The sequence below is a fragment of the Perognathus longimembris genome, chromosome 11 (genome assembly GCF_023159225.1).
Source record: "Perognathus longimembris pacificus isolate PPM17 chromosome 11, ASM2315922v1, whole genome shotgun sequence".
Lineage (NCBI taxonomy): Eukaryota > Metazoa > Chordata > Mammalia > Rodentia > Heteromyidae > Perognathus > Perognathus longimembris.
Window position 1 is genome coordinate 3,503,992 of NC_063171.1, and position 72,089 is coordinate 3,576,080.

A 72,089-nucleotide genomic window follows, 5' to 3' on the forward strand; every position below is an offset into this window, starting at 1 on the left:
CTAAGAGTGCAGATCTGAGATATTAGCTTCTAAATCCAGAATCAACTCACCTGTTGCATGATGCTAGGTTAACACTGAAAATGTAGACTATAGAAGGCACAGATCTTGTGAGAAGATCACCATTGCATCATGCACTGTCTGCTCTCTTTGTTCAAGAGCTGCTGCAGTCAGAGCACTCTCTGACAAGGGAAGCCATGAAGGTGCCTCTGTAAGGTGTGGCTTATTCCTCTACCCAAGGGTCTACCATATTTGCAGAGGGGTTTATAGCAAGTACAGGTTCATATAGCTCTCCTGAGGATAGATTGAGAGGAGGCCCCACAGTGGTCTAGGCTCATCAGCATCCTCAACCAAGCATCCTAAGGGAAGGGCATCAGCATCCCATTGGCACCCTCAAGTGCTGGAAATCTCTTGAAGCCACTGGGGTGATTAGTACAGACACAGAGGCATCTTGTAAGTGTGCATCATCAAACTTTTCAAGCTCCCAAAGGATCAGATAAAAAAAAAGGAAGATCATGATTATTTCATGCAAGTAAAATATAGACACCAATCCACTGTTGTTCAAGACAGACACATTCATAAATCATTTGTTTTCCATCCTGCCTGTATCCAAGAGTTATTAGTGCCCAGAAAAAGCAGCAGAGACACAACTAGTTCTATCCTACCTACCCAGGATCACACTTTTTTTTAGATCTCCAAAATAAAGCAAGAAATGTTGACATATTTTTATTGCTAATTTTATAATTGGAAAAAAGAACTCTATCATGTACTGATAGATCATTATGCATACATGGAACAACATGAAGTTCATTGAATTATGGAACTATCAGGGTAATCTTGTGTTATATCTTTATGTTTATTTTCAGTTTTGGATTTGAGATGTCAACCTACACAGATACATATGTTGGTTTAGAAAAGTGCAACAAAATTGAACAAATGTTTTGAACTTGCTGATTCATTATACTGTGAATACACATCTATGGTTTTCATGTTTTCCTTGTGGTGTGAGGGATTGAATCTCATCCCTCACACGTGCAACAAAGAGCTCTATCAAGTACACTCTAAGCCCTGTGACCTTATTGTTAATGCTTCTGTAAAGACAAAATGACATGACAAGGCTAAAAATTAAAAGACAAAGAGAAGAAAAATGAATGACTAGAAAGAGTCTCTGAAATCAGGAAGGCAATTATCAGATAAAAAGCAGACTAATTAATTCGATTCAACTGACTAGGAAATTCTGTATGGGTACTATTGAGTAGATTAATCACAGAGAATATTGTGTTTTTGTTTTTGTTTTTGTTTTTTTGCCAGTCCTGGGCCTTGGACTCAGGGCCTGAGCACTGTCCCTGCCTTCTTTTTGCTCAAGGCTAGTACTCTGCCACTTGAGCCACAGCACCATTTCTGGCCATTTTCTATATATGTGGTGCTAGGGAATCGAACCCAGAGCTTCCTGTAGTAGAGGCAAGCACTGTTGCCACTAGGCCATATTCCCAGCCCCACAGAGAATATTGTAAACAGGTGAATGGGTACATTTCACAGATTTATTGGTATGTCTTCTGTGCATTCACAGATCATCTCTGCCCTTTCTTCCATAGCCTATAATAAATAGACCTACAGAACTCCCCAGAGCAAACAGCAATCATATTTGGATGTTGATGCTAGGAAAGCAGGCAAGTTTAATAAGTCCCAGTACCCCCATTTTCTCTACCCTTTGGGATGCCTTGTGTTGGTGTCATTATTCTACAATTGTTCTATCACTCTTGTTGGCTAATGAGGCTATTTTATTTCTGTTTCTGAGAAACTCTATGTAACCTTCTCTTTCCCATTTCCTTGGTATTGGGGTTCAACTTGTGACTGGGGCTCTCTCTTTGAAGTTCTTTGTTCTAGGTTAGTGCTCTACCACTTGAGCCACCCCTTTACTTGCAGCTTTTGGTGGCTAATTGGAGACATGAATATCTAAGGCTTTCATGCCTGTTTTGGTTTTGATTTGAGTCACTTGTCCTGTCCTTAAATCATCCACTATAAAACAGAGTTTCATAATTATAAAGCAGCTCTCAGAATATGTGAGAAAGGAAAAAAATGCTAACAACATTGTTAGGTCCTCTCCCTGAGGGCTCCATGTAGATGCCCCTACCTCATTAAGTCTCCACCCAGTTACCTGGGTAGCCTGCAGACCTGGAGGCAGTTACCTCCCCTTTCCCTGAGGTCACATCCTAATTCACCTGGCCACACCCCTCGCCCCTGCCCTAGATATAAGGCAGGGCTGGGTGGGGGGCTCTCTCTCTCTCCCTTCTCTCCCCACTCTCTTCGCCCTCTTCTCTCTCTCTCTCCCCCCTCTCCCCTCTCTTTTTTCTCTCTCTCTCTCTCTCCTTTCTCTCCGGCCATGGATCATCCTGGCCACAGGCCAGCAGTTCGGTAATAAACTTTCTCTCCTGCCTGAATACCACGTGGTGGTCTCCTTTACCAGCTACCTACTTTAAAAACCTAACATATATGGCGCCGAAACCCGGGATGGGGCTTAAGAGTCAGGACAGGTGGAATCCCTATCTATTTTTCTTCTTTTTCTGGGAGTATCCCCAGTCCTGACGGCCCTTTTTCCGCGAACCGAACTGCTGCAAGTCGCCATGCAGCACTTTTCACTAATACCATTGCTGGCCTCCACCTCCACCTCCACCTCCACACCACTTGTCTACCCTGGTGAGTGAAGTTGCTGCTGCTCTGGTCTCTGCCGCTCCGTCTGCCGCTACTGCTGCTTCTGCCTGGTAAGCTCTCATCCACTCACCAGGCTCCTCCCTCCCGTGCTTTTTGGGTTTTGCATCATACTCACACCCAAGCTGGGACACTGCTAGCCCACCTCTTGACAGTGCAATGAGGCCTGCTCGAAATACTCACTCAGATACAGTTTTTGCCACTGCAATGGTAAATGGTTAGAAGTCACTTATATTCAGGCTCTCTCTCTCTTTCACTTTTCCTCTCTTTCTCTTCCTTTTTCTCCCTCTCTCTCTCTCATCTTCCTGCCTACTTGCTTACTTTATAAAATTCCCAAGTCATACCATCATTGTGTGCCTTGCTCACAAAGCTGCCTCTTTTCACAGACCTTTGAAACTGAGGCTTGACCACCAATGTGCTTTGTCAGCAAAGATATCTAAAAGTTCTTTTCTCTAGCATTGACCATGTGGTGGATATTGGGTTTAACAGGCATCAGCTCAGGCGCCATTATGCCATGCCACGTGTTCTCTATTAGTGTGTTTGTGTCCTCCTGCCACCCCCCCCTCAACATGGCATCCCACTGGAGTTTATCAAAATATGATTTCTCCATTTTATAATCTGAAAATTGTTGTTTGATAGCAAAATTGTTTTTCTAACTGACCACGTGGTTTTAAAATATTGGGAAAAAAATGTCATTTACTACTGGAATTCCAAAAGACTCTACTGCTGAAATTCATTTTTGCATGCTGTAAAACCTACATGTGCACAGTGTGTATGTTTGTTTCATGTGTGTATGTATGTGTAAATGTCATTTGTTAGTATGTCCATCTAGCTATATATCTGTGCTAAAACTCATCACATCTACTGAGTTTTGTCATTGCAGAATTCTGGCAAGTATTTGGTCAGTTCTTGACAAGGTACAGGTAAACTCTAGTCCCCTTGGTCTCCTTGTTGTTTTAATTGGAAATAAAAAAGGGCTTTGTGGCACAGACACCTTGGATTGCAGTTCGAAGCCAGCCCGGGCTGAAAATCTCTCTTACACTCAATCTCCCAACGAACCAGCGAAGAGCCAGGCTGGAAGCATGGCTGAAGAGACTGATCTCTTACCAGCTAAATGCTGGAAGTGGAGCTGTGGCTCAAGTGGTAGAGTGCTAGCCTCGAGCAGAAGAGCTCAGGGACAGTGCCCAGGCCCTGAGTTCAAACCCCATGAATGCCAATGGGGGCAAGCCATCCCAGCAACAAGCACTTAGACTCCTGGGACTCAGCCAGTACATGGAACAAGGATCATGGAGAGGAGTAAGAGGAGAATGATGTCACATCCTAAATGGAGTCACTTTGTCTCGCCCTTTCAAAATTAATCAGAGCTGGGGGATCAAGAGATAGTAGCTTGTCCATCTAATGTCCATACCTGAGTATAAGAACTGTCCAAGTCATCGAATTTTTAATTTTGTGCCCTAAACCCTTCCTTTTGCTTTAATATTTTTATTTTTGCCCAGCCCCTGCCTCATGAGACTTCTTCCAGGCTTCATTCAAGGACTGGCATCTACCACCAAGGGACCCTGCTGCTCTCCTTCTCCAGGAGGGGCCACATTTCTGCCTTTTACCCCTAATGCCAACGCCCCTTGCCAGCAGGAAGCAGCCAGAGAGAGTCTTCGTCCTTTTTCATAACTATTAAAAGGCTGGAATGTTAGGTCCTCTCCCTGAGGGCTCCATGTAGATGCCCCCACCTCATTAAGTCTCCACCCAGTTACCTGGGTAACCTGCAGACCTAGAGGCAGTTACCTCCCCTTTCCCTGAGGTCACATCCTAATTCACCTGGCCACACCCCTCGCCCCTGCCCTAGATATAAGGCAGGGCTGGGTGGGGGGCTCTCTCTCTCTCTCCCTTCTCTCCCCACTCTCTTCGCCCTCTTCTCTCTCTCTCTCTCTCTCTCTGTCTCCCTCCTTCTCCCTTCTCTCTCTCTCCCCTCTCCCCTCTCTTTTCTCTCTCTCTCCCTTCTCTCCGTCCAGGATCATCTCGGCCACAGGCCAGCAGTTCAGTAATAAACTTTCTTTCCTGCCTGAAGACCGCGTGGCATTCTCCTTTCCCGGCTACCTACTTTAAAAGAGAAAAGTTTATTCTACTGACCTACTCCCAAGTTCAAGGTGCGCGAGGTAGGCAAGAGACCGAGCCACCCTGGGGGGATGCTTTATGTAGGGCAGGGATGGGGAGGTGTGGCCAGGATGTGACTTCAGGGAAGGGGGAGGTAACTGCCTCCAGGTCTGCTGGTTTCCCAGGTAACTGGGTGGAGACTTAATGGGTGGGGGTGTCTGCATGTAGCCCTCAGGGAGAGGACTTTACATTCCAGCCTTTTAATAGTTATGAAAAAGGGCGAAGACTCTCTCTGGCTGCTTCCCACTGGCAAGGGGCATCGGCATGTAGCCCTCAGGGAGAGGACTTTACAAACATGACTAGAAAAAAATCCAATATACAATTAGAGAGGAAGGAATGGGAGGACACGCCAATTGTAGAGTAGCTCTGCCACAGTTCAGGTGAAGAGAGCCACACAAACCATGCATGAAACAGTCCATTTTCTTTTTTCCTTTATTGTCAAAGTGATGTACAGAGGGGTTACAGTTTCATATGTAAGGCAATGAGTACATTTCTTGTTCAATTTGTTACCTCCTCCCTCATTTCCCCCCCCACCTCCCCACTTCCCCTTTCCCTCCCCCCTCCTGAGTTGTACAGTTGGTTTACACCAAATGGTTTTGTAAATATTGCTTTTGCAATCTTTTTATCCTTTGTCTCTCGATTTTGATATTTCCTTTTCCTTTCCTACTTCTAATACACATATATACAGTATCCAGCGTATTCAGATGAGATACAGTGATAGCAGGGTTACAACCACAGGAAGGGAATAGGAAAGAAACAAAAAAATGGTACAGTTTCACATGGCATGTTGAAAATAATTACAACAATGATATAACAATTGTTTCTGTAATGTGGAGTTCATTTCAGTTAGCCTCATCTTATGAGTTCATAAAGGCATAGCTACTGGGCTATTGTGATCCTCTGCTGTGACTAGCCTAAACATGTATTAATTATTCCTTATGAGGGAAACCATAGCGTCCATGTTTCTTTGGGTTTGGCTCACTTCACTTAGTATAATTTTTTCCAAGTCATTCCATTTCCTTACGAATGGGGAAATGTTATTCTTTCTGATAGAGGCATAGAATTCCATTGTGTGTGCACCACATTTTCCTGATCCACTCATCTACTGAGGGGCATCTGGGTTGGTTCCATATTTTAGCTATGGCAAATTGTGTTGTGATGAACATAGTTGTGCTGATGGCTTTAGTGTGGTCTTGCTTGTAATCTTTTGGGTAGATGCCCAAAAGTGGGGCTGCTGGGTTGTAGGTGAGCTCTATGTTTAGCTTTCTGAGGAACCTCCATACCACTTTCCAGAGTGGCTTCACCAGTTTACATTCCCACCAACAATGTAGTAAGATTCCCTTTTGGCCACATCCCCTCCAGCATTTGTTATTGTTACTTTTCATGATAATGGACATTCTTACTGCAATAAGGTGGAATCTCAATGTTGTTTTGATTTACATTTCTTTTATGGCCAGTGATGTAGAGCACTTCTTCATGTGTCTCTTGGCCATTCTCATTTCCTCATCAGAGAAGTCTCTTTTTAGGTCATTAGCCCACTGTCGAGGGGGCTGTTGTTTCTTTGAGGATTTCTTTTGGAAGAATCTAATTTTTTGAGTTCTGTATATATATTTTAGATATGAGACCTTTGACCATTGGATGGATGGTAAAGATCTTCTCCCAATCTGTGAGCTTTCTGTTTATCTTTCAAGCTATGTCCTTTGCAATGCAGAAGTTTTGCAGTTTAATGCAGTCCCATTTGTCCAACCTTTCTTTTATTTGTTGCATTGCTGTGCCTTTATTAAGGAGATTTCACCCTTTCCAAGGAGCCCAAGTGTTTCTCCTATTCCTTCTTGTAGTAGAACAGTATAAAACCTTAAAGAGAGAAGGTGAAGAACACACTTGATGATGGAAAGGCTTCCTATGTTGATGGATTAGAAATCTAACCTTGTGGGGCTGGGGATATGGCCTAGTGGCAAGAGTGCTTGCCACTATACATGAGGCCCTGGGTTCAATTCCCCAGCACCACATATACAGAAAACGGCCAGAAGTGGCGCTGTGGCTCAAGTGGCAGAGTGCTAGCCTTGAGCAAAAAAAAAAAACACAAGCCAGGGACAGTGCTCAGGCCCTGAGTCCAAGCCCCAGGACTGACCAAAAAAACAAAAACAAACAAAAAAAAGAAATCTAACCTTGCAGAATTGTTCAATTCTATCCATACTATTGAAAACTGTTTATAGATTCATGGCCATGTGCATTAGAACTCCACTGTAATTTTTAGCAAAAGTAAAAAGTCACCTCTAACATTCATATGGAATCATACAATACCCTGAATAGCAAAAGCTACCTGGAGCAAAAAGAACAATGGTCTTTTAACCATGTTGAACTGCAAATTTACCAGTAACTCATATTTGTTCCACATATACTCATTAAGCAGCTAAATAGTTTAATGTTTTAGCTGTTGTACATAGAGATGACAGAAGATACAGTGGGTTCAAAATATTTTTAAGAATGTTGCTGGAAAAGTACAGAATGTACTTTACAAACAAAAGCATTACCACTTCACCATCATAATCTTTATATTTAGTTTAATTAAGGAAGTTAAATGTGTAGCACTCATGTCAATTATGACCTTAAGTATTTCCTATAACATTGTGAGAGTGGCACTGAGAGAAAGACTGCTTCTGTCTGTGGTCTTTCTCTTCTGTCTGTCTGTCTGTCTCTCTCTCTCTCTGAATAGAGTTGGTACCACTCCTGAAGGTTGAACTCTGAGCCTGGGAACTGTCCCTGAAGTTTTCTGCTCAAGGCTAGTGTTCTACAATGAGAGACACAACTCTTCTTACGTATTCTTTTGGTTGTTAATTGGAGATAAGTGTCTCATGGACTTTCCTGTTCCTGTTTGGCCTCAAATTGTAAACCTCAGATCTCAGTCTCCTGGGTAGCTAGGATTACAGGTGTGAGCCACCAGTGCTTGATACCATGTGTATTTTATTACATTATTCTGCATAAACAACTGTACCTACAGTTCAAATTACTTTGGAGTAAGAACTTGTTTTATTAACATTTTCATCTCTATACATGAATTTTGCTATAATATAGTAGAAGATATGTGACGAACAAATAAATGGTTGAGTTTATGAGATTCTTAATTTGTTGAGTTGTACAAGGTATGTACTTCATATTTTGTTTATAGGCTGGCACCTCATGTAGAGGAATATTACTATATTATCCCTTCACCCAGGATTAAAATATTCTTAAATTCCCTCATATGATCTTGTACGTGCATGCTTTACAGGATAATGGTGATTTTTAGCTGTCTTCACATTTGGAATCAATCAAAAAACTTTACTCTTGAATACACAGGCAAACAAGTGATTGGTCTCAGTAAGAATATGCATATTGAAGAAAACAGTATCTAAGTGGTTTAGGTTGTATTACTATATGTTTAAAGCAGAAAGTGGAACCAAAATCTAATATTTAACTCTTTATTTCTTTGTAATTTCAATTTCTTTGGAAATTTACATCAAAATAAAAGGTAGAATTAATGCCCATAATACTTTCTAAAGATTCAACCACTGTTAACACTCCTAATCATTTTTCTGTGTCACTCAGAATACTTTCTTATTAGTTGAACATCTCTGTACTATTTTTTCCAATATCTCATTATGGATTTCTAGCAATATGATCTTATTGTCGAGTATTAGAGAGCAATTATTAGCATTAGGAACTATAATATCAATACAATGCAACTTTGTGAGGACTTTGGAAAAAGATTTTATAATACAAGAACTTTGCAGTACAGTGAAACAATTCCTGAAGTCTGAGGAATAATGTTGGCAAAAGATCGTGAACAGAAGACTGTGGAGAGAAGGAAAAGAAACCATTCATACATACTAGAATACCCTACTTTATTGTTTCTTGAAATAAAGGTCTCACTGTAAATATTTTCTTCAGAGCCGTACAACATTCCTATTCCTAAGACTATAGATCAAAGGGTTTAACACAGGTGTCCTTCTCAGGGGTGTGGTAAGAGCTGGGGAGCATGTAGATATATATGGCAGCACCATAGAAGAGAATGACCACTGTCATATGGGAAGAACAGGTGGCTAGGGCCTTCTTCCTGCCCTCTGCTGACTTCATCCTGTGAACAGTGAGGAGGATGAATGAATAGGAACTTGAAATGACCATTATAGAGATGAGGAGCATGAGAACACAGCACAGGTACATGAGTGTCTCATAGAGAGAGGTGTCTGAGCAGGAGAGCTTCAGTACAGCAGGAACCTCACAGAAGAAGTGATGGGTCTCTCTGGATTTGCAGAATGGAAAGGTCATAGTGATTGGAGTGAGCATGAAGCCATCCACAGATCCCAGAAACCAGCAGCCAGATGCCAGGAGGAGACAAATCTTATGGTTCAAGAGGAAAGGGTGAATACCAAAATCGAGAGACACAGGGTAAAAAAAGACAAATGACTACAAAAGCAATACTTGCAAAACTGTTTGGTATAAATGAACTGAACAACTAATGGAGGGGAAAGGGAAAGGGAAAGGGGGAGGGGGAGGGGGGAATGAGGGACGAGGTAACGAATAGCACAAGAAATGCAAGAAATGTATCCAATGCCTAACGTATGAAAGTGTAACCTCTCTGTACCTGTTTGACAATAAACATTTAACAAAAAAAAAATGGAACCAACCCAGATGCCCCTCAGTAGACAAATGAATCAGGAAAATGTGGTACATATACACAATGGAATTTTATTCCTCTATCAGAAATAATGACATTGCCCCATTCGTAAGGAAATGGAAGGACTTGGAAAAAATTAGACTAAATGAAGTGAGCCAAACCCAAAGAAACATGGACTCTATGGTCTCCCTCATAGGGAATCATTAGCACAGGTTTAGGCTATCCCCTTCCTGTGGTTGTACCTGCACTATCACTGTATATTATCTGAGTACATTGGAAAACATATATACTAGTATTACAACTAGGAAACTGAAAGGGAATACCAAAATCGAGAGACAAGGATAAAAAGAAAAATGACTACAAAAGCAATACTTGTTAAATTGTTTGGTGTAAATCAACTGAACAACTCATGGGAGGAAAGGGAAAGGGGGAGGGGGAGGGGGGAATGAGGGAGGAGGTAACAAACAGTACAAGAAATGTATCCAATGCCTAACATATGAAAGTGTAACCTCTGTGTACGTCAGTTTGAAAATAAAAATTTTAAAAAACAAAACAAACAAACAGAAAGAGGACAGGGTAACGGAGTGGATGGCAGATGGCCACATAGCGGTCATAAGACATGGCAGCCAGGAGAAAAAACTGTACCCACAAGTGTCAAATACAGGAACATCTGTATTCCACATTCAGAAACTGAGATTTTATTCATTCCAGTTATCTGGTCCATGAGCATCTTGGGTACAGTGACCATAATGTACATCATGTCCATGAGGACAACTGGCTGATGAAATAGTACATGGGGGTGTGGAGGTGGATGTCAGTGTGTATCATAATGATGAGCACAGCATTTGCAGAGAAAGCTACCAGGAAATCCACAACAATTGCCATAAATAATAGAAATGGATGTTTGGATTGACTTAAGAGTCCCAACCAGGATGAAATCTGACTGTGTTGTGTGGTTGACCCTCCATTTGGTGATTTCCACGAGTCTTATCTAGGCCACTAAGAAAGCTTCAACATTAACATACTATGTTTATGTACCTTTGAAATAAAATCATCAGTTTTTGCCTTAGAGAGAGTCAAATGTTTCAGAAAGGCAAGTACATAGAAACCTCAATTAAAAATGGAAACATTGACCTTTCAATTTTTACAAGCAACAAAATGTGGCATAGCACAACAAGCAAAATGAAGTGAGAGACAGAAAATCTCCCAATAGTGCTATAAGAAGAAGAAAGCAAATAAAAAGGCAAGCATGAAGAGGATTTGCAGATGTATACTAACTGACACTTTATGAAATTAAAATTTAAGATGGGAGGTGTACAGACTACACAGTGAGCAGACATTTGGAATACCTGGCACTTCCCAGCTTACTTGCTCTGAAAATGGAGAGAAGTTATCCCGGGATATAACTCAATCAAGCATGTCAGCTATGGGAACAGAAGACCTCAATTTTAAGTATTTCTGTATCTCCAAAACTTTCTGTACCTTCTCTGATTACCAAAGAAACAATTACCCCAAACACCTTCCTTCAGTGGATCCCTGAAAGGAGCTCAACAAAGGAAATGACTCTGAACTATGTTTAAAGGAGACACACCAAGAGTCTGCAAATACAATCTGGAATGCTCAAGTAGATGATTGGTGAAGCTAGGGCAGTCCCAAATCTGAGTACCCTGTGCCTCCCCAAGCCACTACTGAGGCCCTTGCTTTGACTGCTTCGTATAGTACCAAAAAGCATGAGGATTTGGTGGATAACGGAGTTAGCTTGGGAATTCTCCATACCAAACCTGCACAGGTGGGGTGGTGTCCATTCTACAACAGGGGTAATGTGTGTATCCAAGGATGAACTGGTGGGAGGAATCCAAGGAAGCTCCTACATAACCAATAACAAGAACCCACACTAGCAGGGAAGGCAGGACATGACATCTTACAACAGATCTTAATTACTTGGCATGGCAAATGGATTATACATGAAAGCTGCAAAGTAAAGTGCAAGAAGAGCCTGGGGAGAGAGATCTAACTTGTTCTTGTAAAGATGCTTTCCTAATTTCTGCCTTGCTCTTCTCATTGTTGACATACAGAAAAGCCATTGATTTTTATGGATTCATCTTATACCTCTACTTTGCAAAAGTTTCGAATCCACTCAAGTAATTTGGGAGTGGAGTCTATGGGGTTCTTTAAATACAGGCTCATGTCATCTGAAAAGAGGGAGAGTTTAATTTCTTCTTTCCCTATTTGTATCCCCTTTTGTTTGCCTCTTGCCTTATTGCTCTAGCTAGGAATTCTACTACTATATTGAAGAGAAGTGGAGAGAGTGGACATCCTTGTCTCCTTAGAGGAAATGGATTTAATTTTTCACTATTAAGTATAATGCTAACTATAGGTTTGTCATATATAGCCTTTATTATATTGAAGAATGTTCCATGGATTCCTAGTTTGTTCATAGTTTTCATCATAAGAGTGTTGTTTCTTGTCAAATGCTTTTTCTGTGCCTATTGAGATCACGTGGTTCTTAACTTTGCTCCTATTGATTACATTAATTGACTTACATATATCAGACCAGCTTTGCATCATAATATTCTTAGCAGGGGATCACAATAATCTAATGGCTAAGTGCAAAATGAACTCCATGAACTGGAAACAAGAGGTTCTTATTATGTCATGTATGCAGTTATTTCTATTTTAGTTTTCTGTACCCTTTATCTTGTATATAAGCTTACCTAATCCATGGGAGGGAAGGGAATCACAGAAATAGCAGGACAAAGGATGAACAAATGCAACAATGATACTCAGTAGACACTATGTTAGATATGAACTTTACAGCTTGGGAGGAAGGAGAGGAGGGAGAAGGGTTAAGCAGGAGAAAATGAAGGAGGGAGTAACAATGTTTAAAAAGAAATGTACTCATTACCTTACTTATGTAACTAACCTCCTTGTTCACCACCTGTGCAATAAATTTTTAAAAATAACTACTAAATAAAAAATAATAACTATTATTTCCTCTCAATACAGAAAAAGAAAGTTGCACTAGCTGGTAGGCTTATTGTAATGGTGATTGCTATTGACTATTTTGTTCTTTCACTATACATATTTTTATCATATTCTCATTCACCATTTAAAAGATTTCTTGTATCTATATCCCATGTACCTTTCTCTTACACCTTTTCTTTGTCCATTCCTTCTTTTTATTACTGAATTATTAACCTTAATAAATTTTAAACCCCAAGTTCATCCTTTAAATATTTGAGTCCTTCTTTCCTATAATATCAGCTTCTTGGCAGGTAGAAACATGAGGGTCATGAATATGAGGAAAGCCCACACAAAGATAACAAAACTCTATCTTTCCAAAATGTTAAAACTAGAGCAGTCTGAGGAATTAGGCAAAATTATACTAACTATCCAACAAGTATAAGATCTGGGTTTAATAACCAATATCTCCTTCTGAATAAAAAAGGATATGCTTTTGATTTATAGTTTTATTATTGTTGACTATTTTGTCTTCTTTGGTAATTAGGATCCTGGCACCAGATGCAGGCTTTTACCACATACTCATTTCCTCCCCAAATCTGCATTTGAATCCATCTCAATGGATGAACAAATCACAAACTAGACACAAGAAATATGAAAAGCAGGTGAAATAGCTCCTCCAAAAGCCTGAGTCTTTAATAACTGCATCCAAAGATAATAAAATTCATGAAATTTCTGACAATTCAAAAGTATATAACACAAGAACAAATAGTGGAATAGACAAATAGACAACTTCACTAATAGATAGTTTTTGAAAGAAGGACAATTGGCCAGTAAGTATGAGAAAAATCTTCAAAATGTTTAGCTGTTAAAAAATATAAATCAGGGCTGGGAATGTGGCTTAGTGGTAGAGTGTTGCCTAGCATGCATGAAGCCCTGAGTTCAATTCTTCAGTACCACATAAACAGAAAAGGCCTGGAGATGGCACTGTGGCTCAAGTGGTAGAGCACTAGCCTTGAGCATGGTGAGGCTCAGGGACAGTGCCCAGGACCTGAGTTCAAGTGCCAGGAATGGCAAAAAAAAAAGAAGGAAATATAAATCAAAAGTTGATGAGCTTACCAGGCTCTAGTGGCTCACTAGCTACATGGGAGACTGAGATTTGAGGATTTGGGTTCAAAGCCAGCTTGGATAGGCAAGTCCATGAGTCTCTTATCTCTAATTAACCAGAAAAAGCCTTAAGTAGAACTTGTATTCAAGTGATAGAGTGCTAACCTTGAGAGGAAAAGCTAAGGGATAGTACCTCAGCCTCAAGTTTAAGCCCCAGTACTGGATACACATACAAAAACCTTGCTCAGTTTCCATCTCACCTGAGTCAGAATGACTACACTCTAGGAAACAAACAAGAGCAAATTCTGATGAGATTGTGAAGGAAGAGAAAATCTCATACAATGTAGCAGCACTACTGGCCATTTACTTACAATAATAAAATCATCACAGATGAGATACATCTACATATCTGAATTTATTATGGCAAAATGTATAATAATGGCAAAGATATGGAGTGAGAGTAGGTACTCAATAACAGATGAATCAATGAATGAATAAATTAATTTATCCCTTCATAATTGTATGCATGTCTGTAGTTTTAAACAAAGAAGAGAATGAAATTTTGTAATTTTCAAGAAAATGTTAAAACTAGTGATCAGGATACTAAGTTAAATAAGGCTGAGTCAAAAAGCTGAATATCATGAATATGCAAAATGTAGATCTAGAGAAGGAACAAAAACAGGGTGATGTAGGTAAATATGGCAAGGTTCACTGCATATATATCTGAGAATAAAATATAAAAGAAATTTATTACTTTGTAAAGTAAGAGTTAAAGTATAAAGTGAGAATCCTAAAGAAGCATATTAGAGATGGTTGTAAGATAACTGAACTCGGGGCTGGGAATATGGCTTAGTGGCAAGAGTGCTTGCCTCGTATACATGAAGCCCTGGGTTCGATTCCCCAGCACCACATATATAGAAAATGGTCAGAGGTGGCGCTATGGCTCAAGTGGCAGAGTGCTAACCTTGAGCAAAAAGAAGCCAGAGATCGTGCTCAGGCCCTGAGGCAAGCTCCAGGGCTGGCCAAGAAAAAGAAAAGAAAAAAAAAAGATAACTGAACTGTGAAATAAGCTACTGTAGTCCTCTGGTCTTAGTACCTCTATATACATTTGACAAAAAGTTTTCCAAGTAATATTGGTGATGTTTTATAAATGAATAAGCATACATCATGCTTGAACATAAAAATTGTGATATGAAATTTTCTGTATGTGCTTTATGTACACTGAATTTATGTAAACTATTTAAAACGTATCCATTTATAGATACAAATCCATATGAATGTGTAAATATAAGGATTAAACATTTACTCATTTAGCCTCAAACAAAATTTTGTGGAATATCCTTTCTTGCAGTTCTTTTTTTCTTTTTGTCTAGCATATGCCCCTCTATGTTCCTGCTCTTAAAGGTTCTACAATTGGCACTAAATGTCAGGGAGGAAGGACTTGGATGAGACAAAAACTGCTTTCTTTTCTTTTCTTTTTTTTTTTTTTTTTTTTTTGCCAGTCCTAGGCCTTGGACTAAGGGCCAGAGCACTGTCCCTGACTTCCTTTTGCTCAAGGCTAGCACCCTGCCACTTGAGCCACAGTGCCACTTCTGGCCGTTTTCTGCATATGTGGAGCTGGGGAATCGAACCCAAGGCTTCATGCATACGAGGCAAGTACTCTTGCCATTAGGCCATATTTCCAGCCCAAGAAATGCTATTTACCAGTCAAGGGTTTGGTGATTTCCACAAACATCTGCTTGTTAACTGCCACAATCAATTTCTTACACACTGAGGAGCAGAATGGAAAAGTGAACAAAATGCAGATGTCTGGGCCTCCAGTGGACAATTTTCTCCTCTGTGTTGATGCCCACAGACTGCCTCCATGTTAATAGGGGAACAAATCAAGGGCATGAGAGGTGACTGCATTCAAGGAGGTTACTATTCAGGGAAAAATATTACATAAATGTGATTTAAAGTAGAATTTTTAGATAGCTACAAAATGAAAAAGAGCAATAGCCTCAAAAATACCTGGCTCTTGGGAATAGAATTATAATTGTATCCTATACATTCTTTCATAAAGAGAAAAATCGATACTTTGTTCACCTTTCAGTGAGACATGAGAAATGTTAAATTTTTCATAGCCTTAGTCAGGAGAAAAAAAAATGTATCCTCTTTTTTGGAATACTTCAGCAGTGGTAACAATGAAAGAATGGTTCAGAAAAAAAAGCACATGTCAAATACCTTTTATACTCTTGTAATAACTTCAGTTTTGATATCAGGTGATTAACAGTTTCATATTCTGAGATGCTAATGGCTTAACAATGCTACAAGATATTTGATGCCTTACTAGAGAGGTTCAAAACTCAGAGACATTACAGAGGGTGGAGACAGACTGATGCCAGATTATAGGTTATTTTAGAACATAGGTAGGTGGGTATGAGATAAGTGGATACTTGAATGGATAAATGTTATATGGACACACATACAAACATTAAGGCACAGAGGCACATGGGTAAGTGGCAGACAAATAGAAACTAGCATGTTTTTAAAAAGTCTTAAACTTCCCAAAAAATTACAAAATGCTTCTGCTAACTACACTGGTATTAGTGGACCAAGTGGGAACAAGGAACAGAATAGTGACCAGCACATGGGAAGAAAAGATGTTGAAGATGCTTCCTGAGGAATGAAGAGAAGCAGGCAAGTGAGATGGGGGAGTTAGGTCAGGGACATCTCTACACACTTTGGTAAATGAGAGTCACTGTCATAAAGTCACTCAAAATAGTTCATCTAGGACACGAGGTGGGCCAGGCAGCAATGTACTATACATGGGGTTGGCCTGCACAATAACAAACCAAAAATTGACTTCAGCATCGTGAGAGTTGTTTCAATGGTTTACTACATTTCATTTTCACCAAGAGGAACTTTTACAGATTAAAAACACTGGTTCTAGGTTGTCTGCCTACTACTGAATAAATAGCCTGAAAGATGGCTTATGTGTAAGAAAGGGAGAAGTGCAGTGTCTCTGTTTTCTTGAAAACTCGATTTCCCTTATTGTCTACAGTGTGGATTAATAGCCCACCGACTGTCTATTGCATCAGGAAATACATGAATGATGGATAACATTTGTTGCTTGCAGTATTGCAACCCTCAATATTCACCTCAGTCAGGCAATGGTGGCTCAGGCCTGTAATCCTAGCTACTCTGGAGGCTGAGATCTGAAGATTGCCATCCACAGCCAGCTGGGGCAGGAAAGTCTGTGAGATTCTTATCTCCAAGTAACCCTCAGAAAAACGGGAAGTGGAGTTGTGGCTCAAAATGGTAGAGCACTAGCCTTGGGCAAAAGAGCTCAGGGACAGCGTCTAGACCCTTAGCTCAAACCCCATGACTCTCTCTCTCCCTCTCTCTCTCTCTGTCTCTCTCTCTCTCTCACTCTCTCTCTCTCTCTCTCTCACACACACACACACACACACATACAAGTTGCTTCAGTATGAAGAAAAATCAGTTTCCCTTTGCAACATTTCAGTCTTTGTCACTTTCCCTTTGCAAAATTTCAGTCTCTATCACTTACCCTTTGCAAAATCAGTCTTAGGGAAGCTAATGCATCATTACTGGAGCATAAAAAACAGAACAATGCATGTTCTTTTGCTCATAGTAATTGGAACTCAAAACCTAGGTCTTAACATGTGGCAGCGAATAAATGCTATTTGAAAGTTTAAACAACAAAAATTTAGTTTCTTTAGGGAAAAATTGATGGTAGAGAAAACAAGAAATACTATACAGATCTAATAGAATGTTTCAAAATAAGACCAACGAGAGGAGAACAGCCATTACTCCTTTGCTGTGTAGTGCAGTTTCTCTCTGGCAGATTTCACAATCGCATGGTGCTCCACATGGACTGATGGCATGGGTCAGAGTTCCATGTATAAGAACAAGAGGAGAGTGATGTCATCCGTGGCTTTGCTCTGTGAGTCAGGTGATTGGGTTAAAGTTTTTGATAAATCCCTGCTGGGCTACTCAAGAACAATGTAAGAGAGCTAAAGAAGCTAGTAGACATTTCCATCAGGTTCTTTGTTTATGTCAGTTTTTGTTAACCTTGAAATCTGAACCAATCTTAATAATAGTGTCAAATCTAACCATTAACAATAAAATCTCATCCATGAAATATAAGAATTGGCTAATGTACAGTAATCACTTTAAAAAATATATCCCATATACATATGTATATCTGCTTTAATTAGCGTATATGAATTGTACAAGGTTTCACTGGGATATGTCTTAGTTTATATACACATCACTTATTAGACTCTAACTTATTGATTTATAATTTAATCAGTTTTATAATTCTGTTTATACATGTATGAAAGTATAGCAGTCTTCACTCAATGTTGTAGCAACTTTCATGAGATATTATTATGTTTCACACATGTAGAATCTGACACAAATTCAACTGTTTTCTAAAACTCAGCCTCACAAACCAGTGATGTGGTATGAGTAAAACTGAGGCCATGTTCTTTGTGTGTGCGCACACACTCTAGGGCCTGGAAACTGTCTCTGAGCTCTTTTTGCTTAAGAGTAGCACTCTACGGCTTGTGCCACAGCTCTGCATCTGGCTTTTTTGGTGATTAATTGGAGATTAGAGTCTCACAGACTTTCCTGCCTGGGCTGGCTTGGGTACTCAATCCTTGGATCTCTGTGTAGCTAGAATTCCAGACATGAGCCACTGATACCTGGAGGAGGCCATATTCTTTACATTTTTATCATTTTCCTTCCTTATGAGATTTCTCTTTTTTTCTATCCACTTGTAATATATACTGAGTTAGTGATATATTTAATTTTAAGGCGTCCTATTATATTTTGAATTCTGGTAGAAAAATTACAGAAAACTGTGAGAATGTAAAACGTTTTTGAAAAATTTTTAGTCACTTATAATAACTGGACATTGTGGGTAAACCTGTACTTTTAGCTTCAGGAACTTGAGGCATGAAGAATGTGGATGACACAGTGAGTTCCAGAGAAAAAAAGCAAGACTCTCTCTCAAAAAATTCAGAGGAAAAAGAAAAAAAAAACAATTTATAATGTAACTACCCAGAACAAACTCATGCTTGAAAGCCTGTGAACTGCTCTCACATACAGATCTGAAACATGTTGCCCAATCTTCCATTACATGGGAGTATTTTTACCATATCCTTTTGTTCAGTCTTCTCTGTTGGGCTTTCCTGAGTTCCAACTTGCTTTGACTTTCTGAGCTTTGGCCTGAAGCTGGATTGTCTTGATTCCTTTGCCACCTGGATTCCTATAAAGCTGGGAGGATAGTTTCTGAGGTGGGGAGACCCTGGAGGATGGGAAGAGGAAGGAAATCAAGTCTTCCTTTCTTTGCTCGGGGTCTCTGGCAGCTTCAGCAGCTGTAGGCAACAGAAGACCAATTGAGTTTTGGCTCCATCTAGCTCCATAAAGAATATTGCAGTGGTGTGGGTATGGTGCAGCCCCCCTAGAGTGTGGGGTTCCTCCATCCCAGCAGGAGGGCACCTACAGACAGCTCCAGAGATGATTTAGCTCCATGTTTCTGAGTGACCTTACTTATAGGTCATATCTTTGCTTGTCACCAATCTCTTGCACTAAATTGATTTCAACTTGAGCTAGGCGCTGGTGGCTCACACCTGTATTTGTACTGCCCAGAAGGGTGAGATCTGAGGATTGAGAGCTGAAGCCAGTGCTGGCAGACAAATTGGAGGGACTGCAATACACCATTAACCAGAAAAATGCCAGAAGTGGATGTGTGGCTCAAGTGACAGAGCCATCTGTGAGCAAAAAGCTAGAGGAGAGCACAAGGCCCTGAGTTCAAGACCAAGCCCCAGCACACACACATAATCAATTTCAGCTTGAAAAAATATAGTGTTTTTATATTATGAAACCTGTTGTATGATGTTAATCAAAATAATTGTAACAAATGCCATATTTTGTTAATAGTGCATAAGTATTCTCTGCTCAAATTTCATTATGGATTCAGCTAAAATAAAAATCACTCTATGAGTGTAAGTGTAAGTGTATGAGGTGTATTACTTTGTGGTGTGTGATGATCTAGAATTTGTAACCCACAAATAATTCTATTTAAGTGCTGTTTAATGCTGTGCATTGAACTTCACTTGCACTAGCACTGAATTTTGTGTGCTTTCCCATCTTAGGCAATGGGATAGGTACATAATTTAACTTGTCTCTCTTGGTTACTAATATCCTTAAACACCTTACCTTTTCATGTTTATTTTTTAATCTTTAAATAATTGTCCTAAAAGATTTGCTTAGCATTTCAATTTATGTGTACAGTGCATATTGATCAGCGTCATTTCTTCCATCATTCCACACCCTTCCTATCTCAAGCCCACCCATCCTTCAACCTTTGAAGTTCCATTTATACATGGGTACATTGAGTGTTAAGTCTATATTTGTGCCCTCCCAGTTCCAAATCTCCATTCATTTGCCCTATCTCCTATACATCTACCTTCCTCAGTCAAAATGTCTCAGCTTCCTGTTATGCAGTTTGTTATGCTGTGAATTGCTAAAAGGTGTTATACCATGAGAACACACAGTTGAAAACGAATAAGTTTGATTATTCATGTATACATAAGACCCTGTATGTGCTTTCATATATGATTATATTTTAAGTCTAATTCCGATATGAGAGAAAAAAATGTCCTTTGTCTCTCTATAATATATGTGTAATATACTATGTATACTATATGTGTCATATGACACATATTTTCTTGATCTATTTATCAGTTGTAGGTCATCTTGACTATTTACATAACTTGACAATCATGAATAATGCTGAAGAACATGGGTGTCCAGGTGCCTTTGTTGTTTCCTGATTTACAATCTTTGGGATAAGTCCAAGGTATAAATGTCCAAGGTACTGCTGTATCATAGCACAGATCTTTTAGTGTTGTTGTTTTATGGTTGTTTTTTTTGAGGAATTTCCATAGTTGCACTCATTTACATTTCCACTGAGTGCTTGTGAGTTCCTTTTCCTTTTACATCCTTGCCAGCATTTGCACTTTATATTCTTTTCTTATATCGGGGTTGGGTGGGCAGTCCTTTGTCTTGAGCTCTGTGCCAAAGCCAGCCGGCAACAAGAGGGAATCCTGATTGAGGGGGAAAGGATAAAGAAAAAGAAAGATACAAGACAAGAGACAAAAGACAAAAGATGGGGTCGGGAGGTCTGCAGCTCAAGACTGCAGCCCCGTTTATTCTTAACTTCCAGCTTATATGCAGTTCAGAAACCAGGGAATAGCATAGGGTTACTAAAGTTCAAGAAAACAAGAAAGCTTTGAAGTCGGCAATACCAGGTGGCAGTAAAGACAAGATAAGGTTGAATGGTTAACATAAAACAGACTCTTGTGGACATAGTAAAACATCTCCGATTAGTGCTGTCTTTCAAGTAAGCCATATCCTTACACATTCCTTAAGATAACAACATAACCAGATGTCAGGATGAACTTTGCTGTTGACTCCTTACAGCTCTAGGCCTGGGTGCTGTCTCTGAGCTTCTTCTTGCTCAAGGCTAGGGCTCTATCACTTGAGCCCAGTTCTACTTCCAGATTTTATTGATAGTTCAATGGAGATAACAGTCTTGTGTACCTTCATGCCCTAGCTGGGCTCAAACCACTATCCTCAGATCTCAGCCTTCTGAATAGCTAGGATTACAGGCAAGAGCCACTGGTACCTACCTATCTTCTTAATGTTAACCATTTTGTCTGGAGAGAGATGTAATCTCAGTGTTTTGATTTGTATTTTTATTATAGCCAGGAATGTTGAGAATTTCTTACTGTATTTATTGGCTATCTTTACCTCTTCTGAGAAGTAGTACATGTTTAGCTCTTTTGCCACTTTGTTAGTTGGGTTATTGATTTTTTTGTGCATTCAGTTTTTTAAACTCTTTTTGTATTAGGGTTCAGCTTGAACCCTTGTCAAATGTGTAGTTTGCAAAGGCCATTCTGTAGGCTATCTTAGTAGCTTAGGGACTAAATCCTTCACCATGTGGAAGCTTTTTAGCTTAGTGCAATCCTATTTGCCAATTCTCTCTCCTCTATACTGAGCCTCTAAAATAAATTCTGTTATTCAGGAAGTTCTTATTGTTTCTCCTACACCATTTCCTGTAGTAGTTTCAAGTCTTACGTTGAGGTCTTTGAATTAGTATATAATCCATTTTGAATAAGTATTAGTGTAGAGTAACAGAAAGGAATCTGTTTCAATCCATTGCATAGGGATTTCTAGTTTTCTCAGTACTATTTGTTGAAGAAGGTGCCTTTTATCCCAGCATAGATTTTTTGAAATATGGTGGTGTTTTTTCTTTTTCATCTCCTTTGTCATATGGGTATTGGTCTGTGGATACATTCCTGGGACTTCTAGTGTATTTGATTGGCCTTTAGGTGTGTGTATAGTGGGGGTGGCAATACTATGCTATTTTTGTTACTATTATTCTAGTACGTTTGAAGTTTCAAATTTTGATACTTCTGATATTGCTTGTTTTTGCTTAGATTACTTTGGCTACTTGGGTCTTTCTCTGTTTCCATATGAAATTCTCGATTCTTTTCTCCATCTCTATGAAAAATAACATTAGTATTACATTGGCTTTGTATATTGTTCTTGACAATATGACATTTTCTTTGTTTTGTTTTGTATTTTGCCAGTCCTGGGGCTTGAACTCAGGGCCTGAGCACTGTCCCTGGCTTCTTTTTGCTCAAGGCTAGGACTCTACCACTTGAGCCACAATCCCACTTCACTTCTGGCTTTTTCTATATATATGGTGCTGAGAAATTGAACCCAGGGCTTCATGTATAAGAGCACTTTATCACTAGGCCATATTCCAAGCCCAATATGACATTTTTCTTAATCATCTTTTATTTTATTTTATTTTAAAAAATATTTGAATGTGTTGTATTGGAGGAGTTACGGTTACATAAATAAGGTAAAGAGTGCACTTCTTTTTGAGTAGTGTTACCTCCTCCCTCATTTTTCTCCCACTTTCCCTACCCTCAACTCCCTCCACTCAAGTTTTAAAGTTAATTTCCAACATAGTGTCTTGTGAGTATCATTGTAGCATTGGTTCACCCTTTGACCTTTGTCTTACCATTTTGTTATTCCCCTTCCATTCTCCAAATCAGATAAATGCATATACAAGATACAGGGTTGGGGAGGAAGATGGTGCCGTCACAATAGGGAGGCATCCCAACTCACTTCAGCCAAATAGCAAATAGTGAGCTGGGAACTCCAACACCCAATGCCCCATCAAGAGACCGGCAAACCCAACAACCAGAACAAACAGAGAAACACAGGAAATGAAAGAGAACAAAGAAAGAAAAGCCTATAATCTACACAGAGCCAGAAAATCTCAGGGTACCCCCCAACCCCAGCCCGAACAGGGCCAGGCTGAGAAAGCAGCCCCGGCACCAGCGAACAGGACCGCAGATCATCAGCGACCACAGAAGCAACAGCAGAAAAGTCCCACCGTGAGTACAGAGACCAGACAGCAGGAGCTCCATGGGCCCCAAACTGCACAGACTGGACCCCAAACTGTGCAGACTGGGCCGAGCCAGATGGCAGCATGAGACCAGCGGTGTGGGACCAAACAGCTGGGACCATACAACAGCGAGAGAACCGGGTGCTGTGGATGTGGAGATCTGGGGCCGCCACCACCACCACCGCCAAATGATCACCACACCCCAGCTCGGAAAATCCCACAGCAGTGCGTGACACACACACAATCCAGGACCAGTAAGTTCCCCATTGCCCCTATCCCCACCCCCAAATGGGAGATCAGTTTTGGCAGAGACCCAAAACCTGACTTAGAGCTCATCACAAGGGGACAAAGAAACTAGAGATCTCTCCCTCCCACTCCCTGCCCTGAGGGAACAAAAGGCCCTATATCTGGCAGCTCTAGGACCCTACAGCTTCTGGGAGAACACAGGAGCTAGCAGCGGGAGGACAGCACCCAACAAAGTGGCTGGGGATACACCTTAGGCCAGCATCCCCCAAAACCCCACCTGGGGAGCCTGAATCTGCCTGCACCAGTCCTCCCAGCAGGGACCCAGGGCTGGCGGGCATTTGACCTCCAGTTGAGGCCCCCCTGGTCTGCGTGGACTTTTTGAACAACAGTCGCAGGCTTGCTGGTGTGCAATACCAGCCCAGCAGGGTCACCTGGGCACGAGCACACGCCCCTCTCACAGCGGAGGCACAGAGAGTCTGTGGGCACCAACCAACACCCAGACTCTTGAACCTGCTGGGGACCACGCATACTGACCCCACAGTAGATTTGTGAGAGGGCACAAGCACCCTCCAACAATCCGGGGCAGCGCGCCCCCCAAAAGAAGCACAAGCGCTCACACACAAGTGCCTCCCAGAGGGCCCACATGGGTCAGCATTCTAGCCTTCCAGCAGGAGGGTCCTGCACTCACTCCCCTGCAGGAGTGTACAGGTGAGCAAGCTGTCCTTCAGTGGCATCGCCCGCTCTGATAGGTGCACTCCACATAGGTGGGTGAGCTTCCCCTCAGCAGCAACACTCAATCTGAGAGGCAAGCTCTCTTGACCCACAGAAAATAGCAGGGAAAGAATCAAAGAAGAGAAAAGTCACCACACCATGCTGAATCAGCAAACTGCGAACCCACAACAGGGGCCCACAACGGTCAGCACAGGACAGCGGCAGAGCAAGGTCCTGCAGAGAAAGCCACAGAACCTACCCATCCCTAACTGCAGTGAGGGTAACTGCCTTGGCAACAACTGAGACGGTCATGCTCACCCATAAGGTTCAACAGCCGAACTCAAACCCAGAGCCAGGATACAAACAATTCCCCCCTGGCAGACCAACGGGAACCAGCACAAAGCCAAGACAAGGCTGCCACCTAGAGGCCCCCGAAAGGAAGTGCAGGAAGCAATACATAACTGCTTCACTACAAATGCGTAAATCACAAAGAAATATTACAAATTTCATGAAAGGTCAACCCAACTCGCCACCTCCAAAAAGCAGTATGACTGAAGAGGAGATAGAGATTAAAAAAAAAAAAAAAACTGAGGCTAAGGTAGCAGAAATGATCGAAAGCGTCAGGAATGAATTCAGAAAACAATTCCAGGAATTTAGAATGGAATTCTTGAAGGATCTTCAGGAACTCAAGAAAGAAATGGAAGCAAAAATAGATACAGTCTATTCCTCCGTTAAAGAAGACATTAACATCCTGAGAAACGAAATGCATGAAAAAATAGATTCAAAACACAAATCATTAAAAGAAGAAATAACCATAATGAGAGCTGATCTGGCAACCATAAACAGCTCACTTGCCTCAATGCAAACCACACTCAAAGCCACATCACAAAGAATTGATCATCTTGAATCTTGAGTCTCTCTTTTGGATGATGATTCAGCTGATAAGGACCAGAAGATTACTGCACTCCAAGAAACTGTCAAACTCCAGGGCAAACTAATCCAGGAGATAGTGGACAGGGAGAAGAGATACAATCTGCATATAATCATAATAGATGAAGGAGAGGAGTACCAGAGCAGAGGTATACAACACATATTCAGTAGAATTATTACAGAGAATGTCCGCAACCTCAAAAGGGAAAAACCTCACCCAAATAACAGAAGCATATAGAACACCTTGCAGACCGGACCCTAGAAGAACCACCCCCAAACACATTAAAATAAAGTCCTCAGATTTCAACAATAAGGAGCATATTCTGAATGCAGTCAAAAAAAAAAAAAAGAAAGAAAGAAAGAACTATATTACCACAGAATCACAGCAGACCTCTCCACACAAACTTACAATGCACTAAGAGCCTAGAAGAACACAATCCCAGTCCTCCAGGCCAACAACTGACAACCCAGAATTAGACACCCAGCAAAATTAGAATTTACTTTTGAGGGAAAAGACAGATATTTTCATAGCAAAGAGGAACTAAAGGAATATGTGAGCAAAATCCAGCCTTAGAGCTAATTCTAAGAGGGGAACCCCACCCAACAGAAACCGTTCAGGACCGTCAGACAGAAACAGAAAGAAACCACAATGGCCAGAACACAACAGGAAGAGCAGCTCAATAAAGACAAGAAAAAGGCAGAGGAAACACAGCCTAACAGGAAAATGGAAGGGAAAAAAACCACACCTATCCATGATCTCTTTGAATATAAATGGTATAAATGCTCTGATAAAGAGGAGCAGACTGACAGAGTGGATCCATAAACAAAAAATTGCTATCTGTTGTCTTCAAGAGACCCATCTAACACCAAGGGACAAAAACAGGGTCCGAATGAAAGGATGGAGCAAGATCTTCCAAGCAAATGCACCTACCAAAATGGCAGGGGTAGCCATCCTGATTTCAGACAAGCTCGACTGAACCCCATCGACTCTACTCCCGAGCTACTAGAGCTGATCCAAAACTTTGGCAAAGTTGAAGGATATAAAATAAACCTTCAAAAATCAACGGCCTTTCTCTATGCTAATGACCCGAAGACCGAGGCTGATATCAGGAAAGCAACTCCCTTTGCAATAGCCCCCCAAAACATAAAATACCTAGGAATAACCCTAACCAAAGAAGTGAAAGACCTCTTTGAGGAGAACTTTAAAACCTTGAAAAATGAAATTAAGTCAGAACTAAGGAAATGGAAAAACCTCCCATGCTCCTGGATTGGGAGGATTAATATAATCAAAATGGCAATATTGCCAAAGGCTATCGACAAATTCAATGCAATACCCATTAATATCCCAACACCATTTTTTGATGAAATAGAGGAAGCAATCCAGAAATTCATATGGAACAATAAAAGACCTAGAATAGCAAAAACAATCCTAAGCAGAAAGAACAGTGCTGGAGGAATTACAATAACCAACTTCAAGTTGTATTATAAAGCTATAGTAATAAAAACAGGTTGGTATTAGCACCGGAACAGGCCTGAAGACCAATGGAACAGAATTGAAGACCTGGGAATGAACCCACAGAACTACGCCTACTTAATCTTTGATAAAGGGGCTAAAACAATAGTTTGGAAGAAAGATAGCCTTTTTAACAAATTGTGCTGGAAAAACTGGCTCAACACATGCAACAAACGAAAACTAGATCCTTATATATCACCCTGCACCAAAATCAATTCCAAATGGATTAAAGACCTCGAAATCAAAACAGACACCCTGAAAACACTAAAGGAAGGAGTAGGAGAAACACTTGGGCTCCTTGGCGCAGAACGGAACTTCCTTAACAAAGACCCAGAAAGGCTACAAATCAAAGAAAGGTTGGACAAATGTGACTGCATCAAACTGCACAGCTTCTGCACGGCAAAGGACATAGCTCGCAAGATAAACAGAAAGCCCACAGACTGGGAGAAGATCTTTACCAGCCATTCAACGGACAAAGGCCTCATATCTAAAATATATGCAGAACTAAAAAAATTACCTTCCTCCAAAACAAAACTGCAAAGAACCAATAGCCCGCTCATCAAGTGAGCTAAAGACTTACAAAGAGACTTCTCTGATGAGGAAATGAGAATGGCCAAGAGGCATATGAAAAAGTGCTCTACATCACTGGCCATAAAAGAAATGCAAATCAAAACAACATTGAGATTCCATCTCACCCCAGTAAGAATGTCCTATATCAAGAAAACTAACAATAACAATTGTTGGAGGGGATGTGGCCAAAAGGGAACCCTACTTCATTGTTGGTGGGAATGTAAACTGGTTCAGCCACTCTGGCAAGCAGTATGGAGATTCCTCAGAAGGCTAAATGTAGAACTCCCCTATGACCCAGCAACCCCACTTTTGGGTATCTATCCAAAAAACCACAAACAAAATCACAGTAAAGCCACCAGCACAACATCGTTCATTGCAGCACAATTTGTCATAGCGAGAATCTGGAACCAACCCAGATGCCCCTCCGTAGACGAATGGATCAGGAAAATGTGGTACATATACACAATGGAATTTTATGCCTCAGTCAGAAAGAATGACATTGCCCCATTTGTAAGGAAATGGAAGGACTTGGAAAAAATTATACTAAGTGAAGTGAGCCAGACCCAAAGAAACATGGACTCTATGGTCTCCCTTATTGGGAATAATTAGCACAAGTTTAGGCAAGTCACAGCAGAGGATCACAAGAGCCCAATAGCTATACCCTTATGATGATATAAGATGATGCTAAGTGAAATGAACTCCATGTTATGGAAATGATTGTTATATCACAGTTGTAACTACTTTCAACATCCCATGTGTATCTGTAGCTTCTACTATTGATGATGTTCTTGTATCACCTTCCTGTGATTGTATCTATACTATCTCTGTAATCTTATCTGAGTATATTAGAAACTGTGTATACTGGTATTAGAACTAGGAAATTGAAAGGGAATACCAAAATTGAGAGACACAGGGTAAAAAAAAGACAAACAACTACAAAAGAAATACTTACAAAACTGTTTGGTGTAAGTTAACTGAACACCTCAGGGGGGGAAATGGTAAGGGGGAGGAGGGAGGGGGGTATGAGGGACAAGGTAACAAACAGTACAAGAAATGTATCCAATGCCTAACGTATGAAACTGTAACCTCTCTGTACAGCAGTTTGATAATAAAAACTTTAAAAAAAGTATCTTTATGGGCTTGGGATATGGCCTAGTGGCAAGAGTGCTTGCCTCGTATACATGAAGCCCTGGGTTCAATTTCTCAGCACCACATATATAGAAAATAGCCAGAAGTGGCACTGTGGCTCAATTGGCAGAGTGCTTGCGTTGAGCAAAAAGAAGCCAGGGACAGTGTTCAGGCCCTGAGTTTAAGGCCCAGGACTAGCAAAAACAAAATAAACAAAAGTATATAGTTTTACAAAATGGTTTCAAGATGTCAGTTTATATGTGCAATCTTTCACCACTGCACATACTCTTCTTATCTCTACCCCCTTCATGATCCTCTCAGGTTCTCTACTTCCATTTTCATGGAGCTACCTTGAGTGTTAGGTCTGTATTTGATGATAGCTATAGTTTCCAACACCACTTCTGCCAACCCATGATCTTGGGATGTGTTTCAACCTCCTTATGTCTTCTTAAGTGCACACGTGAATTTTTAATGTGTCTACTTATCTATCTCTCATTACTGCTTTTGTTAAATGAACATGCAATTATATCCTTTCCACATTATTTTATTGATAGTTTTTAAAATGAATATATAAATGTTTATTCTCAAGACAGTAACTGTGAGATGCGTGCATAACAGAAATTGTACTTGCTTTTACTTTAATATTTTGTAGATTCTGAATTTAAAAATATGCATTAGATTCATTGAATTTTGCTTGGAACTTCATCTTACTTTAGTTTTATTATAATGCAGAAGAAAGCACGTGTTTAACAAATGCAGGAGACAATGTCTAATTGCCTCCAATGGCTTTCCTACATAAACTACATACTTGCAGTCTCATCTCAGATGCTAACACATGTGGGGAAGTGTCTCAAAATATTCTTCCAGTCAGGATGAATTCTTTCCCCACAATCCCCATTTTAATCTTGGATTGTCAAGCCACCAAAGGATCTTGGTGTGATTTTAGACAGATTTTGTTCTACCTGTCCATGTGGAACCAGAGCAAAATGGTATCTTGATAATGTCTTGCATTCCAGACTGGGTGGTTTTGTTCACAAAACCATAGTGATACAAGGTTGTGGACTTTTAAACATTTCTTTGTAGCATGCAGTAGGGGCAGTAATGCAGTGACAATTACAAGGATATTTCATTTGTTTCCTCAGTGTCAGAAGAAAAACAAGTAGGGATCAGTATTGCATCCATTTTTGTCCTCCTCCAAGACTGTAACTATACTTAATCTAAATATAATATGCTACTACTTAGAATAGAACAATGAAATTGCTTTTGTTTATATTTTGTAAATCCAGGTGGAACTCTTTATCTTCCTGGCCAGTAATATTGATTGATATTTTTCCATGTAGTTTTCATAATCAAATAGTTTTTAAAATATTGCTGGCTACATTACAAAACACTATTTTTTTCAAAACTACAATTGAAATGGGAGCTTTGTCCTTGATTGACAAGTGCTCTGCAACTTTTGATCTATGTCCCCAAACTTTATTTTAACAAGGTAGATGAAGTAGCCTTACAGAGAAAAATAGTGTTGAGTGAACAGGGACAAACAACAAAGTGAACTCAGTAATAAACTGAAGCATAGACTTTCTAAGGTGTTGACTCATGCCACTGTCATACATAAAGGGAAAACTCAGAGCAAGAACCTGATATTAAACTCTTTATTTGTAATTCCAAATTGTAAATAATTATCATGAAAATCAGTAGTAAAATTAGTTCTTATGACCTTTTTAAAAAAATGATTTTATTGTCATGGTGATGTACAGAGGGATTACAGTTACATATGTAAGGTAGTGAGTATATTGCTTGTCAAACTTGTTACCTCCTCCTTCATTTTTCTGCCACTTTCTCGCCTGCCCAATCCCACTCCACCGCTCCTGAGTTGTTCAGTTTATTTCCAACATATTGTCTTGTGAGTATGTTTGTTGCATTAGTTCACCTTTTATCCTGTCTCACCATTTTGGTGTTCCCCTACCATTCCCTAATTCATATATGCAATAGCTTTTATAGAGAAAGAGCTATTGTCATTACTCTAATCCTTTTGCTCTATTGCTCATATTTTACCAGTTGAACACCTTGTCACCATTTCCCCAAATATTTCATTATATATTTTCTAAAACATAAAATTTTCATAGAATTAGAAAACAACTTAAGAAAACTAATACAATGTAATTGAGTAAAGATTTTGAAAAAGAGTTTAAAATTAACAAACTTTGCAAGGTATTTAAACCATTATTTGAAAGTATGAGTATTATTAGCACATGACTATAAACAGCAGGCTTTGGAGAGAAGGAAAAGAAACCATTCATACTAGAATACCCTACTTTGTTTCTAGAAAAATAGGTCTCACTGTGAATGTTTTCTTCAGAGCCCTAGTGACATTCCTATTCCTAAGACTATAGATCAAAGGGTTTAACACAGGTGTGAGTATGGTGTAGAAGACTGACACCACCATGTCCTTCTCAGGGGTGTGGTAGGAGCTGGGGAGCATGTAGGTATATATGGCAGCACCATAGAAGAGAATGACCACTGTCATATGGGAAGAACAGGTGGCTAGGGCCTTCTTCCTGCCCTCTGCTGACTTCATCCTGTGAACAGTGAGGAGGATGAATGAATAGGAGCTTGAAATGACCATTATAGGGATGAGGAGCATGAGGACACAGCACAGGTACATGAGTGTCTCATAGAGAGAGGTGTCTGAGCAGGAGAGCTTCAGTACAGCAGGAACTTCACAGAAGAAGTGATGAATCTCTCTGGATTTGCAGAATGGGAAGGTCATAGTGATTGGAGTGAGCATGAAGCCATCCACAGATCCCAGAAACCAGCAACCAGATGCCAGGAGGAGACAAATCTTATGGTTCAAGAGGACAGGATAACGGAGTGGATGGCAGATGGCCACATAGCGGTCATAAGACATGGCAGCCAGGAGAAAAAACTCTGCACCCACAAGTGTCAAATACAGGAACATCTGTATTCCACATTCAGAAACTGAGATTCTATTCATTCCAGTTATCTGGTCCATGAGCATCTTGGGCACAGTGACTGTAATGTACATCATGTCCATGAGGGACAACTGGCTGATGAAATAGTACATGGGGGTGTGGAGGTGGATGTCAGTGTGTATCACAATGATGAGGACAGCATTTCCACATAAGGCCATCAGGAAAACCCCAGAAATGACCACACAGAGCAGAGCTGGGTGTTGGGATTGACTGAAGAGTCCCACCAGGATGAAATCTGACTGTGCTGTGTGGTTGTCCATCCACATGGTGATATTTATTTAGTTTCACATGTGAGCTTTGGAATTAGCACAGTGCTATCCTCTGTGTCATCTGCACAGTGAACATCCCATATGTTCATGTATTAACCAGACTGGAAGTCCGAGGGGTCCATGTGCCTGTAGCCTTTATGTGTATAGATCACCTGAAATATAACAACTTATAAAACCATATTCATTCACATCTGTGGTCAAAACGGTTGTGATTCCTAGCAAAGTTCCTGCAGTTGAAGATCATGAACTTTGATGAGGATGTTTAATATTCTTTATCTGGGGCTGGGGATATGGCCTAGTGGCAAGAGTGCCTGCCTCATATACGTGAGGCCCTGGGTTCGATTCCCCAGCACCACATATACAGAAAATGGCCAGAAGTGGCGCTGTGGTCAAGTGGCAGAGTGCTAGCCTTGAGCAAAAAGAAGCCAGGGACAGTGCTCAGGCCCAGAGTCCAAGCCCCAGGACTGGCCAAAAAAAAAAAAAAGAATATTCTTTATCTGCTAGTGATAGAACTTTGCAGAATAGATGCCATGCCAGCATGGGTAGTTAGTTACTAACTAAACTGTGAAATCAAACTTTTTATTTGGAAAGTTTTAATGTGTGATTTAGGATATAAGGAAGTGTTAAAAATTCTCAAAGGTATACACTGTACATATAAAAATTTAGAAAATAATTGAAAGCAAATTAGGGAAAAATCAATTCCAACTGTTTGAACCCCTCTCTTACAGGATTGGGACAATCCTGTGGTTTTGTGAAGCAAGCGTCATATTCACAAGTGCTAGTAAACTCTTGAGGTGTAAAATAAGCTGGTCCTGCTATCATCAAGCCTCCAATCTTCCATCCAGTTTACATAAAAATGTGATAGAATAATATTTCATCATAGATTTGTAACATTTAAATAAAGTAATGTATATTTGTAGAATAGTGAGAGAGGCAAACAAATGTTAAACAGATGTGTTAAAAGATAATGAAAGTCATCAAACCATTAGGATGATTTATAAGAGTTGCCAGTACTTCTCTGTGTCTCAGGGACTCTAAAACAGAATCACTAGATTGTTGCTCAGGGAGAATTACGTGGCTTGGAAAGGCAATTCAGGAAAATGATAGAAGTAGACAAATACAAATTAGATGAAAACCACTAATATATTGACCTTTCCATTTCTTAAACAATTTCTTAAACAATGAATGTTATCATCTAGCACTGATCAAAAACAAAGAAAGAATTCCAGCAGGGATACAAACAAAATAAAGTCAAGCATGAAGAGGATCTATAGTTGCATACCAGCTGACACACCATAAAAATGAAATTTAAGTTGGGAGATATACGTACTGTACCATAATCAGACTGCAGCAAAGGTGCCCCTAATACCTTGCCTGCTTGTTTTCTGCTGAATTGGGAAGGGGTGATACACAGTGTAAGTCGTAGTCAAATCTGTCAGCTGGGGAGAAGAGATGATTTTGATTCTTTTTATATTTTCTGAACTCCAATATTTTCTCCCCACTTCTTCTGCTTTCTTCTTTACATAAAAATATGATAGAATAATATTTCATCACAGGTTTGTAAAATTTAAACAAAGTTGAGGTATGCATGTCTGTAGGATAATGACAGAGACAGATGTGTATCTACAAACTTGTGTATCTACAAGCAAGCAACCTCACTGAGACTCACTGTGGATGCAGAAAGAGGCTTGTGGCTAAAATCCCTGACAGTGGCTCTCAACTCTGAGAAACCAATAGTCTCTGAAAATAAACCAAGGTGCTACAAAGATAGAGATGGGTAAGTCTGGGCAGTCAGTACTGATCAAGTACCCTATTCCTTCCTCAGCCACTGCAATAGTCTTCTCTTTTTTTTGGGGGGGGGGGCAGTCCTAGGCCGTGAACTCAGGGCCTGAGCACTGTCCCTGGCTTGTTTTTTGCTCAAGGCTAGCACTCTGCCACTTGAGTCACAGCGTCACTTCTGGCCATTTTCTGTATATGTGGTGCTGAGGAATCAAACCCAGGGCCTCATGTATACGCGGCAAACACTCTTGCCACTAGGCCATATTCCCAGCCCAATAGTCTTCTCTTGACTGTGTTGCATACTATCAGAGAGTCAAAGAGTTTGGATTCTAGACATTGCTTGGGAATTATTCATGGTAAATATTAAATTTCCATGGGAAGAAAATAATATCTCCTCTTATATAGAGTAATTTAGCAATGGTAACAATACAGGGATACTTCAAAAAAAGTCCCAAGTACCAATGCATTTTGTTGTTATTGTAGAACTGAAATATGGAGTGGTTAAAGTTCTATGTCAGGTAAAGAGTACATTCATTTTTGAACAATGTCACCCCTCCCTTGCTCTCTCCCTGATTTTCCCTCCTGTCCCCCCCCAAGTTGTCTACTTCATTTTCAACACAGTGTCTAATGAGTGCCACTGCTGCATTTGTTCACTGTCTGTCCCTCTGTTTTTGTGGTCCCCACTTACCCTCCCAAAGACATATTAAAAAAAAAAAAACAAGACAAAAGGAAAAGAAAATAAAAACAGCAAAAAAGAAAAAAAAGTCTTGTTTCCAATTCCTGGAGTTCACCTCGACAAATACCATTTTATATGATCATATGCACATAGGTATGGTGCCTTTGTTTTTCTCCCCTAAGAATGTCCTCTTTTTGTCTCACTCTGTGTATGATTGCCTAGAGATTGTACAATTTATCATGTCTCAGGGTATTTTTACCACCCAATATGCCAAAACTATTTTATACTCATAATAGCTTCCCAAACTAATTCTGATGTCAATTTATTAACAGTACCATGTTCTGAGATACTGATGGCATCAGACCACATTTTCATGTTTACTGCTTTATTTTAAAGGTTCAAAAATCTGAGAAATTTTAGAAGTTGGACATAGGTAGGTAAATAGATGACAGACAAATAGATGATTGTTAGAAAATAAGAAAATAGATGAATAAGAAGTGATGGACAGATAACTGACATATAGAAAGACATTCAGACATAAAGGGACACAGGCACACAGGTAGGTAGCAAATAGGCAGATAGGTTTTCTGTATCAAAGTCTACCCTACTGCCAGATGGACACTCATCTCTGTAAAAATTTTAAAGCTTTCCAAAAAAATTACGAACATACTTCTTGATTCATCTTTACTTGTGGACAAAGTAAGAACAAGGAACAGAGTAGGGAGCAGCACCTAGAAAGACATAGATGCTGCTTTGTGAGTAAATGGAGAGCAGCACAGGGGACTGACTGGGGAGAGATGTGTTGGGAAAATTATGCCACATTTTGGTAAATAAAAGTCATTGTCACCAAGCCACACAAAACATCCAATACAGAGCACCAGAGGAATCCAGGGGTACTTTCTGTATGGCACATGGGGCTGGCCTTCCTATTCTTAACTATTTTTATCTACACAGTGGGTTGAATTTCTGATAAGTAGCTGAGTACATGATTAACGTGAGGTTGAGTGGGGGGAAGTGCAGATTGTTTTTGCTAGTTTATCTCTTTTTTATTATTTTTCCTTTATTGTCAAATTGTAGAACAGAGGGGTTACAGTTTCATATGTAAGGCAGTGAGTACATTTTTTGTTGTTGTTGCTTAGAGATTAATTACATTAAGAATATTTAATAAACCAAGAAACATTCCCCAAGATATGCAGAGACAGAGTTTCCAGGATTTCTTATCATGAGAGTATGGTATTTACATTATTTAAGGAATTGGTTGCTTTGATCTAAGTGAGTACATTTCTTGTTCAACTTGTTACATCCTCCCTCACATGCTGGTAGTGTAAAACCAAGCCATAAATTGAAAGCAACAGCCTGAGAATTAGTCTGATACTTTATGACATTTCTCTTTCCTCAAGAAAATGTGACAGTCATATTTTCTGTTACACAGAGGAAAACTCTGGTTGTAGGCTAAGATGACAGATGACTTGTGTTAACAAAGAGAGAAACACTACCAAAAGCTCCTCTTCACTTTGTCTACGTTGTGTGTATAGACCATTTACTGCCTGTTTCATGAAGCAAACCAATTATTTTATGGATTTATTATTGAGGCATTTGTTTCTAACATTATTGCAACCTTCAAAAGTATCTGCCACTTTGAGTAATATTAGTCACTTTCCCTTGGTAAAATTTCAGCCTCAGGAAACCTAATGCACCAACCCAGGAACATAAAAAAAAAGAAAGCATAATGCTCTGTTTAGAAATAACTAAAAATAAAAACCTAGTTCCTAATATGCTGTAAGAAAAAAACAAAGGGTATGGGAAAGTATTAAGAAGGAAGCACATTTTTCTTTCCTCTGGAAAAACAGATGATAGAAAAAACATAAGGAAATCATGTCAATATCAAACAGAATATTACAAAAATAGATTAACAAGTTACAAATAGTGATTACCCTTCTGCTCTGCTGTACCATCTCCCTGACTGGCCTCCTCATCAAATCGTGCTCCAGCCTTGTCCGCACAGGCTAATGGAAGATGTCAGAGTTATATGAACAAGAAAAATTAGAAGGTGACATCATCCCTGGGTTTACTCTGTAAATTAGAGGACAGGATGGAAGTTTTTGATAATAAACTCCTTCTGGGACACTAAATAAGAATGTAATAAGAGTGCTAAAGAAGGTAATAGTTATCTCTTTGAGAGAGTACTGGTTTTATTTCTGGTCTACTTTTAGTTGTTATTTAATTGTTATTATTACACAGTTGTACAAGGGCAGGAGATGAGTAGAATGCTTCTTGGTCAATGCCACTCCTTATTTTGTTCTTCCTTTGTTCTCCCTGTTCCCCCTCTCATTTGCTTTTATCTGTCTTAATGTTAAACTTGAAAGCTTAACCAGAATTAAGAATAACATCAAATATCACCAAGATAATAAAACTTTTTAAAATTGTACTTTTATAAGTATAAGACTACAAGTGTATAAGTGTAAGAATATAAAGGAGTTACCATCCATAAATTATGAATTCAGTGCACATTGTCATCTCTTTATCATTCACCACCCCCCAGCCCTCCCAACCAAAGACCTGCCCTCAATATTCTTAATTTCTGTAGGCTATGCATTGAATATTATGACTGAATTCTCCCCATCCTTCCTCCGGTCTTTAAACTTTATCCATGAAACATGGAAGTTGGTTAATGTATAACAATCACTTAAAACTTTCTATACATGTATGTGTAACTTTTTATTGGAATAAACTTAAGTGGTTTAATTAATTACTAGGGGTTTTCAAAATATGTTTATGCATTCATGTTTTTTGATCAAATTCATCCTACTTAACATTCTTTCTTACCTTCCTTGTGTTTTGAAAACAATTTCAATGGATTTCATTTTTTCATACATGCATAAAAGTATGTTCATTTAGCCTCCCAGTAACTTTTGTGGCATATGACTATGTTTATCAGGTGTAAAATCTGACACTCAGAGTTCAAATACTGTGTTATTCTCCACACCACCAGACAGTGCCATGGTAGGAATAAAACTGAGTCCATTTCCTTTATAGTTCCATCTTGCCTCCTCTTCATTGCATTAATGGTAGTACACCTTTCCTATATACACACACTTAGAATCTATGCTTCTTCAGTGATTTATTCTATTTGAGTGTGTTTTTTATTTTAATTAAAATTTATTGGAAAATGTAAGAAATCAAGCTGGTTCATTAAAATTTTGAAAATAATTTTTAATAGTTGGTCTAATAGTTCCTAGCATTCACAAAGCAGAAGCATTATGTTAATGAGCCTGAAGCTCTCCTGGACAATATACTTAGTTCTAGGCCAGTCTAGACTAAAGAGCAAGATCATGTGTCAAAAACAAGTAAATAAAAAAGGAAAAAATAATGGTTTATAATGTATCCACCCAGACAAAAGTAATACTTTAAAACTTGTATCTTCAGTAAAACTTGCAAACTTTTGTTAATGCACATCCTCCCTGGGGCTGGGAATATGGCCTTGTGGCAAGAGTGCTTGCCTTGTACATCTCCCCTCATCCTTATGGGAAGCAGCTGGGAAACACAGAGCAGAACAGAACCAAAAGCCCTCTCAGATCTTTGCATCCAAATTAAAAACAAAAGCTATTTTCATATACAGTTTCTGAAAAGATGTTGATTCATCTCTCATAAAATGGAAGTACTAGCAGGACATCATTCTTTTGAGACAGGGTTCTTCTCTTTTAGGTCCACTCTCTTAACATGCAGCCTGGTTTAACCTTCAGGACATGGCCTGAAGCTGGTTTATTTTACTCCTTTTCTATCTGGCTTCCTGTAAGGCTCCTATAATACAATCCTTGGAGGGCTGGTGAAAAAAATATCTGGCCCCTCCAAAAGGGAACCCTACTTCATTGTTGGTGGGAATGTAAACTGGTTCAGCCACTCTGAAAAGCGGTATGGAGATTCCTCAGAAGGCTAAACATAGAACTCCCCTATGACCCAGCAGCCCCACTTTTGGGTATCTATCCAAAAGACCACAAACATAATCACACTAAAGCCACTAGCACAACAATGTTCATAGCAGCACAATTTGTCATAGCTAGAATCTGGAACCAACCCAGATGCCCCTCAGTAGACAAATAGATCAGGAAAATGTGGTACATATACACAATGGAATTTTATGCCTCTATCAGAAAGAATGACATTGCCCCAGACCCAAAGAAACATGGACTCTATGGTCTCCCTTATTGGGAATAATTAGTACAGGTTTAGGCAAGTCACAGCAGAGGATCACAGGAGCCCAATAGCTATACCCTTATGAACACATAAGATAATGTTAAGTGAAATGAACTCCATGTTATGGAAACGATTGTTATATCACAGTTGTAACTAATTTCAACGTGCCATATGTAACTGTAGCCTCTATTATTGATGATCTTCTTGTATCACCTTCCTGTGGTTGTACCTACACTTTCTCTGTATCTTATCTGAGTATATTGGAAACCAGGTATACTGGTATTAGAACTAGGAAATTGGAAGCGAATACCAAAATCGAGAGACACAGGGTAGAAAAAGACAAACAATTACAAAAGCAATACTTGCAAAATTGTTTGGTGTGAATGAACTGAACAACTCATGGTGGGAGGGGGGGAGGGAAAGGGAAAGGGGGAGGGGGGAGGGGGGAATGAGGGACGAGGTAACAAACAGTACAAGAAATGTATCCAATGCCTAATGTATGAAACTGTAACCTCTCTGTAATTCAGTTTGATACTAAAAAATATAAAGATAAAAAAAATATCTGGCCCCTTTACTGCTCTGTTGACCGTCTCTGGCCACTGGATAGCTGTGTGTAACAGGGGCTGCTGGCAAGGTACATCTCCACAAAGACTAGATGTAAATGGCATGGGTGGGATGCAGGCATCTGCCTTGTGCATATACCCAGGCGAGGGCTCACCAGAAGCTACTAATTTGGTTCTACATTAGCACAGCATGGAGGGAATTGGCAGGTTTAGAGGTGACAACTCCTGATACCTGTGTGAGAACCATCTCCTTACTGCTCTACCAGCATTCCTGTTCTTAACCACCAGCCATTCCTGTTCTTATCACCAATCTCCTGCACTAAATCTATTTTATCTTGAAATATGCAGTGTCTGTACATTATGGAAACTGATTGACGATGATAATACCCAATGAGTTGTTATATTACACATTTTATACTAGTGAATAGTTATTCTGTGCTCAAACTCATTATAAATTGGACTGAAATTTTAAAAAAAAACTCACTCTTTAAATGTGTTTTCTAAGGTAATTTTCCATGGGGTACACAGCAACCTAAAACATACTATACATAATGGAATGCTTTTCCAAAAGCTTCTTTTTAAAATTACTTTTAGGTAGTTGAACAAAGGAGTCACCATTCAGCAAATTATTATGTGAATACAATGAATCTTGATCAGTGACACTTCTTTCATCATTCTCCTCCAACCCCCTCCCTCCCCCAAAAGCTTCTTCATGCTGTGCTATAGGACAGAACTTCAGCTGCACTAGCATGGAACTTTGTGTGCCTTCCATTTTACTCAATGGGTTAGGCACATCACAATTTAGCTTATCTTTATCCTTCCTGTTGTGTATATATATATATATATATATATTATATATTATATATATATAACTTCATATGTTAATGAATATAACTATTACTTTTATTTAAAAAGTAATTTTATTCTCAGATTTTTATACTGAAGTATTTAATTTATATGTTCAAAACAGTGATTTCATCAGTAGCATGGATTGCAAAACTATTTTTTAGTTTTTATTCTAATGTTTTATAGTAGAATTTAAAAGACACATATTAGCTTTATATTATACATTAATGTTAATTATTTTTGTGCTTTTCCAGTTGCAAAGTTATTCTGAATTTTAATCATTTAAAATGGCCATCTGAGTAAACTTCAGAGGTATTAAAAACAGCATCGAAGTATTGCTTACAATTGTTGAAAACTAAAGGTATTTTATATTCATCAAGAACAGAAAGAAATAATAAATGATGGTATAGACAATGAATTAGCTCCTATACATCAAAAAACCAATAATTCAATGAAATTAGCTGGATAAATTGTAGAAATGTAATAATAAAGACAGAAACAACAATGAAGAGAAATAAATAATATACACCATATGATCCACCAGAACATACATGGTGGTCATCCTTAATTATGTGGGGTAGTATATTTGTTAATCAGAGCAGGTACCAAGAGTAGGCTATTCATGTTATAGTACTTTTGAAGAGAACTTGATCAGGAACTTTTTCTTTCCACATCTTGAAAATGATATAAGAAAGCTTCAAGAGCTTAAGCAAGGCCCCAAATGTCACACAGCTTTTTATGATGTCACTGGCAGATCAGGAAACTAAGAACTGGCTGGTTTTAAGTTCAACCTCTTTCAATTACTGCATTTCATTACAACCATTCCACAGTATACTGGCAGCTTCAAATAAGATTTTATTATTTATTTATTTATCCTATTTATTGTTATTATAAAAGTGATATATAGAGGGGTTATGGTTACATAAGTCAGATAAAGAATACACTTCTTTTTGAACAATGTCACCCCTTCCCTCTCTTCCAGTTTTTCACATCTCCACCCACAAATTGTCTAGTGAGTACCATTGCTGCATTTGTTCATGCTTTGTCCTTTCATTTCTGTGTCCCCCCTTTACCCTCCCAATGATAGATAAAGGAACAAACAAGACACAAATTAAAAGGAATAAAAACAGCAACAAAGGGAAAAAAAGCCCTCTTGTTTCCATTTCCTGGAATTCATTTTGATAGACACTATTTTATATGATCAGAGGCACAAAGCTATTGTGTCTTTGTTATCCTGTCCTAAGATGATCTCTGAGGGGAAAGGAGTGTGGAGATGCAGCACAGGTAAGTTAGCCCCTTGTACGGGGAGATGGCAGAACAGGGCATCTTCAGCTAGCCAGGAGCCTCCCAGGAGCAGCTCAGTAATTTTATAAATTTACAAAGGGGGATGTTCATAGTACTATGGGGTGAGCAACATGTCATCTGCTATTCCTAGGATCCCAGTATCCAGTCACCAGGAGCTGGCAGACCTTTGGGTTCATCAGAAGTGGGTAGTGGAAAAAGTCTTCAAGTGGAAGCATTGTAATCTTAGGCCATGGAAGACACAAACAATATTTAGTTCCATCAAGTGTCAAGTAGCAGAACATCTGGAGCCCACAACCAGAAGGGAAATTATATGTTCTCTGTTGACCTGACCCATATGCATTTGGGGCACTGTCACGAATATACTGTGTGGTCCATGAAGTATAGCTGGCTGATGAAGTACATGAGGGTGCAGAGGTAGGGTTTCAAGTGGAGGAGGAAGATGAGGAGGGTATTTCTACCTAGGACCATCAAGAGAAATATCATCACAGTGCAGAGGAGGACAGCACAGTTGGTATCATTGAAAGCCTCCCACGATCAGAACTAGCTGTAGAAGTTTCATTCCCTAGAATACAGTTTTCACCTAAAGAAAAAGAGTAAGAATCATGGAATTGTGTGCATGACTTTCCTAGCTTTCTTTGGTAAGACAAGCACTATCTGCCTTTTCCCAAACTTTAGCTTGACAGTGACTGAATCAGGGTTCGAGTGTTAGAGGTGTTAGGCTCCATGTTGGCCAGAAGGGTAAAATGACATATGAAATAGACATTTGAATTTGACCACCTAAGAGCTGTGAGAAAAGAGAAAAAGTTAACAGTCTTAACTAAGACTTCCTCCCAAATAGACACTCTGAAAGGACTTCCTTACGCTATGGTTAGAGAGAAAGGAAATGTACAATAAGGATGTGACAGAAGTAGAATTGAGGTATTCACAGTTTTTAGACATCCAGCACTCAGTGATGGGAATCACGCCTGATGCAAATGTTAATGAAATGAAATTGTGTGTGTGTGTGTGTGTGTGTGTGTGTGTGTGTGTGTTAGTACTGGGACTTGAACTCAGGACTCATACTCTTGCTCAGTTTTCATGGCTGGTGCTCTACCAATTCATAGCTCCATTCCAATAGTTTGCTAGTCACTTGAAGATGGAGACCCACAGACTTCTTTCCTGGTTTGGCTTTGGGTTGCTATATTCCACATCTAAGCAATAGCCCCTAAGGCTCAACTACCTGGTCTTCTTAATATTTTCTGTCATTATATAGCTCCATTTTCCCCTTCTCTCATTAGCACTGTACAACTTATTGAGCTGTTTCCAATATGGCTGAGATCCACAAGAAATACAGTAGTTGAGACAGCTGAGAGGACTCACATGGCAGGGCAGGGCAATGGTAATGAGCTGCGGATGGCCAAACAGTCCATAGTGAATGCTAAGATCTTTCATTTATGTCCACAGAGAAATGCTTTTTATAAGAACTGAAAAAGTAAAAGGTCTAGGTACTCTAAATATCAACTATGTGTTTATTTGGAAGACAAATTATATATATAATAAATATTATAATGTTAGATATATTATAATATAATATATATAATTTATTTTTTTCCTTTTATTGTCAAAGTGAAGTACAGAATGGTTACAGTTTCATATGTAAGGCAGTAAGTACATTTCTTGTTCAACTTGTTATCTCCTCCCTCATTTTTCCCCTGCCTCCTCCTTCCCCCTTTCCCTTTGCGTCCCAGGAGTTGTACAGTTGGTTTACACCAAATGGTATAATAAGTATTGCATTTGGAATGGTTTGTCTTTTTATCCTTTGTCTCTTGAGTTTGGTATTCCCTTCCCCTTCCCTAGTTCTTATACATGTATATACAGTATCCAGGGTACTAAGATGAGATACAGTGATAGCAGGGGTACAACCACAGGAGGGGAATAGGACAGAAACAAAAAAAGGTAGTTTCACATGGCATGTTAAAAATAATTACAACAATGATATACCACTTGTTTCCATAACGTGGAGTTCATTTCAGTTAGCATCATCTTATGTGTTCATAAGGGCATAGCTATTGGGCTCTTGTCGTCTCTGCTGTGACTAGTCTAAACATGTACCAATTATTATTCCCTATGAGGGAAACCATAGAGTCCGTGTTTCTTTGGGTCTGGCTTACTTCACTTAGTTTAATTTTTTCCAAGTCCTTCCATTTCCTCACAAATGGGGCAATGTCATTCTTTCTGATAGAGGCATAGAATTTCAGTGTGTGTGTGTGTGTGTGTGTGTGTGTGTGTGTGTGCATAATTTTTTTGGTTTGCTTATGCCATTTGGTCTTCAACATTAGTACCAAAAATGCCCATCATCACTATATAGTGGCTAAATGAGGGAACAGGTGGACTTGTTGAATTAAGGTTTTCATAAAGCTCAGTAATGTTCCAGAGGTGTGTCCCAGCAACAAAGCACTGAGTTCAAACTCAGTACCATCAAAAATAAAAATAAAGTACAGTTGATAATACAACTTACATGTCCCTGTTCTCTATTTCTGCTCACTTAAAAAACCAGTAATCAATCTCTTGTTTTACTCAGTGAACACTCTGCCTATATGCATCAGTTTGTTTTTTTTTTAAAAGAAACTTTCAATTGAATGACTTTAATCATATGTCAATTTCTGTATTTATTTCACTTATTGCTCAGTCTAGAATTTCCAGAACTGAATTCAATAAGAGTGGGGAGAGTAAAGACACTTGTCTCATTTCTGACTTTAAAGGAAGTTATTTCATTTCTCCTGTTTTATATTCCCCCTGTAGTATATTAGCTATGTCATATATAGCCTTTATTATGTTGAAGTACATTAACTCTATCTTCCTTCCTTCCTAACTTTTATTATGCAAAGGATGCTGAACTTACTCAAAGACTTTTACTTGTCTCAATTGCAATGAGCATGTGTTTCTGCTGATTCTGTGTATGTGATATCTTGCATTCATTGGTAGTCTATCACAATGCATATGTGAGGAAAGCTCAAACTCCACTGGCTGAGTGGAGAGTTAAACCCAAGCTTGACTGGCTCCGGAGGAAGCCAGGGTTTTCCCCAGGGCTAGGCCAGCCATCTCATGCAGCAGTCCCAAGCCACAGCTGGCCAGCACTTCCAGCAAAATGGTCATCTTATGGAATACCCTCCATCCAGAAACTCAGATATCACTCATTCACAATTAAAATGAAAACTACATTGTTGTAGGGCACACAAATGATTTGAGATGTTAAAATATTTCTTGAGATACGATTTCACATTCTCTAGCTACAACTATTTGATATGAACCTGCCTAATTTGTCTTTCCTCAGCTTCTCCAGTGTAAAGTAACTGCGATGAGATACACTAGCATTCAAACACATTTTCCCTTGGAATAAGGACAGGCATAGAGTGTGAGACATGAGCTTGCTCCATAAGGATTGTACTTCAGGAACTGTTTGATGGATAACTTTAAAGAAGTATTTTTTCTCTCCATTAAACAATTTCCAAGTAGTTAGCAATCACAAAACAAAGAATTTCTTTAAAGTTTCCATTGCTATAAAGACAATAAGTTTTTAACTATGTCATCTTGCAGACAAAAGCTATAGAATGTTGGACAGTGATCGGTTTTCATATGAGGTTTTCAAAAAGCCCAAATGCTTGGCTCGAGTCTCTGGTTAATTGAGGTCTGGGGACAGATTCCCCTGAGATACTCCTGAATAATTACCAAAATATGGGGCACACAAAAGCTATGGAATAACTTTCTTTGGTACAAAAGATAGGAGTGGGACATCACACAGTGTTCTCAAGACACAAACCAGGTGTCTCATGGAGATGTAGCTAGTTCTTTTTCATGGACTAGGAAATGCCAGTAAGTAGTTTCTCAAGACAAGAGAAAGAGCTATGGAATTTGGAAAGCGGCTTTAGCTACTTAAAGCAAACTTGGCAGCAAAAAAAATGGGAGTCTGAGGAAGAATATTAACTTACTTAATAACCAAACAATTGATTTCTATGCAAGAAGCTGTGCATTCCATCTCTGAAGCATACATTTGCAGAAGAAACCTTTCAAAAGCAGGAGTGTATAAGATTGCTTCACATGAAAAGAAAGAATGCTTTTCAAATTGAATCACAAGTCATAAAATATATTTCCTCAACCAATGAAAGCAGTAAGAAATAAACAATAGATTTCTAGCACAGTAGGTAACATGTAATTGCCTAGAAGGGCAGAATAGTTTCTTAATGGAAAGAGGTGTCAGAAGGAAGTTCCCGTGTCCCCATATGTCATCAGTCAACGCCTAACAGGGGACACATGAAGAACACTGATGTGGCTCCCTCAGCTCTTCTTCCAGACATCACATAAACCCATGTAAAAAGTCAGCAGAACAGTGCGTGCAAAGGGCTCGGCAGGTTAGTAAAGGCTGACTACGCCCAACATTACCGTTATCTTTACTGGTAATATTTTCATTGGGGAAAGCAATAATGCCCTCACCCATGCATTTTTTTGTGATTCCTGTACTTTGTGTTGGGAATAGCCCTATTTTTTTGTTCTGCAGTACAAAAACAACTTGCTAACAGTAAAATTATATATTTTATTCTGTTTTAATTTATATTGTTAAAATTTTTAATCATTATTATAAAGGTGATGTACAGAGGGGTTAGAGTTATATAAGTCAAGTAAAGAGTGCATTTCTTTTTGAACAATGTTGCCCCTTCCCTCGCTCTACAATTACATTTTTTTAGAAAAACAGCTTGCTGTGCAGTGGAGTGGGGAGCAATCTGTCTATGCTTTTACAATGGGGTCTGCCTATTATCCCACTAAAATATTCCTGCAGGGTTTCTTTGACTGTTAGTCACTCTGACTTCAGGCTGTTCAAAGGAAAAAAATTGAATATGCTGAGTTATTGATAGGAAAGGTGACAACTGACAGAGGAGGAAAAAAGATGTCACCTATTGTAGCAGAGTTAAACTCCCTCTTTTCCTCATTTCTGTGTGTGTGTGTGAGAGAGAGAGAGAGAGAGATTGGGAGAGAGTTTTGGGGTATGGGGCTGTCACTGAGCTCTTTTGCTCAAGTCTAGTGCTCTACCACTTAGAGCCACTTCCAGTTTTTGAATGATTGATTGGAGATAAGAATCTCATGGGGACCTTTCTGCTTGGGCTGGCTTCGAACCACAATCCTCAGATCTCAGCCTCCTGAGTAGCCAGGTTTACAGTCATGAACCACCAGTGCCCATCTCTTTTCCCTATTTCTAGATGAACCAAGATCACTAGCATTATCCATTTGAGGCCTAAAGCATGTGTTTTAGAAAAAAATCATCTTTAAGTAGTTGTACAAAAGAGTTGCAATTTTACAAAGCATTTTATGAATATCAAATATTTTGATCAATGTCACCCCCTTTCAATATTCTCACCCATCTCTCCCCTCAAAACTTCTTCCTTCATTCTTCTTAATTTTTTAGGATATATGTTGAATTCTTGACAGCATTAATGCATGTACTTTGACAGAAAACATTTTGTATGTACTATTTGTGCTTCAGTTAGTCAAGATTGTTTATATGACTGCATGCATTTATTTTTGGATTATAATTTTTGTATATAATAGTAGGCTTCATCAGCAGTTATTATTATTTTGAAGCGGTCAAATAAGGATTATAGATTAAGTAGGACATGAAAACATTCCCTGTTTCAAGATATTGATCAAATCAAGATATTCTGATTGAAAACACAGGATTCACTTTTACCACATATTTAGAATATATGGTCAATACTTTATAGTATTTTCAATATGAAAAGATAATGTGCCTAATCTTAACTGTGAAACAATGACTTTATACTTGAAGTTTCATATAAACATAGAAATATGAATAATTGATTTCAAAGTTACATGCCAGACACAGTGCTGGAAGTTTATCATTCATAGTGGTTTATTATTTTACAGTATTTGTGAATGTATACTTCCAATTCTACTTAGAATTTATTGAATCTACCAGTTATTACCCATTGCATGTTAGTTTGTAGACATTGTACTATATTTTATAAGCAGAACATATTAGTATTTTCAAGGCTATTTCTCCCCATCATTTCACTCTCCAAAGGGTGATAGGAGTACTTACAACCAGCTGGAGTGACAGAGAAACACTGTGAGGTAATAACAACCAGAAAAGTAGCCCAGGACCCAGAAGCATCCAGGGTCCCTGGTATCCTAAGGAAACAAAAGTTTCTGAGTATGAATTGTTGCCAAATATGATCATGACTATTCCCTGAAAACATGATATTGAGAACTCTTTTCTCCTCTGATGGTCAACCACCATATAATGTTATTTTCATTGTCTCAAATTCAAGAAGGCATAAAAATACAAAATGGGTTACAACAAATATTAAAAGAATAATATCAATAATGAGAGTAAAGCTTCAACCAAGTGTTTTTGCATAAAAAGGAAAAACATTAATGTTAATTTTCAAGATACACAAATCAAGCTGGGCCCTGATGGCTCACCACTGTAACCTAGCTACTCAGGAGGCTGAGATTGAAGATTGAGGTTAGAGGCCAGCCTTGGCAGAAAAGTCCTGTAAGACTCTTATCTCCAATTAACCACTCAAAAACCAGAAGTGGACTTGTGACTCAAATTATTAGAGTGCTAGCCTTGAGCAAAAGAGATCAGGGACAGCCCCCAAGCCCTGAGTTCAAACTCTACAACCAACAAAAAAAATACACAAATCAATTTATTGATTGAGGATTGAATATTTTGTGAGACATTTCTTTTTGGACAGATGAGAATGTAAATCTTCATTTGTCCTGAGAAGAAGCAATATATTGGCCTTAGGAGGGCACCTCTGCAAATAAGGGATCTTAAAAGCCATTTATAGGGCTTTATCCAACACTTATAAGAATTTTTTCATTTATAAATTGACACAATCACTGTCTCTTAGGTTAATTTAAAATATTATTCAAGTGCACAGAAGAAGTTTAAAATCATTCTAAGAATCAAATGAAAAACCCGAATAGAACATAAATTGTGGCATAGGTATAAATAGTGGATTTAAGTGACCTACATCACTTGGCTGGCAAGTAAAATTTCTCAAGGGAGGTTCAGGAGATTCTCTGGGTGGAGATGGTACAACAAGGCATTCAAAAAAGGATGGGCAAGACTCAAAGACACCGGGATGCCATGATTGTCTGGACTTCAGCTTCCTGTGCAGCTAGGACTCCAGGTATGCACCACTGGTACCCAGCTCAGTTAAGCACCTTTTATTTGGCTGAAATTAGTCTTCATCAAGTTGAATTTTTTACACATAAAAAAGGCTCTGTGTCTGCAGCTGAAACAGTTCAATTATCAAAGCAGCAGAGTGTCTGCAGGTGGCTTTCTCCTGGGATTTCTTTGGAGTTAACAAGGTTGCAAATCCCAGGATAACAGATTTTCTGGTGAAGGTTATATTTCTTCAGCCAGGGATGTGGCTCAAGTGCTAGGTGGCCTGCCTAGTGACTGCAAAAATAAGTAAAGAAATAAGCAAGACAAGGAGACCAACATCCTACTGAACATTAAGATAAAAACATGAGACAAATTTTATTGAGAAGAGATTGTTTTTAGTCAAAGGAACTAAAAGATATTCATTTGTCTAAACCAAAATAACTGTAAGACATGACTTTTTAAATTTCTAGGAATTTTTTAAATGGTCACTTTTATGGAAACATATAGTATATATAAGTCCATAAGTAAATGAAGGAAGCAATACTGAGAAACAAATTATTGTACCCAAACACCTAATTCTCCATGATATTATTTTGCCTTGGTGAATTTTCAGTACAAACAAGAAAATATGAATGAAAACATGGACCAACAGAACAAAACTTCAACGGATTTCATCCTCCTGGGGCTCTTTCCTGGGTTCAAGTATCCTAACCTGCTCATCCTCACCATCCTCCTTATCTACACTGTAGCCTTTGCTGGAAACTCTATTCTGCTCCTCCTCATCTGGCTGGATTCCCACCTCCACACCCCTATGTACTTCCTGCTCAGTCAGCTGTCTGTCATTGACCTGGCATACATCTCCAGCACTGTTCCCAAGACTGTCACCAACTACTTCACAGGGAAGAAGAGCATTTCCTATCTGGCCTGTGCTTCTCAGATGTTTTTCTTCCTCACCCTTGGTCTTGCGGAGTGCATCCTCCTGACCCTCATGGCCTATGACCGCTACATAGCTGTCTGCAATCCCCTGAGATACACAGTCCTTATGAGCCCCAAAGTCTGCCTGCAAATGGCTGTCACCGCCTGGACTGGAGCCGTTCTTGCAGCCCTTGTCCATACCATCTACCCAATGCATTTCCCCGTTTGTGGCTCCAGAGAGATTAATCATTACTTTTGTGAGATGCCTGCTATTCTGAGAATGTCTTGTGTTGACACATCAGTGTATGAGATGGTCAAATTTGTCTCAACCATTATCTTTCTCCTAGTTCCATTTATTCTCATTCTGGCCTCCTATGTTTCCATATTCCTCACTGTCCTTAAGATGAACTCTCGCAAAGGGAAGAATAAAGCTCTGGCTACCTGCTCCTCCCACTTGACTGTAGTGAGTCTCTACTTTGGCCAGGCCATCTTCATCTACATGACACCCAGCTCATCCCACACACCTGAGCAAGACCAGGTAGGAGCTGTGCTTGGCACCATTGTGACCCCCATGCTCAACCCCATCATCTACAGCTTGAGGAACAAAGAAGTGGTAGGAGCTCTACAGAAATGTATGGGAAGGTGCTGCAACTATGAGACTCCCCACTTTCTACAGTGCTATTCTCAGAAATGTTCTATCCTCAATTTTAAGGCTATCCATGGTCAATTTTAAATTCTGAGACTTTTTTGTTCTTATTGGAAATGTAACACTGTGTAAGAAAAGGTGGCAGGATTTGTGCTCATAGTTAGGGAGTTGTTCGTGTCCCATAATGGTAGCTTTTGTTGAGTAAAACATTAACAAGTGTCACTTTTAGCCTGCTACTTGTGTCTGCTATTCTGAGAATGTCTAGTATGGATATGGCATGGATTTTAACAATGATAACTATGTAAAGATAAATATTCTCCAACTCTTTTCTCAGCTTTAATATATCGGGTCACAAAGTCCAGCAGTGATTTGCTGTTCTAGAAAGACTTGGCTTATGTTTCTAATGTAAAAATAATCATATCTATTCTTTCATTCATTCAAAAATTCACATTTAATGCCCATCACTCAATCTTTCCAGTTGAAAAAAAATCCAGATCCTTATAAATCTTCCTATATAATCCTTACTTTTTCCAAATTCCTTTTCCTTCTATGTTAAAATACATAAATAGATGCATGTAATTAGCAACCAGAGAGAATGAAGTTAGGGAATTCTTTTTTTAAAAAATAGATGGAATTTTTTTTCTCTTCTTCTACCATTGGTACATTAATATATGTATAAAAATTGGAAAGATTAACTTCATAAGTTTGTAATGATATTTAATGAGGCTTACACTAATTTGAATTTTCATAAAATCAAGTAGCCTTTTAAACAAAATGAACAGTAATAAAATCGGACATAAATTTGTAATTGAATTTTAAAGATTGCTTTTAAAGCTATTTGTACAACTTGTGGGTGAAGGGAGGGAAAAACTGGGAGAGAGTGAGGAAAGGGGTGACATTTTCCAAAAGGAAATGTACTTTTTACCTAATTTATGTAACTGCAGTCCCCCTGTATATCACTTTTATAATAACAATAAAAAACTATTAGTTTCCATTGACATCACATTTTCTTTTGGCCAGTCCTGGGCCTTGGACTCAGGGCCTGAGCACTGTCCCTGGCTTCTTTTTGCTCAAGGCTAGCACTCTGCCACTTGAGCCACAGTGCCACTTCTGGCCGTTTTCTGTATATGTGGTGCTGGGGAGTTGAACCCAGGGACTCATGTATACAAGGCAGGCTCTCTTACCACTAGGCCATATCCCCAGCCCTGACATCACATTTTCATTACAAAAATAAATTTCTAAGTATTAATTAAGCCAAGGCCTTGAGTTCAGATTTCAGTACCAGATATACTACACAGACACACAGACACACACACAGACACACACACATACACACGTGTGTAGATATATCTGGTGTGTGTGTACACTGGTCCTGAGGTTTGAACTCAGAACCTAGGCATTTTTTCCTGAGCTTTTTTGCTCAAGGCTAATGCTCTACCACTTGAACCAAGACTCACCTGCTGGCTTTTTGGTGATTAATTGGAGATAAGAGTATTTATGGACTTTCCTGCCCAGGCTGGCTTTAGAATGTCAATCCTCAGATCTCAGCCTTCTGTGTAGCTAGTGTTACAGGTGTGAGTCACCAGTTTCAAAATGTTATTCCTAATATACTTCAGTAATCATGACAGCAACAAAACCCTGTTTTACACTGAAAGGACATAGAGTCTGTCTCTGTGGAAAAGTACTAGTGTGTTGGATGGGAAATGCTCTTACAGCTACAAGGGGAAAATAATGCTTTCCACACCTTAAAATCATGTCAAAATTCATGACTTGCTCATGATAAAATGTGGCTTAATAGAAAATATTCTATTTCCCCTTAATCAATGTCTGGAAAGCAAACATAATTTATAATACATTATAATATAAGGCAATTATTAAGTTACATACACAATTTTGGGCTATTAAAATGTATCACAATAATTTTTTATATTTATTGACAATGAAGTGATGTTGTGATGCATGGCTATATATATAATAATCAAATAAAGGTAACCAGTATATCAAATAGAGGATATCAGTATATCAACACCTTGCATATTTATTACTTCTTATTATTAGAACATCTAAAGTTCTCTTTCTGTTGTAGTTTGAAATATGCAGTCCATTATTTTTAGCTATCATTACCTATTATCCAGTAGAATAGCAGAACTTATTTCTCCCATCTAACTTTTGAGCCAGTGGTCCACCTCCCATCTATTGTTGCCATTGGCCAAACTCTCCCCATATCATATGTCACCTGTCTTTTTGGTTTTGGGGTTTTTTTTGTTTGTTTGTTTTCTTGCCTGTGCTGGGGCTTGAACTCAAGGCTTGGGCACTGTCTCTGAGCTTCTTTTGCTCAAGGATAGCACTCTACCACTTGAGTCACAGCACCACTTCTGGCTTTTACTGTGTATGTGGTGCTGAGAAATTGAACCCAGGGCTTTATGCATGCTAGGCAAGCACTCTACCACCGAGGTACCTTCCTAGCCCCACATGTCTTTACTCTCTCTAGGATCCAGTGACCACTACTGTTCTTATAAATTTGTGTGTGAGATTTCATATATGATTAAAAATTTTCTTTCTGCATCTAGAAAATTTTACCTAACATTTTATCTTCCAGGTGCATTCATGTTCCCTTAATAGTGTTTCATACTTTTAAGACTCAATATAATATCATTATACTGTACATACTTTGACGCATTGTGTATGGGAAAATATTCTTTCGAGGCCTAAGTTCAAGGGTATTTTGTGTGTGTGGGTGTATGTGCATGTATGACACAAAGGTTTGAAGTCAGGGCCTTATTCTTGCTAGGAAGGTGCCCTTGCAAAGAATGCACTCTTTTTTATCATGACCTCAGCCCCAGTTTTTTTTTAATTATTAAAGGATATTGAATACAATAATAGCTGATAATATATTTGTGGTATTGAAAGCGGGTTCGCACAGTATGATACACTAATTCTACCACTGAAAATGAAATCACTGTGTGAGAGAGAAATCTATGTCTGTATTTATTGCAGCACTACTTAAAATAGCCTTTTAGGACACACAGCCTGAAAAGAAACTGAGCAAAGAATAGATTACCTTACTGTTTTCATACAAAACGTATTCATAGTAAAAAAAAAAAAAAAAGTTCTTCAAAATTAGAGAAGGGGGTCAACTAAAGAAGATCCTGTAGGATTATTCATGTATTTGTAGCCCCAAATAGAATACATATTACATCGATAGTTAAAAGTCCACACTAATGGATTTAAAGGGAGAAATAAATGGAATTTAACAATAATGGAAATAATGGAAGGCTTCAAAAACATATCATCCATACAAAAAAATAAAGCAATCATGGGACTTGAGCTACACTTTTGGCCAAAAGGACCTAATTCCAGTTTAAAGACTATCCATTGTTTTCAAGTGCTCCTGGATGTTTAGGGCCAGTCACTTTTTAGGCTGGGGCAAGACTGAGCAAGGAGAGGAGGACTAAAATCACAACAGAATAGGGAAAAAAGCAAATGTGAGAACCTGGAAGAAATGGACAAATTCTTAACAAAAATTGATATGCCCAAACTTAACCAAGAGGACGTAAATCTACTGAACAGACTCATATGCAGCAATGAAATTGAAACTGCAATAAGTGATCTACCTTCCAAGAAAAACCCAGGTCCAGATGGATTCACAGCGGAATTCTACAAGGCTTTCAAAACAGATCTCACACCAACACTCCTCAAACTCTTCAATGAAATAGAGTAAAAGCTCACTACCAAACACATTCTGGAAAGAGAACTATAGACCAATTTCCCTGATGAACATTGAAGCAAAAATTTTCAACAAAATTCTGGCCAATTGACTTCAACAGGTCATCAAAAAATCATACACCATGATCAAACTGGATTCATCCCAGGGATGCAAAGTTGGTTCAATATACGCAAGTCAATTAATGTAATCCACCACATCAACCAGAGCAAGGTAAAGAGTCACATGGTTATATCCCCAGATGCAAAAAAGGCATTCGATAAAATCCAGCACCCATTTACGATAAAAGCCCTGGAAAAACTGGGATTCCAGGGAACACTTCTGGATATAATAAAGGCAGTCTATGACAAACCAACATCAAGCATAATTCTAAACGGTGAAAAGCTAAAGCCATTCCCTTTAAAATCAGGTGCAAGACAGGAATGCCCACTCTCTCCTCTCCTCTTCAACATAGTACTAGAATTCCTAACCAGAGCAATTAGGCAAGAAGAAAACATAAAGGGGATCCAAATAGAAAAATATGAAGTTAAACTTTCTCTCTTCGCAGATGACATGATTCTATACCTAAAGAACCCCATAGACTCTACTCCCAAGCTACTAGAGCTGATCCAAAACTTTGGCAAAGTAGCAGGATATAAAATAAATCCTCAAAAATCAATGGCTTTATATATGCTAACAACCTGAAGAGTGAGGCTGAAATCAGGAAAGCAACACCTTTTGCAATAGCCTCAAATAACATAAAATACCTAGGAATAACCGTAACCAAAGAAGTGAAAGTACTCTATGATGAGAACTTTAAAAACCTAAAAAAGGAAATTAAGGCAGAACTAAGGAAATGGGAAAACCTCCCATGCTCCTGGATTGACAGGATTAACATCATGAAAATGGTAATATTACCAAAAGCTATCTACAAATTCAATGCAATACCCATCAATATCCCAAAATCAGTCTTCAATGAAATAGAGGAAGCAACCCAGAAATTCATGTTTTTTTTTAAAAAAAAAACCTGAATAGCAAAAAACAAGAATATCAATACCAAACTTTAAATTGTACTACAAAGATATAGTAATAAAAAAAATCTCGGTACTGGCACAAGAACAGGCCTGAGGACTGGTGGAACAGAACTGAAGATCCAGAAATGAACCCACAGACCTACAGCTACCTAATCTTTGACAAAGAAGCTGAAAATATAGGTTGGAACAAAGACAGCCTCTTCAAAAAATGGTATTAGCAAAACTGGGTCAACACCTGTAACAAACTAAAACTAGACCCCTATCTATCACCCTGCACCAAAATCAACTCCAAATGGATCAAAGACCTGGAAATAAAATAAGACACCCTGAAAACTCTGCAAGAAGAAATAGGAGAAACTCTAGGACTCCTTGGCACTGGAAGAAACTTCCATAACAAAGGCCCAGAAATCCAACAAATCAAAGAAAGTCTGGACAAGTGGGACTGTATCAAACTGCTGAGCTTCTGCAGGGCCAAAGATATAGCTTCCAAGATAAATAGAAAACCCACAGATTGGGAAAAGATATTCACCAGCCATGCAAAGGACAAAGGCCTGATATCTAATATATACACAAAATTCAAAAAATTAAATTCCTCCAAAACAAACAATCAAAGAACCAACAGCCCTTTCAACAAATGGGCTAAAGCCTTAAAAAGAGACTTCTCTGAAGAGGAAATGAGAATGGCCAAGAGTCACATGAAAAAGTGATCTACATCACTGGCCATAGAAGAAATGCAAATCAAAACAACATTGAGATATCACCTCACCCCAGTAAGAATGTCTATTATCAGGAAATCTAATAATAACAAATTCTGGAGAGGATGGGGCCAAAAGGGAACTCTACTACATTGTTGGTGGAATGAAAACTTGTTCAACCCCTCTGGAAAGCAGCATGGAGGTTCCTAAGAAGGCTAAACATAGAGCTCACCTATGACCCAGCAGCTCCACTTTTGGGTATCTACCCAAAAGATTACAAGCAAGAACACATTAAAGCCACCAGCACAACAATGTTCATCGCATCACAATTTGTCATTGCTAAAACATGGAACCAACCTAGATGCCCCTCAGTAGACAAGTGGATCAGGAAAAGGTGGTATATATACACAATGGAATTCTATGCCTCCATCAGAAGGAATGACACTGCCAGATTCATAAGGAAATGGAAGCACTTAGAAAAAATCATACTAAGTGAAGTGACCCAGACCCAAAGAAACATAAACCCTAAGGTGTCCCTCACAGGGAATCACTAGTACAGGAATAGGCTAGTCATGGTAGAAGACTAAAATACCCTAATAACTACACCCATATGACCACATAAGAAGATGCCAAGTGAAATGAACTCCACAATATGGAAACAAGAGTTGTGCCACTGTTGTGATTGTTCTCGGCATGCCATGTGAACTCGTACTACTATTTTTTCCCTCTTTTTCCTTGTCAGTTTGTTTGAGTGAGTGGTTTGTCTAGTTTTGTTTCTCTTGTAGTCTCTTCCAGTGGCTGTACCCTTGCTACCACTGTGCTACATCCGAGTACCCTGAATCTTGTCTGATACGGGTAGTAGAACTGGGGAAGGGAGAGGGAATACAAGGATCCAGAGACAAAGAACAAAATGACAAACCATTCAAAAAGCAACACTTAGAAACCATTTGGTGTAAACCAAATGCACAACTCTTGTGGGGAGAGGGAAAGAGGGAGGGGGAGGGGGGAAATGAGGGAGGAGGTAACAAGTAGAACAAGAAATGTACTCACTTGTTGGGAGCCAAGAGACAGTTAAATTCTTCCTGACCTCTGGCTGTGTTTTCAAGGATGTGCAAGGACATGGCTTAATGGAAAATCGGAAATGCTTTACTATGTCTGCCAGAGTCCATTCTTATGTTAACCAACCTCATTCTGTCTTAGCTACCATTGGATATTGTTAACTCCAAGCCTTTTTGTGTTCTGGAATTTTAACCCTATGCTATTTCCTGGTTTTCAAACTGCATATAAGCTGGAAGTTAAAAATAAACATGGCTGCAGTCTTGAGTTAGTCTTGAGCTGCAGACCTCCCAGACCCCATCTTTGTCTCTTGTCTTTTTTCTCTTGTCTTGTATTTTTCTTTTTCTTTAATCCTCGCCCCCCTCATTCAGGATTCCCTTTCATTGCCAGCTGGCTCAGGCAAGTGGCACCCAAACAGGGACCTGAACACCTGGGACTACGGCAGAGGACCCCGCTGAGGTAAGGACGTCCGATCACTTGGGAAAGAAAGCGGAAGAGAGTACGGAAAAGTATCGTCAGGAGTGAGATATAATGGGACAAGGTAACAGTTGCAAGCTATATGTGCAAGCCCTCAAAGGAATGCTTCATGCCTGGGAAGTGAAAGTGGGGCAAAGTCAGTTAGAACGTTTCTTTCAGTTCATTGAGGAAATCTGCCTCTGGTTCCCAGAGGAAGGAACCATTATCTTAGAAGTTTGGCAAAAAATAGGAAAAAGGATCCAGGGACATTATGACACGAAAGGCCCTGAAAAAACTCCAGTGGACGCTTTTACTCTTTGGAACCTGGTCAAACATTGTTTAGATCCTAGACATGAACAGATTAAATTCAATCAGTCGATTGGAGAAACTGAACAGGGACCTGATGAGCATTGCCCAGCCCCGGGAGCATGTGCAGCTGCCCAGGAAGAGCTAAGAAAATTAATAAAATTTGAACCCACTGGACTAGATATTAAGGAAGACTCAGATGGCTCAGACACTGAGGAAAAAATATACAATGAGCCTACTAAAGATAGATTGACCCATGTTGAGAATATGTTGGAATCAGTTATAGCCCTATTGTCACAGCTCCATCCAAAACAACAAACTCCCTTAAAGGTAGAGACTTGTGGGCCCACAATCCTGGCAGACATTGATCCTTTCCTGCCAACCCTTCCGCCTGTTATTGTCTCACAGCCAGTACCATCTCAGCCTGTGCTGTTAAAGGTGCATGGCCCTCCTAATGGTGAACTCTCTTTTGGGACAAGTTCTAATCTCACCCCTAGGTGTAGTGCCTTGCAACTCTCCTTGGCGCAGGCTGCTCAAAGAGGGGAGGACATTTCTGGTTTTCACTTATTCCCTATAAGGGAGGATGAAGATAACAAAAGAGTTCATCAGCCTTTGCCATTTAAACAAATAAGAGATTTAAAGAATGCTTGTGCTCAATACGGCCCTCCAGCGCCATTTACTCAAGTCATTCTTGAAACTTTGGCTACTGAAGCTTTTTGCCCAAACGATTGGAAACAGTTGGCTAGGGCTTGTCTTAGTGGAGGAGATTACTTATTGTGGAAGTCTGAATTTGTGGAACAGTGTCAGGCCACAGCAGAGGCCAACAAGGCTAATAATGTACCTGCTTCATTTGCAGAGCTCGCCGGGGAAGGTGCTTACAATGACACCCAGACCCAGTTAAATTACACTCTGGACGTTTATGCTCAGATCAATGCTGCTGGAATAGACTCCCTAACTCTAGTAAGACTGAGGACCTTTCCAAAATTAGACAGGGACCAGATGAACCTTATCAAGATTTTCTCTCTTGATTATTGGAAGTGGCAGGCCATCTGATCCAAGATGGGGATGCTGGCAAGGTTCTTGCACAACAATTGGCATATGAAAATGCTAATGCAGCTTGCCAAGCGGCCATCAGGCCTTTTAAGAAAAAGGAAGGAATAACTAACTATATTCAGCTCTGTGCAGACATTGGTCCATCCTATATGCAGGGCCTCATGCTAGCCACAGCGCTCCAAGAGCAAACTATAACTGAATTTTTACAATCAGTTTCCAGTCTCCTCTGAGCAACACCAGGGGGTGCAGGACTGGACCTCTGTTCCTCCACCTGTGCAGTACTGACTCCAGAAATGGGAGTCCAGGCCCTCCCTACAGGAGTCATTGGCCCCCTTCTGAGGGAATCTGTTGGCTTACTGTTAGGCCGCAGCAGCTCTGCACTGAGGGGCCTACATATTATTCCAGGAGTGGTAGATCAGGACTATACTGGAGAAATAAAAATCATGGCTTCAGTGCCTGCTAGTGTTATCTCTATCCCTGCAGGACAAAGAATTGCTCAGCTCATCCTTGTTCCTTTAATTTCAGTCAGTGCCTCAGCCACTTCAACCCTAGGGGAGAAAGGAGTTTTTGGTCTTCAGACATATTTTGGGTTCAAAACATAAAATGGGAACGGCCCGAGCTTACAATTTATATACAAGAAAAGCCCTTCCGAGGCCTATTAGATACAGGAGCAGATGTGTCTGTGATAGCCAAGAGACATTGGCCTTCCCACTGGCTCCTTACTGCATCTCTCACATCCTTACTGGGGATTGGCCATGTCAGAGATCCCCAACAAAGCAGTGCCATCCTTAACTGGAGAGATGGTGAGGGCCATTCTGGGACTTTCCAACCTTATGTATTGGATCGTTTGCCCATAAATTTGTGGGAGAGGGATATTATGGAAAAGATGGGAGTTTATTTGTTTAGCCTTAGTGACACAATTACTCATCAACTCTTAAGTCAAGGGCTACTGCCTTCAGGAGGATTGGAAATTCATCAACAAGGAATTCGAGAACCCACTCAACCCCAGCCCCGACCTCATAGACAAGGGCTGGGATATTTTTATTGGGGGCTGCTGTTCATCCTGCCCCTCAAGCCGATCCTATCACATGGTTATCAGAGACTCCGGTATGGGTGGTTTAGTGGCCCCTATCAATTGAAAAGATTATTGTCGCCCAACAGATAGTGCAGGAAGAGCTGGACTTGGGCCACATTGCTCCTTCTACTTCCCCATGGAATTAACCTATTTTTGTTATTAAAAAGAAATCTGGTAAATGGAGACTTCAGGATCTCCAACGAGTAAATGCCACAATGGAACTTATGGGGGTGTTACAACCAGGTTTGCCTTCTCCTATGGCAATTCCTCAAAACACACACAAAATAATAATCGACTTAAAAGATTGTTTTTATACCATACCCCTTGCTCCTCAAGATTGCAAATGCTTTGCATTTAGTATCCCTTCAACTAATTTTAAAGAACCCATGAAACGATACCATTGGCTAGTGTTGTCCCAAGGCATGGCAAATAGCCCCACCTTATGCCAAAGCTTTGTAGCAAGGGCTCTCTCTTCTACTCGCAAAAATTTTCCTTCTGTCTATATTATTCATTATATGGATGATATTTTATTAGCTCATCTAAACCCTACAGTAGTACACCAAGCTTTTGGACAATTAAAACAAGACCTCACCTCTTTTGGGTTAAAAATAGCTAGTGAAAAGGGGCAAGAGCATCCTCCATATACTTATCTTGGTCATATTTTAGGTCCTTATTTTATTTTTTTTTTTTTGGCCAGTCCTGGGCCTTGGACTCAGGGCCTGAGTACTGTCCCTGGCTTCTTCCTGCTCAAGGCTAGCACTCCGCCACTTGAGCCACAGCGCCGCTTCTGGCCGTTTTCTGTATGTGGTGCTGGGGAATCGAACCTAGGGCCTCGTGTATCCGAGGCAGGCACTCTTGCCACTAGGCTATATCCCCAGCCCTTAGGTCCTTATTATTTTACTAGTCAGAAATTACAAATTAAGACTTCTCATTTGCATACTTTACATGATTTTCAAAAATTTCTGGGAGACATTAATTGGCTTCGCCCTTATCTTAAGTTATCCACAGCTGAATTAAAACCCTTATTTGATCTATTGAAGGGGGTCCCTGACCCTACATCTCCCAGACAAATGACAACTGAAGCAGCTGAAGCCTTAAGCATATTAAATTCTGCCATCTCTTCCCAACATGTAAATTATATTGATTACTTGGCCCCTTGGGAAGCATATATTTTAACTACACCTCATTCTCCATTCTCCAACAGCTGTCCTCTAGCAGAAGGGACCCCTTCTATGCCTTTCCTAGCCTGCTACTCCCTCAAAAGTGTTAACTCCCTATTATGAATTGGTGGCCACCTTAGTCCATATGTGCCGTGTGGAATCTTGTAAGTATCTTGGATGAGACCCACAGGTTATTTACATCCCCTATACTTTACAACAGCAAGACTGGCTTTATATTCATTGTGATTCCTGAGCCATTGCTTGGGCCAATTTTATGGGCACAATTTCACATCATTATCCCTCCAACAAATTACTTCACTTTGCCTCTTCTTACACCTTTACATTTCCTCGGGTTGTATCTCTATCACCACTTTCTATGGCTACCTTGGTGTTTACAGATGGATCTTATAATGGAATGGCTGCTCTTACTATTGATGGTGAAACTAAATCTTGGGACACTGGTCTTTCTTCTGCCCAGGAAGTTGAACTTCAAGCAGTTTTACAGGCCCTTACACTTTTACCTACTAAAGCTTTTAATTTATATTCAGATAGTCATTATGTTATTTGAGCCCTTCAGGTCATTGAAACTGTCCCTTTTCTTGGAACAGCTAATTCCACTATCCAAACTCTTTTTCGCCAGATACAACTTCTTCTTCGCTCTCGCACCTATTCATGCTTTTTTGGATTTGTACGTGCTCATACTAAGCTTCCTGGACCATTAAGTAAGGGCAATGCTGTTATAGATGAGGCTACTCAGGTTTTTCTCACTCAGATTGACTTAGTAAAGCAATCACATGCTGCCCACCATCGAAACAGTCATGCCTTATGTCGGCATTTTCATATAACATGTGAGGCAGCTCGTCAAATTGTAAAAACTTGTTCCAACTGTACTACCCTCCTATCTGTGCCCTCCAATGGTATTAATCCTCGAGGCTTAGTGGCCAGCCATGTTTGGCAAATGGATGTTACCCACATTCCCTCTTTTGGACTGCTCCGCTTTGTCCATGTTACCATAGACACCTACTCTAATTTTATTATGGCTACTCCTCTTATCGGGGAAGCTAGCAAACGTTGTATTTCCCATGCCTTACGCTGCTTTGCCACTATGGGACTTCCTAAACATATTAAAACTGGTAATGATCCTGGATATGTCAGATGAGCTTTTCAAACTTTTTGCAAATCTTACCAGATTGTTCACTCTACAGGAATTCCCTATAATCCTCAAGGTCAAGGAATTGTTGAACGGGCCAACAGCTTGTTAAAACACCAAATTTCTAAATTAAAATTAATATTCTTTCTCATGCTTTATTTGTACTAAACTTTTTAAATTTGGACTGTAATGGCCTTTCCGAAGCACAGCAGTTCTGGGAAAAGAAAGAGCAAAGAGCTTTTGCCCAAGTTAAGTGGAAAGATCCTTTAATAGGTGCTTGGCATGCGCCCGATCCAATATTGACATGGGGTCAAGGACATGTCTGTGTTTTTTCACAGGATGAAAATGACACCCGCTGGGTACTTGAGCATTGCGTTAGGATTGTGGAAGCTCATCAGAATGGCACAAGCGCTGACTCACTGGGCTTATGTGCCAGATCCACCGATTGTGCACCCTGCGACTTGGGAAGGAGCTGAGGTGTTCTTCCATGTCAACAGATGAGCATATGGTACAGCTCCAGATCCTTTTTTCCAACATGCTAAAATGGGAGACTTTGCAGCTTCTGGCATTGGAACCCCTTTATGTTTTACAACTGACTCCAACAGTTATATTCCAGGCTGCACTGTAATGCAATCCATAAATCATCAAATTTGGATTCCTGATAACAGTCAAGTGTATAATACACGAATGACCTCATTGCCTACTGGGTTCCCTGTACATCCTAATTCTACATCGTCCTTCATGATACCTTGCTGCATCAATCTTTCTCAAATTGTAGAATCCATGGGAGAACTGCATTCCATAAAGTGTAGACATGAACATCCTTTTATAACCAATATTTCAAGAACTAATTCTCAATTGATGGACTGGTGAGGAGCCAATCTCACCAACAAGTACAACCCAGGTCTGTGGTGGATGAATGGACACCCTCAACGTCATGTCTGGATGTTAGTGGCTGCCCTAAATAATATCTCCTGGCCACTTCTTCTTTCTTAAAAAATATTATGAGTTGTGTAGCACCTCCTTATGCCATTATGTATGGACCTTTTAATATCTCTATAGGAGCCATGTATTTCAATGTTACTTGTACTAACTGCTCTTTTACAAATTGCTTGTATAGTGGTCTTACTGATTCTGTAATTGTTATTAAGCAGCCTCCATTTGTCGTGCTTCCTGTGAACATATCTGAAGCTTGGTATGAAGAAACAGGTATTGAAGTGTTAAAACATTTAAAAAGAGCTCATGCACCCTAGATGATTTATAGGGTTATTGATAGTAGGCATTGTAGCCTTTATTTCCTTAGCTGCCTCTGCTGAAGCAGCTACTGTAGCTTTAACACAAAGTGTGCAAACAGCTCACTATGTTAATCAGCTTGCTACGCAAGCCCTGCAAGGCAGGATTGATGATAAGGTAGAACAAAAATTAGAAGCATTGACTCAATCTATGTTGTCTCTGGGAGAACAAACTCGTGCTTTACAAACTTTGCAACGGGTGTGCTGCCATGCTGGGTTTGACTTTATTTGTGTGACCCTCCATAAATATAATGGGTCAAGCTATCCTTGGGAACAAGTTGTAGCACATCTTAATGGTATTTGGCACCACAATAATTTGTCTTTAGATCTTTTTCAACTCCACAGGCAAAAAGCCAGGCTAGAACGAGCTCTGCCTCTGGACTCTGAAGTAGCAAAAACAGCAAAAGAACTGTTTGCACAACTTCGACAGTATATCCCTTCCTTGACTAATGTTAAGGAGTTACTAATGACATTTCTCGGCCCAGGGATACTTTTGCTGATGGCTTTTCTATGCCTTCCTTGCATTGTACATATATTGCAAAACTCTTATGAGTTTAGCCAGCCAGTTGCATAAGATCAAGCTCCAAGTAAATGAATTTCCCCTGAGAGGAACTGCAGCCAGAAACGGGTAAGAGGGGGTGCTGGTCTGATCAACCTAAGACAGGGCCTTCAGCTTTGCTCTGAAGAAGTTCCCCATGACGGGTAAGGCAGACAAGGGGACCCACCCAACCTAAGACAGGCGGGTTCGCTTCTTTAAACAAAGATGGGGGAGATGTTGGGAGCCAAGCGGATTTCTGTCCTCTGGCTGTGTTTTCAAGGACGTGCAAGGACATGGCTTAATGGAAAATTGGAAATGTTTTACTATGTCTGCCAGAGTCCATTCTTATGTTAACCAACCTCATTCTGTCTTAGCTACCATTGGATATTGCTAACTCTAAGCCTTTTTGTTTTCTGGAATTTTAACCCTATGCTATTTCCTGGTTTTCAAACTGCATATAAGCTGGAAGTTAAGAATAAACAAGGCTGCAGTCTTGAGTTACAGTCTTGAGCTGCAGACCTCCCAGACCCCATCTTTGTCTCTTATCTTTTTTCTTCTCTTGTCCTGTATTTTTCTTTTTCTTTAATCCTCGCCCCCCTCATTCAGGGTTCCCTTTTGTTGCTGGCTGGGTCCGGCACTCACTGCCTTTCATATCAATCTGTAACCCTTCTGTATCACACTTTGACAATAAAAAAAGAATGAGGTAAGAAATAAGGAGTCATGGAAATACTGGAAAATTCAAAATATGTAAAACAATATGCTTCTGAACAAGCAAATAGTTAAAAGAGTAATAAAAAAAATTCTGTGAGCCTGGCTTTGGGCTTGGCATCTGAACCTGCTGCAGAGGTGGCGTCCATCACCATGACAACACGCCACGGATGCTGGAGTTTCCCGAAAAATACCAGAAGATGGCGCTGACATACCCAAACTGGTACAGCTTATTTGGTCTTGAAAAAAATTGATAAGCTTTACTTTAGAGTGCAGGACATTTTGATTTAAAAGCAACAAGTTTTCCATAACACTTGGAACCACAAAGCCACAAACTGCGTAAAGCCATTGGAATCAAGGTCATTTCTAAGAAGGTTCTTCTACATATTTCTTATCTCTTGCTTTCATAATCCTGTGTTTCATAATGATTATTTACCAGATATGAACGATTTACCTCATTTTATTAATTTTTTAAACATTAAAATTTTTTTAAATTATTGTAAAACTACTTAAGCTGGATGTAGTGACACATGCTTGTAATTCTAGCATTCAGGAGGTTGAAGGTGGAGTATCAACTATGAGATCACCTGGGCTACATTACATAGTGAAAGTTTGTCTTTAAAAACAAATGCCTTAACTTTTGAGTTTCCTACCATGTCAGTATATTGTGAAAATATTTGAATTAATGAACTTCATTTTGATGGAAAAGAATACCAAGGGAAAGGCCAATGGAAACAACATACCAAAACCTAGAAAACACAGGCAAGAAGTTTTAGTAGTAAAACCTAGGGACCAGTTTCTATAGCATAAAAAGCAGAAAGACCTCGATGAACAAACAACCTATTTTACACCACAAAGAACTAGTAAAAGAAACTTAGTCAAAAGTCAGCAGGAGTGAAAGATGAGAGTAGGAAACAATAGAGATTATATAACAACAACAAAATCAACAAAACCAACCATATTTTATTATTCATTTTTTGGTTTGAACTCAAGGCCTTGTACTTGCACTATCATTTCAGTCACTTCTAGCCCTTTATGCTTCAGTGTTTTTTCAAATAGCGTCTTGAGATTTTTGTCATAACCAGTCACAAACTGTGTTTCTCCTACCTATGCTTCTCATGTAACTGAGATCACAGACATGAACCACTTTACCCAGAATGTTCTTTGAGATAGGGTCTTGTTAACTTTTTGCCTGAACTAATAAACTCAATCTTCAATTTGATCTTCACTCCTCAACTACAGATAATAGTTATGAAACACCATGCCAAATCCTTAGAGTATTTTTTAAAGGTAAAATTTAAACCTTTACTATACTAAAGAAAATAGTGAGGATTCCAAAAGTAAAAGAAAAAAGAAAACAACACTAATGCTAGAAAAATGCAAAGGATCCTGAGATACCTATCAGTAACATAAAGGAAATTTATAATTCCTAGATGTATACAAGCTATGAATTCTGAACAAAGAGCCAACCAGGCATGAGTGCCGACTATGATCACAATTACTTGGGAGAAAGAGACCAAGAGGATCATCTTGAAATCAGCTCAGCAAAAAGTTCGAGAGACTCCCATCTTAACAAAAACCCAGGGATGGTGGTACATGAGTGTAGCCTTATCAGAAAAATAAAAGTCAGATAAAGGACTGAGAGTGTTATTCAAATGGTAGAGTACATGCCTAACAAGTGAAGTCCTGATCTCAAACTCCAGAGTTACTGGAAAAAGGAAAAGGAGGAGGTGCAGGAGAAAAAGCATTGGATGTATCAATAATGAGCAAGAGCACTGAATCTGTAATAAAAGCCTCATGTTAATGGGAAGTTGAGGATCTGATGTTTTCAGGGGTCAATTTTGTGTGTGTGTGTGTGTGTGTGTGTGTGTGTGTGTGTGTGTGTGAGCTGGTCTTGGGGCTGGTATTCAAGACCTAAGTGTTGTCCCTGAACTTTTTCACTCAAGGTTGGTGCTCTATCACTTGAGCCACAGTTACACTTATGGCTTCTTTGATCTCAGTTGGAAATAAGAGTCTCATGGACTTGCCTATCTGAGCTGGCTTTGAACCACAGTCTTCAGATCTCAGCCTCCTAAGTAGCTAGGATTACAAATGTGAACAACTGGTGCCTAGGTATTCAGGAGTAAAATTTATCAAATGTTTAAAGAATAGTTAATATCAGTTCTTCTACAACAGTTTCCAAAAACTCAAACAGGAGAGAATACTTCCAAACTCTTTACTGTTTTTGGTTTGGTTTGATTTAGAGACAAAGTCTTACTATGTCACTCAGGCTAGCCTGGAACTCATTATGAAGCACAGGCTGATCTGGAACTCTTGATCCTCCTGCATCTTCCTCCTGGATACTGGGTACTGGGATTACAAGTGGGTACCGCCATACCTGGCTTTTTGTAAGGCTAACATTACCCTGACATCAAAACCAGACAAGGACATTACAAGAATACACACACACACACACACACACACACACACACTCACTCACACCACACCAACATCTCTAACTGTTCACAAATATACCAGCAATCTGAATCCAACACCATTGTAAAAGGTTCGCCCACTATGTTTGAGTGAGATCCACCTGGCAACATAAGCTCCTTCAGCACACACAAGCCTATAAACAGGACCCTCAACATTCATAGAATGAAGGACAATTTATATTTCATGATCATCTCATTGGAAGAATAAAAAAACAAATGACAAAGTTTTACATTCCTTCATGATAAAAACTCAAAAGTAAACACAAAAGGATAAGGGAACAAATGCATCGCTATTAAATAAAGGCCAGGGATGACTAGACCATTGGTAGCACTGTTTCTCAGTGAGAAGCTGACTTCTTTACCTCTAATATCAGGGACCAAGTAGACATATAATGATCAAAAATCAACTCAGCAACAACAAATGACAACTCTATAGATGTAACGCATGGTGGAGCACCTAATTTTATAAGCTAAACATTACATAATCTCTGGCATGATCTTGGGGGATTTCAATGCCCCATTCTCAACAGTGGAAAAATGAGATAGGAAAACAAGAAGCATCAAAATTAAGCTATACTATCGAGCAAATAATTACAGAAAAGGCATCAAACTACAGGATACAAATTATTCTCATTAGTACAAATGAGAAGACACAACACTAACAAATATATGAAAAGGTGCTTAAGATAATTAGTCGTATGGGAAATTCACAGGAAAACTATCATAAGGATCAGGTCCCAATCGTTTATGCCAGAGTCCTACCTCCTCGGAGGCTACAATGCAAAAGAACATAATCTGGAAGCCAGCCTGAACAAAAAGCCAAAGAAACTTGTTATCCAAACTCTCTGATATCTAGGTATATATTTAAAGAAAATTAAATGCACAAAGGAAATACCTTTACACTCATGTTGACTGAATCATTATTCATAGTTACTGAACGATGGAGTGACCTAGGTGAACATCAATGGATTAAAAAATGTTGTATAGTAATAAGACACTATGGGGACATGAACTAAATCACTCCATTTGCAGCAAAGTGAATAGGACCAGAGTGAAATTTCCCAAGTTCTGCATATTCCCTCTTATATATGAAAGCTAAAAGTGTGAACCTGAAACCTTAGTGATACTAGATATTGGGAAGGGTAGTAGGCGAGTATGGAAATAGGTGGATGGGTATGTTAAATGTAAACCATATGCATGTATACAAATATCATACTAACCTCTCATTACTATGTGTTACATATTAATAAATTTAAAAAGAGAGCACCTTTCACCTTCCTGGTCAGTACATCACTGAAAGATTTTGTAAGAGCAAGTAGGCAAAAAAGAAAAGGAAATTCAAGTTAGAAAAGAATATAAAATAGTTGTTTTATGATGACATACTTACGTAGAAAATCATAAAAAAATTCACCAGAAAATTATTGGAATTAAAAAATATATGAGGTTGCAGAATATAAAATGAGCACATAAAACTCAACAAGCACTCATATATGCAAACAATTATTTAAAAGTCCACACTACCCAAAGCAATCTATTCATTCAATATGATCCCTATCACAGTTCCAGTGTCATTCTAGAAATGATGACAAAAGTCCTAAAATTCAGAAAATGATGCAAAATTTCACATGGAACCACAAAAATCCCAAAACAGCCAAAGCAATAGTAATTTAAAGCATGTCAGTTAAAATAGACACATTAATGAAAAAAACAAACAAACAAAAAAACAGAAAATAAAGCCCAGAAAGGAACCTGAACACTTGCAGAAGATTGTCAGCTAGGATTTTTAGAGTAAATGTTACGGGGAAGTTGGATATCTTCATGTATGTAGGTTAAATTAGGCCCTTAAGTTATATTAACATATATTAATCTGAGCTGGAGACTAGTGGCTCACTACTGTAATTCTAGCTACTCAGGAAGCTGAGATCTGAGGATAAAAGTTGGAAGCCAGCCCAGGCAGGAAAGTCTGAGACTCTATTTCCAATTAACCAGCAAAAAGGTTAGCTGGAGGTGTAGCTCAAGTGGAAAAGCCCCAGACAGGTGGCTTAAAACTGGGCAAGAGGGGCTGGGGATATGGCCTAGTGGCAACAGTGCCTGCCTCGGATACACGAGGCCCTAGGTTCGATTCCCCAGCACCACATATACAGAAAAAAAAACGGCCAGAAGCGGTGCTGTGGCTCAAGTGGCAGAGTGCTAGCCTTGAGCGGGAAGAAGCCAGGGACAGTGCTCAGGGCCTGAGTCTAAGGCCCAGGACTGGCAAAAAAAAAAAAAAAAAAAAAAAAACTGGGCAAGAGCTCCAGGCTCCCACAGTTCAAGCCAAGGATGTCAAGCATTAACATATTTATTGGATATCTCCTTTCATGAATTGTGCAGATCATGTGTCTATTGTTACTCGGGTTGTTGCTTTTTTGAGAGTTCGGTTTTCTGAGATTCATGTATATTCTGGTTATTAATTTCTTGTCAAATGTACAGCTAATGAAGATTTTCTCCCATTCGGTAGGCTGTGTCTGCAGCCTAGCGATTGCTTCCTACTGACTGCTTCCTTTTCTGTGCAGAAGCTTTTAGGTATGATGCAATCCCATTTGTCTGCCTTTAGTCTTACTCGCTGTTCTATTGGAACTGTACTTAAGAAGTTATTCCCTTAAAAAAAGAAGAAAATTATCACATTTATAGAAGCAAATAGAATGGTGGTTATCAAGCCAATGGAATAGGGAGATGCTGATCAAAGAGCACAAATTACAGTTAGAAAAATGCAGATACATTAGATATGTTCTATAGGGTAATTCAATCATTCCATAATCTAGTAAATAATCCCTCTTTACTCCAGAATTATATATGGTCATAACTTAATTTTTAAAATCTAGATTTCTTTAAAATTTAGAAAAATTACAAAACACTCTTCAGGAGCCAGGGTTTCTTAGGGTTTGTTAAAGTACTTTGGTTATATAAAATAATGGATTTCATTCTGACCAGAATATTTTCATTTGTTTCTCTGGAGCCATGCCAATGGGTTTCAGCTACCTGTTTCAATTTCCAAGCCACAGTTGTATGGATGGACTCTGTCCTAGCCAGAGCAGTTCTAAAGAAAATTCAGTGTGTCTGGAGGTAAGAAATGCCCTTTCATTGCATCTTGAAACTCCCACAGGAGGACTATGGAGTCCCTAGAACATTAGGATTTGTGTAACTTCTTTACATTCCCATATTGTACCCCAGTACCACAGGAGTCCCAACTCTTTGGGGCTAAATGAAGTAGATTGACATTTATCCTCTGGCTTAATAACACTATTGTTGAGAATTTTCTTAAAACTTTTGAGCTACAATTTTAAAAGATGGGGAACCATGAAGAATCATATCTAAAGAAAGAAGAGTGTGCACAAATACATATGTAGGGCATTGATGGCATTTGTAATCAATGAAGCAGCCTTCTGATATAAAAAATTGTACAAGAATGATGTCATAAGGTGAATTATTCCAATAAGATTTCGGGAACAATGTATGTATGAGACCCATTTCAAAAAGCAATTTGTCATTCTCTGATCTAGCAAAACAAACTGTGTAAAAACAGAAAAAGTTGATATTAGTAGTTTTGAAAAAATCTACACAAGTGAGAAAGAAAGCAATATTACCAAGCGAGGAGCAAAATTAAGAAATATCTTTAAGATATCTCAATGACTTCTTTTGGAATTTTATTGCATTCATTTTTGTTTAATTCTTTTACATTAAATGGCTTCCTATAAATATTAAAAAATTAACATGTTGGTCAGTCCCATTAGTCTCTCCCAATGGCCTCACCTCCCATGAGTGATGAATATTCACAAACACCCGCCAACAGTGCCCCGGTGACCAAAAACTTGTTCCTGGTCCCTTCTAAGAGAAAACCAAATGCTACAGACAAAAGACTGAGTATAGTAGCAAATTTCCTTGATTTACAAATGATTGGTTAAATTATGCTATATACATTATAACTCTAAAATTGAGGATATTTTAAAAAAAAACCTCATATTTCTATTTCTTAGAATTAATTTCTATAAATAATATTTTTTATTGTCAAACTGATATACAGAGCGGTTACAGTTTCATACTTTAGGCATTGGATACATTTCTTGTACTGTTTGTTACCTCCTCCCTCATTCCCCCTCTCCCCCTTTCCCTTTCCCCTATGAGCTGTTCAGTAGATTTACACTAAACAGTTTTACAAGTATTGCTTTTGTAATCATTTTATTACTATAGCTTTATAATACAGCCTGAAGTTGGGTGTTGTAATTCCTCCAGCACTGTTCTTTCTGCTTAGGATTGTTTTTGCTATTCTAGGTCTTTTATTGTTCCATATGAATTTCTGGATTGCTTCCTCTATTTCCTTAAAAAATGGTGTTGGGATATTAATGGGTATTGCATTGAATTTGTAGATAGCCTGTGGCAATATTGCCATTTTGATTATATTAATCCTCCCAATCCAGGAGCATGAGAGGTTTTTCCATTTCCTTAGTTCTGACTTAATTTCATTTTTCAAGCTTTTAAAGTTCTCATCAAAGAGGTCTTTCACTTCTTTGGTTAAGGTTATTCCTAGGTATTTTATGTTTTGGGGGGCTATTGCAAAAGGAGTTGCTTTCCTGATTTCAGCCTCGGTCTTCGGGTTGTTAGCATAGAGAAAGGCCATTGATTTTTGAAGGTTTATTTTATATCCTGCAACTTTGCCAAAGTTTTGGATCAGCTCTAGTAGCTTGGGGGTAGAGTCTATGGGATTCTTTAGGTATAGGATCATGTCATCTGTGAAGAGAGAAAGTTTAACTTCATCTTTTCCTATTTGGATCCCCTTTATATTTTCTTCTTACCTAATTGCTCTGGCTAGGAATTCTAGTACTATGTTGTGCCTGATTTTAAAGGGAATTGCTTTAGTTTTTCACCATTTAGAATTATACTTGCTGTTGGTTTCTCATACACTGCCTTTATTATATTCAGAAGTATTCCCTGGAATCCCAGTTTTTCCAGGGCTTTTAGCATAAATGGGTGCTGGATTTTATCGAATGCTTTTTCCACATCCAGAGATAGAATCATGTGGTTCTTTACCTTGCTCCGGTTGATGTGGTGAATTACATTAATTGACTTCTGTATATTGAACCAACTTTGCATCCCTGGGATGAATCCAGTTTGATCATGGTGTATGATTTTTTTTGATGACCTGTTGAAATCGATTAGCCAGAATTTTGTTGAGAATTTTTGCATCTATGTTCATCAGGGAAATCTGTCTATAGTTCTCTTTCCATGAGGAGTCCTTGCCTGCTTTTGGGATGAGGGCTATACTGGCTTCATAGAATGTCTGGTAATGAACTTTCTCTTTCAATTTCATTGAAGAGTTTGAGAAATATTGGTGTGAGTTCTGTTTTGATGGCCTTGTAGAATTCTGCTGTGAATCCATCTGGACCTGGGCTTTTCTTGGATGGGAGATCATTTATTGCCTTTTCTATTTCAATACTGGATATGGGTCTGTTTAGAATTTTTGTGTCTATGTTAATCAGGGAAATCGGTATATAGTCTTCTTTCTGAGATGCGTCCCTGCCTGGGTTTGGGATGAGGGTTATGCTGGCTTCATAGAATGTGTCTGGTAGTGAACGTTCTCTTTCAATTTCATTGAAGAGTTTGAGAAATATTGGAGTGAGTTCTGTTTTGAAGGCCTTGTAGAATTCTGCAGTGAATCCGTCTGGACCTGGGCTTTTCTTGGATGGGAGATCACTTATTGCAGTTTCTATTTGAATGCTGGAAATGGGTCTGTTCAGAAGGTTTAAATCTTCATGGTTGAGTTTGGGATATCAATTTTTTCTAGGAAATCATCCACTTCTTCCAGGTTCTCGAATTTGTTGGCAT

At 39.2% G+C, this 72,089-nt stretch overlaps 2 protein-coding genes and 1 pseudogene across 2 annotated transcripts; 1 reads left to right on the forward strand and 2 right to left on the reverse strand.

The window, feature by feature from the left end:
• Positions 1 to 8,736: 8,736 nt before the first annotated feature.
• On the reverse strand, positions 8,737 to 21,307 carry LOC125359776 (annotated as a pseudogene).
• Positions 21,308 to 30,487: 9,180 nt separating this feature from the next.
• On the reverse strand, positions 30,488 to 31,441 carry LOC125359777 (olfactory receptor 2T29-like). Its single transcript, XM_048357663.1, has one exon. It carries the CDS (start codon positions 31,433 to 31,435, stop codon positions 30,488 to 30,490), a length of 948 nt encoding a protein of 315 aa, XP_048213620.1. The 5' UTR covers positions 31,436 to 31,441.
• A 17,168-nt stretch (positions 31,442 to 48,609) lies between these two features.
• On the forward strand, positions 48,610 to 49,617 carry LOC125359778 (olfactory receptor 2T27-like). Its single transcript, XM_048357664.1, has one exon. The coding sequence runs from the start codon at positions 48,610 to 48,612 to the stop codon at positions 49,615 to 49,617; it is 1,008 nt and encodes a 335-aa protein (XP_048213621.1).
• The last annotated feature ends 22,472 nt before the right edge of the window (positions 49,618 to 72,089 follow it).

Coding starts and splice junctions, on each gene's coding strand:
- LOC125359778 (XM_048357664.1), top strand. CDS start 48,610: ATGGACCAACAGAACAAAACTTCAACGGATTTCATCCTCCTGGGGCTC.
- LOC125359777 (XM_048357663.1), bottom strand. CDS start 31,435: ATGTGGATGGACAACCACACAGCACAGTCAGATTTCATCCTGGTGGGA.